The sequence below is a fragment of the Staurois parvus genome, unplaced genomic scaffold (assembly GCF_062004578.1).
Source record: "Staurois parvus isolate SC_StPar_1 unplaced genomic scaffold, SC_StPar_1.0 ptg000953l, whole genome shotgun sequence".
NCBI lineage: Eukaryota > Metazoa > Chordata > Amphibia > Anura > Ranidae > Staurois > Staurois parvus.
Window position 1 is genome coordinate 1,125,800 of NW_028318749.1, and position 72,089 is coordinate 1,197,888.

The 72,089-nt window shown below is 42.4% G+C and overlaps 1 protein-coding gene across 1 annotated transcript; it reads left to right on the plus strand.

The window, feature by feature from the left end:
- Window positions 1-17,328: 17,328 nt before the first annotated feature.
- LOC149441731 (transmembrane protein 238-like) lies at window positions 17,329-32,822 on the plus strand. Its single transcript, XM_089656991.1, has 2 exons — window positions 17,329-17,821; window positions 28,779-32,822. The coding sequence occupies exon 1, from the start codon at window positions 17,387-17,389 to the stop codon at window positions 17,816-17,818; it is 432 nt and encodes a 143-aa protein (XP_089513117.1). The 5' UTR covers window positions 17,329-17,386; the 3' UTR covers window positions 17,819-17,821; window positions 28,779-32,822.
- Window positions 32,823-72,089: the final 39,267 nt, after the last annotated feature.

Consider the following 72,089-nt stretch of genomic DNA (forward strand, 5'->3'; position numbering starts at 1 on the left):
CTTTTAAACAAAAAGTGTGGTGCTAAAAAGAATGTAAACCCAAAACTCAAAAATGTGAATGCAATACAACAATACAAAAGAACATTTTTACCAAAATATATAAAAAATGACAATAAGGTGCATGAATCAATGAATAAATAAAGTCCACCACACACACGATGATGAATCCATATACCATACGCTGGAAAATCATCTGTTCTATCATGGAGAGTAGCAAGCCACACCGTTTACCAGAATTAAATTATTATTATTATTATACAGGATTTATATAGCGCCAACCATTTGCGCAGCACTTTACAATATAAGGGAGACAGTACAATTACAATACATTTCAGTACAGAAGGAATAGGAGGGCCCTGCTCATGGATCTTACAATCTAAAGGAATGACCCTCTGTTATTGAATGGTCAGAAAGTGCTCAGTGGTAGTGAACCAATCATGTTAGACATGGAAAAGAAGGTTCTGCTTTCCCTAAGCACGGAACCATGTAATAAGGAAATGGTACAGATGGATGAGTAATTCACATAGTGTTGTATGTATTATAACATTATGTAATAAAACCAAAAATTGCACACCCAAATGTGAGAGAATAAATGTGAACTAAGCATGTAGACACGGTATAATTAAAAATCAAAGAAATTGTGCTTAAATGAATAACTAAATTGTGCTCAAAGTTAATCAACCAATTAGCAGCAGGTTGTACTATGAGATATTTATCACAGTTATCATTAATTATAATACGTCAAGCAGCGCTCTAAAGTGTTCAAAACTCATTTCAAGTGTTTGAAAAACCTTAATAATAATGTACATAGTTGGTACGTAAAGTTCCAACATATGTATTGTTATTTTTAATACATCAAGCCCCACTATGATGTGTTCAAAACTTATTCCAAATGTTTAGAAAAGCTTAGTAATAAAGTGTATAACCAAAATATATATTAATATATCGACCAAATAAAGATTGCCAAAGATTATATAAAGTCCACACATGTGAAATTCATTCTTTCCAAGTGTTCTTGAATCTGAATAAGAAATCCATCACCATTGAAGTCAAAAGGACAGTGATGTGAAGACCGCCACCACAATAGTGCAATTACACGCTTACCAACTAAGCATGACGTTCTGTTTAGGGAAAGGTCACAAAAGCTTGTGAGTCTCAACTCCAGTGAAGGCCCCCACACTGCTACAGACATTCACCAGGGAGAACCAGTATCTTTAAGACAGTACTTCACATATAGAATCTCCATCCCTTCCACGCTCATATAAAAACATAGGAACAAAGCACTCCCGTAGTGTAAAATCTTCTAACAGCGTTTATTAAAATATAAAAATACACTTACAATTTTCAAACTGAAATTATGCAATATAAATTCCTCATAACTGACAAAACTTACATAACACCTACACTTTCAGGAACGCGATGACGCCAGCTCCACCATACGCATTTCATCATACATGACATTGTCTGGGGCACGGGTGGCAAAGCCCAGTCACAAAGCACAGCATGCTTCATGCATTCGCAGTAGGAAACCAGCGGTGAAGCCGCAAGGTATCACTGCTCTTTTTCCTTAGTCATGATGGCGGCGCCAGCACCCAACAGCCGATTGAAGAATACATGGACATGGACAAGCATGCATCAATATTAAAAGTCAGCAGCTACAGTATTTGTAGCTGCTGACTTTTCAATTTTTTTGGGAGGTGGCGAGGGCTGGAACTCCGCTTTAATAATAAGGTTTTCTAAACACTTGGAGTAAGTTTTGAAAACTTCATAGTGGGGCTTGATGTATTACAGATATTAATACACACAGTATGTTGATGATACATTTTATTAGTAAGGTTTTTTAATCACTTGGAATAAGTTTTGAACACTTTACTTATTATAATTAATGATAAACTGTGATAAATATCTCATAATAGAGCCTGCTGTTAATACGTTTATTAATTTTGAGCACAGTTTAGTTTTTCACTTTCAGTTTTTTTGATTTTTAAGTTTTATTTAGTGGTGATATTTGATTAACTGCAGCTGTATCCTTTTTTACTTTTCACTGGTTTACTGAGATGGATGTTTTTGAGTATAGAGCTACCCGTACGGTTAGCACCGGCGGTTTCTTTGAGGTCAGTAGAACTCAGATGGAGATTTGGGATTTCTCTTTGTGACACTAAAAAACCTTATGGTTTCAGAGATTCATACTCAATGGGATATTGCATTCCTGGAAAGATACATTGCTGATGGGATGGTAACCAGGAGTGTAACATGGGATGTAACAGGGCCGGTGCTAGACTATTTTGCGCCCTAGGCAAGACCAGCTACTTGGACCCCCCAAAAAAATTTTTTTTTTTAAAACAGCAGAAAATATTAAATCAACAAAACATGAAACTGCTACATTTCTTTTAATTTGCAAAAATAAGTGCCATAAGATGCTACCAGCACCAATATTAAAGACAAAATCAGTGTCATGGATGGACTGTATCTGTGGCTGGCAGTGGCAGGGTGACAGTTGCAGTAAGTGGAGAATGATGAATCCACACTCTGACAGATTCCAGGCTGGAATTCCTCAGACAATTGGGGGGAAGTAAAATGGTGTGACAGCAGGCAGCTGAACTGAGCGATCCCGTACAGTGACAGATCTGACACAACACACCAACACTGACACAGATCAGCAGACACTAAAAGAGCAGGCTGTGGGATCGTGATGATGTTATAACTCACTGACACATTGCACATGTGATGGATGTCTGGCCAGCCGGGTCACACTCACACAGACACGAGACATCAGAGTCAGACATTACCTTCCTCCGCAAGTGCAGCTCCGCCTGTGCTGATGAATGGGAAGAGAAGGGCTGGAACTCCACAGTGATCAGCTGCCACCAGCCAGTGTTCCGTAAGTGACTGAGTCTGAGAGGAACACTGAAAGAAATGGCAGCTCAGCTGCTACACTGGCCCCAGACACCCGGCATCTTCCTCTGTCCTTTCTTTCTCCCTCTACCGCCCTTCCTCTCAGCTGAAGGATTGACGTGGCGGCATCCCACACACAGAGAGTTCTGGCCTGTGCCATCGCCCAGGCGCCTCTAGGTGGCAGTGCGCCCTAAGCAGCTGCCTCGTTTGCCTAATGGAAGTACCAGCCCTAGATGTAAGTCCCCACAAAGGAGAATTAGAACTAGAAGAATGGTTCAAATATTTCAGTGAAGCAGGGGTGGGCTCCCTTAAATTCCTTGTCCAGAGGTAGAACAACAAATTGGTGCATCTTGACGAGGATGTTAAGGAGAACAAGGAAAAATTAATCCCTTTAAAGAAAGCGAGTAATACAAAGATCGAAAGAAAACTCTTAAGAAAGAAGAAGCAGAACAAAAGAAAAAAAAATAATAGAGACATCGAAGAACATAAAACCGATATTATTTTTGATTGGCAAAATAAAATGGCCTTCGAGGAAGAAAATGCAGTAATGGTACAGGAAGAACTAAACAAACAGCCTGGAGAGGGCAAGAGTAAAGTCGATAATAGTAGAGCTTTAATATGCAGCCCCACACACCATGGACCCGCCCCTTTGGGAAGAGGAGAGTCTAATATAGATCTTTTGATAGGGGCCTTAAAAATAACAGGCCTTGACATCTTTGACAAAGAGAACCATCTATGGGTTCCCCTTATAGATCTCCCTATAGAGATCAGGGTAGCAGACCTAGAGAGTATAGTCGAGGCTTTCAATATGAGAATAATGGAAATCAATATCCTGATTTTAAATATAGTAACAATGGATGCCAGTATCGCAACCAAAGACCCATGGGTAATGAGAATAGACAACAATATGGATATAATGTCTCTACTTATAATAGGTTCTATCCCTTACAGGATAGGACAAACTTTCAGGGTGAACATTTCTGTAGGCAGTGAGGAATCCCCTTCAGACATGTAGCAATGACCAAAGACGACCCCAGAATTGGGGTTTTCCCTGGTCCAATCAAGGGATAAAAAGGTCAGTAGAACAAAGAGAGGAACTATAGGGAGGAGGAAAGTTCAGGCAAAAAAGAATGTGAAAGGAGAAGGCATTTTTAATCTGAGTAAAAAACAGAAGTGGAGAAAGCGATTTTAGAGAAAGGATTACAATTTGCCTTGCCATGTAAACTCAATAAATTTCAAACTTATATTGATGTACATAAATATGTCCGTAAGTTAAATGTCAAAAGATATATTATGTCTAACCCTGTGAAGGAAAAGAGGATAGTTTCAACAGATATTCAATTTTTTGGAAAATCAGAAATATAAAAATGGTGTTTGTTAGTCACTGCAGATGTGAAATCAATATACTGTATACGTATATTCCACATGAGTTGGGTTTTTAATCTCTGTCATATTATACTGACCAAACTCCAGATTTACCTATACAATAAAAGGAGTTTATTATGAAAGATTTGCGGCCACACATAACTATTTCTGGTTTGATAATAAGTTTTTCCTCCAAAATAAGGGGGAAACTATGGGGGTGAAATATGACCCTAGTTTAGCTAACCTTTTTATGACTAAATGGGAGGAGGATGTCATCTATGCCCACATTAGGCCTGAGTGAGCCAGATACATTGATGACATCCTCCTCCTATGAAATGGTAGCCTTGAATCCTTACAAATGTTTATGGAATCAGTGAATAACAATGAGAGGGGCATTGAGTTAAATTATGAGACTAGTTTAAAAGAAATTAATTTTTTAGTTTTGAGAATATCAGTGAAGGAAGGACGGTTTATTACTTCCACATATTTTAAATCCACTGACATCTTTTTCTGTGTTCCCTCCCATCTGTGATATACTTTCTTTTTCTCCTTGCAGTGCATTAGGGGATAAAGATGGCTGCTAGTCTTTCAGCCATATGTTAATCTGCTGTCATGGGGGAACTCAATACAATTGACCTGCAGATGCTGTCTTTTCATCTGCCACATCTTGTTGTCTGCTGTAACCTGTTACATTCAATAAAGACCTTCATGGATGAGAAAAGGGCATTTGGTGAGTTCAGCTGTCTGATAAAGACTGTCTGCAGTGATTGTATCTGCTTATACAGGCTGCCCGGCATATTGGTCTCAGCAAGGGATAAGTCACTAATACATCAGTTGGAGTCAGAATAATCAAAACATGGTAGAATTCCTACAGCCTGTTATGTATGTGTGTGTGTCCAATCTGTAATCAATCTCAGTGCCGTCCGCCATCTTGTAAAAGCACATGGTCGCACAAGCTTACTGCACTTCACCTGTGAATACTGAAAACTGTTCCACTGCATTGGACTGTGTTATCCCACCTATCTAAGCTGCTGTTTGTCTTCTTAAAGAGACAGTAACCATTTTTTGTAAAACTTTAAAAAATGTCTAGACAAGGCTCTGAGCACTCTTTTATCGCTGAATTGATGCAGATACATCATGCCTCTGACCACACAGATGTGCAGGGAACAGATTCTGCAGATATCACAGAGCAAAGTGTAAGACCCAAACGCACAATAAAACCAACACAGAAACTTAAGAGAAAACTATGAAACAACTAGAGATGAGTTCTCTAGCAACCTGTCAGATCTATAGGACAGAACTGAATACTGCATGTCAGTTTTTCCATGCTTTAATGATCAGCCAACTGAATTAAGAGACTCTATAGATCGCCTATCTACCAGCGGCTGCCTGCAAAATACACCGCTTTCTTAAAGGACTCTAATATAGAGGGCTTTTTAGCAGAACTAAGACAGGTGCACTAAACCAACAAAGAAATCTCTTAGTGAAAGATGCTAAAGAAAAGGCAGAACTCGCCATTGCGCAACTTCAGGAGACCAAATCTCATAAATCCACATTTACTAAGCTCACAGGATGTTCTTCTAGATCTGAACAAGCAATAGGAGAAAGTACTAATTCCGACTGTTCTATTCCAGCAGAACTGGAAGATCCAGTTGATCGCATCAGTGAATATGTGCTAAGTCATAATGTTTGCAATGATACAGGATCATCCTGTACCTCTTACAGTTCTACTGTTTGGACTCTCAACACTGAGACCTCCAACCTGCAAAGCCTGAGCCTCTTAAAATTCACAACGCAAGTGAATCTACACAGCAAACCACATAACCTCCTGCCAATGACAAGGTGACTCCCAGCAACAAGCCACAGTTCAAGCAACAGCCAGCAGAAGCCTGAGAAACTAAATCACAGCTAAATGCTCTTGCAACGTCATTTTATCCTGGTAGACCCCACTCTTGTTCACCAGAGAACTTTCACGCCCAAGGGGTCCCAAAAGTTACTTTGTCACCAAAGAGTGAGAGATCATACCTGTCTGACTTAGCTAGAAATATGATTTGCCGCAAGCTCATTAACCCCTTGACGCCAGCGCCTCTCGGTCCTTTAAGGGGTTTCTGATGCCAGGAGGTGGGGTTTAGGGTTATTTGACTGTCGTCATTGGATGTCATAGCTGTCATTGTAATTGGAAAGCTCCTCATCGCAAGTAGCGATCAGGAGCTTTCCATGCAGGGAGCAGGCAGGGCGCACGCTTTTGGCACATGTTTGTTTACATTGGGTACGCAAATACTGTATGTGGTCTATTTGCATACCGTTGGTGCGAAGGAGTTAACATTAGCCTCTCAAGGTTTGACAACTGTCCAGAGGCTCAAAATATAAAAAAGACTATAATGTATCGTTTCCGCCATTCAAATATTTTTTGCAAGTTCATCAGTGAACAAGCCTGGACGAGAAATGATCCCAGTTTCAATTTCAGCGAATCTAGCTTGCCTGCTTCACCAACATCAAGGTATGATACACAGAGACTTACACAGAGACTTAAATAAAGCAGTATCTGCTAAAAAGACAGACATCTCACCACTCCTGCTGCTCAGTGTGATTTGGGTTATAGAGATAAAAACCCTTATCGTCAGTGCCCTATTCACACAAAAACCTCACCTTCTTAAGAATTGTGGACTTAGGGCAAAGACTGTATAAAAAAGCAGAGAGATTCTCCAGAAACATGGAATATACTATAGGTGCTGTGCTTCCTATGATATGTTTGCTAAAAATTGTAAAGTTGTTATCAAGTGCATAGAATGCAGTAGTGACAATTACGTTACAGCTATGTATCCTGCTACACTTCCAGACAATCCACAGCAGCCATCCACATTGAGCCCTGCTTCAAATCATGGTGGGGGAGCAACAAAGCCATGCTTTGTTTCTTCTTCATGTACTGAAGTCTGTAGAGAAGGATTAAGTCACAAATGCTGTGCCAATGTATGTCTGATCAAAATATATCTGAAGAATCAACTAGAGAAAGCTACCAGGATGTATGCCATAATAGATGATAAGATGATAAACCTAAATTCTTTGAAATCTTTGGCATAAAGGGACACACAACACCATATGCTCTCAACACCTGTTCTGGTCGTGTAGAAACCTCCAGCAGAAGAGCAGATAGGTTCATGGTCTCCCATATCAAGGAAAAGGTAAAGAAGGGCATACCCTTGCCAAAATGAGTTGAGTGTGACCAAATACCAGACAACAGGGAAGAAATTCCTACTCCAGAAGCTGCATATCACCATCCCTACTTAAGGCACGTGGTTACTGAGTTTCCTCCAATGGACATGGATGCTGAAATCCTAGTCTTGCTGGAAAGAGACATTCTCAGAGTACATAAAGTACACCAGCAGGGCAATGGACCTGACGACGCCCCATATGTACAAAGACTTGATCAAGGCTGGGTAATAGTGGACAATGTATGCTTGAATAGAATGCGCATTCCATCTGAGATCAACTCCTTAAAAACTTACACGTTAAGAAATGGGTGTGCATTTCACTTCAGATAATGCCCTCATCATTATGAAGCAAAGGAGAAGCCTTTTGACATTATCCAGGTATCTGATGTTACTCCCATTCCCTGTGATGAGAACTTAGGTAGCACAGTGTTTCGTACTTCACATGATGACAACAGAATTGCCTTGTCAGTTGAAGATAGAGAGTTCATCACAATAATAGACAATGGATTCTTCAAAGATAAATCTAACAGCTGGGTTGCACCAGTATCACTTCGTACAACAAGAGTCAGACTTCCAAACAATCGTGAACAAGCTTTATCCAGATTCAACTCACTTCAGTGAACTCTAAAGAAAACACAATGAAGGACCATTTCATTGCCTTTATGAAAAGGATCTTTGACAATGATCACGCTGAATCAGCTTCACCTCTTCTAGAACATGATGAGTGCCAGTATCTTAGGAGTGTATCATCCACATAAACTAAAAAAATTAGGTTAGTACTTGACTCCAGTGTCAAGCATCAAGGCATATCCCTAAATGATGTTCTTTTCACTGGTCCTAACTTATCCAACAACCTTGCAGGAGTACATATGAGGTTCAGAAGAGAACCAGTAGCCATAACTGCTGACACTGAACAAATATCCCATTGCTTTATAGTAAAGAGAAGACCATAGAAACTCCCTAAGGTTTCTGTGGCACTGTGACAAAAACATAAACAATAAAGTGATTGAAAGTACATATCTTTGGAAACAGTCCCTCGCCTGCTGCTGCAACATACGGCTTACGAAGGACTGCTCTTTATGGCAAAAAGTAGCATAGTGCAGATGCTCAACAATTTGTTGAGAGAGACTTCTACATGGACGACAGACTCAAATATTTACCCACAGATAAAAAAACCAAAGGACTCAAGGTATGCTTTCTGAGGCAACCCTTAGACTCCATAAGATTGCCTTAAACAGTGCTGCTGTGATTAAAGCCTTTCAGCTTGGTGATCATGCCACAGGATTTAAAGATTTAAATCTGGGAATGGACATGCCTCCTGTTCAGAGAAATCTGGGCTTACGGTGGAACCTATTAAAAGACACCTTTGGCTTTCAAGTCAGCTCTGCAGATGAGCCATTTACCAAACATGGTGCTCTGTCAGTGGTGAACAGTCTATACCAGTGATGGCGAACCTATGGCACGCGTGCCAGAGCTGGCACGCAGAGCCATCTCAGTGGGCACGCCAGGAGGAAGAGAGGAAGAGAACGCGCTCTCCTGCGCACCTCCGGGGGCGCGCACCGGGCGATCTCCGTGATCGCTGTGTCCTGCGGACACAGCTGATCACGTGGCATGGTAAAAGGCCAATCACAGCGGCCTTTTACCACGTGATCAGCCGTGTCCAATGACACGCTGATCACCGGGAAATGCAAATGCCGGTTCTCGGCTGCACTTTCCTCACGCTGTCAGATCGTGAGGAAAGTACTGCCGAAAACCGGCAGTTGTCAGAACAGGGATCGGCACCGATCATCAGGGTCACTGATCATCAGTGCCCTGATGATCGGTGCCCACCTGTGCCACACACAAGTTCCGCCCACTTGTGCCCAGCAATGCGCCCACCTGTGCCCAGCAATGCACCCACCTATGCCCAGCAGTGCGCCCACCTGTGCCCAGCAATGCACCCACGTGTGCCCAGCAGTGCGCCCACCTGTGCCCAGCAATGCGCCCACCTATGCCCAGCAGTGCGCCCACCTGTGCCCAGCAATGCACCCACGTGTGCCCAGCAGTGCGCCCACCTGTGCCCAGCAATGCACCCACCTGTGCCCAACAGTGCACCCACCTGTGCCCAGCAATGCACCCACCAGTGCCGCCCACCTGTGCCACCCACCAGTGCCCATCAGTGCAGCCCAGCAGTGCTGCCAGTCAGTGCCACCAGTCAGTGCCCAGCGGTTGTGCCAGTCAGTGCCCAGCAGTGATGTCAGTCAGTGCCACCTTTCAGTGCTGTCTATCAGTACCCATTATCAGTGTCGCCTATCAGTGCCACCTATCTGTGACACCTCATTAGTGCTGCCCATCAGTGCCACCCATCAATGATGCCCAGCAGTGCCGCCGGTCAGTGCCGTCTGTCAGTGCCTCCAGTTGGTGCTGTCAGTGCCGCTTATCAGTGCCCATTATTTCCTGCATATCAGTGCATCATCAGAGCCTCCTCATCAATGCTCACCAGTGCCGCCCCATCAGTGCTACCTATCTGTGCCGCCTCATCAATGCCCATCAGTGCTGCCTATCAGTGCAGCCTCACCAACGCACATCAAAGAAGAAATATTACCTGTTTGCAAAATTTTAGAATAGAAGCAAAGGAAACCTTTTATGTTTTTAATTTTTTGCTCTTTTTTCATTTATAGTGCAAAAAATAAAACACCCAGTGGTGATTAAATACCACCAAAAAAAGCTCTATTTGTGTGAAAAAATTATAAAAATTGCATATGGTTACAGTGTTGCATGACCGCACAATTGTCTTTGTTAAGTGCAACAGCACTGAAAGCTGAAAATTGTCCTGGGCAGGAAGGGGGTAGAAGTGCCCGGTAGGCAAGTGATTAATTCCAGTGTTGGCACTTTGAAATAAAAAAGTTGGTTTTGTGTTGCAGTTTGGGCACTCGGGCTGAAAAAGGTTCGCCATCACTGGTCTATACTATCCACAGGGATTTGTGGCTTCCATCATCATACAAGGTAAATCCTTTTAAGACAGCTATCAGAAAATAGTAAAGATTGGGATGCTCCACTACCAACAGACAGACATTAGAAGTGGGAGTCCTGAAAACAATCTCTATGACTTAGATGGAATTAACATACCACACTGCTACACTTCAGCTTCCCTTGCTTCAAGTCAGAGAAAAGAGATTCACATTTTCTCAGATGCATCCACTGAAGCCATTACAGCCATGGAAGGTGTTTTATAGCAACAGGACTTTTTACTATGAACTGAAACGTCAATTTGATTATATATTGATTTGTTTTTTACAAGGATCACTTAGCTTGTCTTGCATTACAGCCATTGCCTACCTCAATGTAAGAGACTCTCTCAATCAAACCCATTTAGGGTTTCTGTTTGGCAAAGCTAAGTTAGCACCTAAGCCTGAACACAATTCTCAGGCTTGAACTTAGTGAAACTGTGCCAGCCATAGAAATTGCAGATATTATACTGCGTGAGCTAGACAATCAGATAGATTATATAAAATTCTACACAGACAACAAAGTTGTTTTGGGCTACATATACAATCAGACAAAAAGCTTCTATGTCTATGTCAGCAACCATATAGAAAGAATAAGAAAAACCTCGAGGCCTGAACAATGGCATCATGTTCCGGTGTCTACAGTTCCAGAGTCCCCAACCATCCTTACTCCAGCTACTCTTCTTATCCAGAGGCTTGGGCCTGTTCCTGTTTCACCTGGAGACCTTAAAGCAGGGAATCTATACCATGATCAATGGATGCGAGTACAACACCTTGCCAACTACTTCTGCAATTGTTGGAAGATGGAGTATAGTGCTCTTCTGCAAGGATGCAGAAAATGGCAGTCTGATCCCTTACTTCCAAGTTGGAGACCTTGTTCTGCTCAATGAAGAATGAATGGAAGAATTGAATGGCCCATGGGGCTCATTGTGAAGACCATTTCATTTCCTTGCTCTGTGCACTGTGGGAGACCAGATATATGGAATGCATACTAAGACATTTTGGACAGTCTTAGTCCGTAGAGTTCAGTATTGAGTTGGCCTACCCTTTGCAGCTATAACAGCTTCAACTCTTCTGGGAAAGCTGTCCACAAGGTTTAGGAGTGTGTCCATGGGAATGTTTGATCATTCTTCCAGAAGCGCATTTGTGAGGTCAGGCAATGATGTCGGACAAGAAGGCCTGGCTCGCAGTCTCCGCATAATTCATTCCAAAGGTGTTCTATCGGGTTGAGGTCAGGACTCTATGCAGGCCAGTCAAGTTCCTCTACCCCAAACCTGCTTATCCATGTCTTTATGGACCTTGCTTTGTGCACTGGTGCGCAGTCATGTTGGAACAGGAAGGGGCCATTCCCAAACTGTTCCCACAAAGTTTGGAGCATGAAATTGTCCAAAATGTCTTGATACGCTTGACGCCATAAGAGTTTCCTTCACTGGAACTAGGTGGCCAAGCCCAACCCCTGAAAAACAACCCCACACCATAATCCCCCCTCCACCAAACTTTTCATTTGACACAATGCAGTCAGGCAAGTACCAGTCTCCTGGCAACCACCAAACCCAGACATGTCCATCAGATTTCCAGACAGAGAAGCATGATTCTTCACTCCAGATTACACGTCTCCACTGCTGTAGAGTCCAGTGGCGGCATGCTTTACACCACTGCATCCAATGCTTTGCATTGCACTTGGTGATGTACGGCTTGGATGCAGCTGCTCGGCCATTGAAACCCATTCCATGAAGCTCTATGCACTGTTGTTGTGCTAATCTAAAGGCCACATGAAGTTTGGAGGTCTTTAGCTATTGACTACTGCACACTATGTGCTTTAACGTGCCCTGACCCCGCTCTGTCATTTTATGTGGCCTGCTATTTTTTGGCTGAGTTGCTGTTGTTCCCAGTTGCTTCCACTTTGTTATAATACCACTAACAGTTGACCGTGGAATATTTAGTAGCAAGGAAATACCCTTTCACTGGCCTTTGTCTCTAACCAAACTTTTTTCAGTTATATTACTGCTCTACAGACTCTTGCCTAGATATCTCCCAACATCTCTAATATATTGATATTCACCAGTTATGCACATTCCAACCTCTCAGTTGGATGCCTCTCTTTCCTGGGGGCAAGCAGATCACTTCCCCATACTCTGCAATCTCTTATGTGATGCAGTTCTCACCTGGTGCAATGATAGGGAACCCCATCTGAGAACTTGTTCCAGTTCCTCATCCTGCAGCTTCTTTCCTTGCTACCCCGCAGGTCTTGATTTGGGTTTATATATCCTCTTCCTAATGCCTTGGCTCTTACTCTTCATGTGCACTCTCTCTTGCTAGAAGTTGCTCTCCTTTGTGACCCACTGCAACATTCTTTGTCCCTCTGTGATTTACATCGAGTGATCTTGCCCACATAGAGCCCCCTCTTGTGTTCAAGGGGGTTACTCCTTTTAAAGGTACTCTGTAGGAATGGAGCCTTCTTCTCTCCATTGCCCCTGGCGGACTTACTTCTGCCTTGGCTCACCCTTCTTGGCTTTTCTTCTTAGGAACCCCTGCTCTTTCTTACGCTACATAGGGACAAAGTATCCTGGAAGCCAGCCCTTTATGCTTCAATGGACTTCTTCTCACCTTGTGTGGGAAGATCATTTTGAAGGCTGGTGCACACTGACGGGTTCAACAGAATCCAGCCAACATTCAGCCAGTTTGTACAGCAGCCTGTCTAACGTCCGGCTTCTGTCAAATGGGCATGCTGGAAAACCAGCATCTGATCAGCGCTGGCAGCCAATGGCTGTGAGTGCTTATCAGTTTGTTCTGGCAGGGGGCAGTCCCCCTGTCAGAACACAATAGCTCAGTGGGGAAGATTGCTGCACTAACATCGCTTAGTTAGTAGGACAAACTCTCCTAATATTTCTCCCCATGTTCCGCCTTGATGGCATGTCAAACAATTTACAATTTTCGCTATGGGCGGGGTCAGTGCTGTCTTCTATGGCTTCCTGTCACATCTTACTTGGTTATTTTTGCCTTTTTTTCATTAGGACTTTGGCCCTCAGGGAATGAGTTCCTCCTTCTCTACCAAACACCTTTCTCCCAAAGATGATGCAGGGCCTCCTCCTATTTCCCTTTGCATGTTTTCGAAAAGCTTCTTGACAGGTGGCTGTTTGAGCCTTTACTGACCTGGGCTTCAAATATAAGGTGCTTCTGTTGTCAACTGTCTTTTAGATCCACTGACCCTTCTTGGTTTTACTTATGGGCCTGTTTGTTACCCAGACTTCAAATTATTGCTTGGGAATGTCCCATGGTCTAAGAATCAATTCCTGTGTCCTGTACTGTACGATTAAGATATTAGGAATTTTGATGTAGCTGTAAATTCCATATCTTGGATTACAGTAAAAGACATGGGTACTGTAACTTACCTATTTTTTCTGTGATCTCCTTACTGCTTGCTAAAAAAAACTGGAGCTTCATTGAATGAACAGGGCTATATGGGTACACTGGGGGATGGTGTGTTAAAATGCACTATATTAAAACAAGTAGCAATGAGGTATGCCAACCATCTAACCTAGTTTCATTCTCCTTTTGGGGAAGACACAAGCTGAGCTGAAAATGGTCTTAGAAAACACTCACCTGCCACAAGTGTAAAAATGAAGGAGTGCTGTCTTAAAATGCATTTTATTAAAACAAGTAGGAATGGGGTATGCCAACCATCTAACCCAGTACAGAAACAAGTCAAGAACTAAACACATTTCTCTTTCCCTACAAGTCTGTACAGAAGTGCTTGTGATGTATTCATGTATGACTTTTTTTGCTATGCATGTTTTGCCATATACTAATTAATTGGTTGCATACACTGAAATACTGTCTTCATGAGTTCAAATTATTATTTCTATTTTAGTATTAGGTCCTTGAAGTTATCTTATTGCCTAGCTGTGAACATTGCTTTCAGCTCATACAAATAACAACTACTAGATGGGGACTAAAATTACCTGCAGCATATCTAGACACAATTCTACATTAATATACAGTATATCAAATTTTATATATATATTTAGAAAAACACAATAGCATAAAGTAGAAGGAAAAGCAATACAATCGATCAGATTTTAAATTTTGCCTCCCCAATTCTCTTTTTTGCTTCCTACAGTTGACAATAAGGGGTAGACTTACTAAAACTGGAGCACTCAGAATCTGCTGCAGCTGTGCATGGTAGCCAATCAGCTTCTAAATTCATGTTGTTCAATTAAGCTTTATCAATAAAACCTGAAAGCTGATTGGTTTCTATGCAGAAGTGAGTCTGATTTTTTATTCTCCATCTGTAGTAAATAAACCCCTAAATCTCAACGAAAATACTTTTTTTGCAAAGAGATTCCTTATAAATGGTATGCAGGAAAGATAGGAACAGTGGGGAGGCATTACTGGGTGGTTGTATTGCCTTTCCTTTTACTTTAAGACACAAAGTTATCATACTAGGATAAATTCCCCTTTTTCAAGCAATGAACGTTAGCTCTTATGAGCCAGGTCTTCCTTACTCTCTTTTCTTGAATTGTATTGTAACTGTACTCTCTGCTTTTCTTTTGTAAAGTGCTGCACAAACAGTAGAAGCTATGTCAACCCTCTATAATAATATACATTTTCAGCCCAATGTTTGATTAATTGAAGTTTATGAATTGAGCCTAATGCCTGATATCTATACTCTAAACAGCCTTATCATAGATTTTGATGCAGTTTACCAATACTAATACTTTACCACTGGTAACTGTATTAGGTCAGGGACAAGGGCATTGCAAGGGTCCTGTAAGACCCTTTGCAGTCCCTGTATTTCATGGTAAGTGAGGCTGGTTCTTGTTCCCTCTGTCTCCTTTTCTGCTTCACTTCTAACTGAACTTTTAAGACAGCCATACAAACATCAAAATGTGTCCGGTTTAGCAGGGAGCTGCCTAATTTCGATCCATGTGTGGGGACAGTGGTTGTACCAAAGTCTTTCCACTGACTTTTGTACAACCAGCCTGCCAGATAAATGCGATTCGATCATCACCACTGACTATAGCCGGCAACACTACAGTGGCATCACCCCTACTGTAGACGTGTATTGACGTGTATTGACACGAAACGCGTCTAGGAGGAGCCTTCGCACGCCTTGACATCACGCCGCCGGATCAGGAGGTTCTGCGGCCAACCCTTGATTTTCACTGGCCAGTGTTTTAGATGTTTTGTACAGCCTCTTTTACTGGCTACAGGCTGCAGGCATGTGCTTTGTAATCCTTATTTGATTTTTTCACATTGGATTTAATAATTTTTTATTTAAAATACTACACTATGAGTACCTTTACTTCTTATATCTGGCACTGAGTCCTCATACCTCAGCCCCAGCTTTTTTAGGCTTCTGCGTGGATCTAAGGAGCAGTGTGATCCGACCAGACCAATATCTACTTATCATTGAGGGACCACCCGGGTACCACCAAGCAGCGCCTGCATGAGACCTCAGCTACATGTGACCTGTACATGCGCATTGAGATTGCGCTTCTGGTAAGTGGGCAATCTATCTATCCCTCGATATTGGATTGGATTACACCAACGTTTTTGGAAGTTTTTTCATAATTGAACGGCTTACCACATCTGATATTATTACATTGGACAATTATCTTTTCTCATGAGTTATTTCACATAATTGTTATAAAGATATTGTTTGTAGTGCTGCACTTTTATTTTGTCAATAGCCGGCAACACTGATCAGTGTATTCTGATCCCTGCTGTCAGAACAAAATAGCTCAGCGGAAGTGATTCCACCATCCACATCAAATGTGTGGATGGGGGAATTGGGTCAGTTTTCTTTGTTCAACCCACTGGTTAAATATAAAAAATGAAACATCTATGGGCTGCTTAACTGCTCTGACCTTTGCTGGCTCTAGTTCCAGTCCAGAGAAGTAAGGCCAGCCATACATAAATCGAAATTTGGCTGGTTCAGCAGGAACCAGCTGAAGTTTGGTTCATGTAGGGCAGGCTGGTTGTACAGAAGTCAATCTATCAGCCAACTTCTGTACATCCAGCCTGTAGGATTTTCCCCGCTTGATCAGTGCTGCAGGCTATAGCCCGCAGTGCTGATCAGTGTATTCTGACGATGGGGAAGTCTCCGTGTTGTCAGAATGCAATACCTAAGGATTCCGTCATCCACATCATAAGTGTGGATGGTGATATTGAGTCTTTGTTTTGTTCAAACCGTTGGCTGAACGAAAAAAAAAAAAAAGACTCATCTCTGGGTTGCTTAAGACACTTAAAGGGACGCCTAAAACTACCTGCAGATTCAATGAATCCTTTACACCTTATATTTTGTTTTCCTAATTGCACCAAATATTGAACAAGTTTACCTTCGGGAAACACTGGTATTAAAGAAAATCTCTTTGGAGTAGTTACGGTTGTCACATCCGTTGTCAAATTCTAATCATAGATCATAACTGTAATTCAATAAAAATTATAACATGACATACGTCAGTTTCTCATTTCATGATCAACCTAACAGCGTGTGTGTTGTGTGAGAATGGAATTACAAAATACAATAAATCTCAGAACCAAAGTTTACTAAAGACTGAGATATGTTGTATCATAACAGCAACAACTGCAAAACCAACAAGATCAATCAGTAACAAAAACTGGGGCATGTGTCCTGGGGGCTTTGATATTATTGCACCATTACACATTTGTTTGCAGTACACATGTACAGCTGTGCTGTCTTTGGTAGATAGGAGCCCAAACAGGATTAACATAGGTGTGTCCATTATGCTAGGAAAAGGTTAAACAAAGACAGAATGAAAACTGATCCTTTTCACCTCCTCCCCTGCTTTTCTAAACCAGTCCAACCAGTTCCTACTTCCTTTTCTCAATCCATTAGCCTTGTCTTGCATTAACACACCTACCTAATGCAGCACCTAGTTTGAGTATTCTGTGACAGCACTGATGGCTGCAAATGCTTTAGACCGATGTCGGCTTGCGCTCCTTTTTGCTATTTTAATGGACTTGATTGGGTTGGCCTCTCTGCTTGTTGGGATCTTTGCAGAGCTACAGCTGAATGGCCAAGATTTCGGTGATTTGTTGATTTACACAGGAGCAATCATTGTTTTTTTGAGTTTAATAGGCTGGATCTTCTGGTACACAGGTAATATTGAAATATCAATGGAGGAACTACAGCAAGACTACATGATCAAAGATGGGACACTTGCTCGTCTGGCACGTAAAATCTCCCGTCACCTTTCTAACCGTGATGTTAGCCGTGGAACAAAAAGATGGAGGAATGATGGACAATGTGGTTCAGAAAAGCCAGACACGCTACAGTTATCTAGAACGAAGGTCCCAAAACAGGATTTGTTAACAGAAGGAACTGAGCCATGACAAGTAAGTTGGAAATTTACATAACAGAAAAAGGATAAAAGAATCATTGGTATCTAAGGTCTGTATACATGTCCTGCTTATCGGGCAACATATAGAGCAGTGTCAGATTCAAGTCTGCCTGATATACATATTTAGGCCCCGTTCACGCTTGAGCATATCAGCATCGCGGGCAGAATCACACAACTCTGCCCGTGATTCCAGAATCATAGCAAAACGTGTGACATGATTGTGGTGCCATTTTTTCTTAATGGAACCTCAAACACGATGCGATTTTGCCGCCATTGTTGTGAGACAGGGCCTCATAGTGCATGCTTAGTGGGGTTCATGCAGATGTAGGAAGACTACATGAGTATACATATGTGGCCCTTGTATGGAAGCTTCCAATTCTTTGGGTTGACACATGCCTAATGTCTGAACTAGTGATACCTAGAGAGAACCATTGATAGCCAAAGTTATTACTGAGAGGGCCAGGTGTTTGGATTAGGTTAGATGGACAACTCTGCACATAAATGAATACCCACACACATTAGAACACTAAGATCATATTGCTTGAGCGTACATACAGTATTTATGTGCTGTTCAAACCAGGGGTGGACTGACCATTCAAATACTCAGGCACTGCCCGAGGGCCCGGGGTCAGTAGGGGGCCCCATGAGATGCCCTTGATACCTTTCACAGGCTTTTTTGGGTGTGGTTTGAGTGTTGGTTAGGACACAGGGGCCCCATGATTTCCTATTGCCCGGGGGCCCCATGAGTTGTCAGTCCGCCCCTGGTTCAAACACATCCAGTGATTAGTAGGGGAAAATCCATCCTTACTGAATGATAGTTCTCATGAGATCAGTAACACATACACTATGTGTTTTGGGCAGAGCCCATAGATTTATGATCAATTTTCAAATTAACAATTTCAGCCAGTTCAGGTGAGGACTATTTTATGTGTGTTGGTGCTTTGAAAAATACATATATTGACAGTTGTTGTTGGTAGTCATAAAATGTTACTTAAGCTGACTCCTGTATGTCCTAAAATGAATATTAGTTTCTAAAAGCTGCTTGTTGCTTACTCAATCTTGAATTTTTTTATGTAACACAGGTGATACCAACTAGAAGTGTGGGGATGGGTATTTATTCACATAATTTCATATTATAGAGAACAATAATAACAATAAGCAGCAAAAACAATAATATGCAAAGCCCCAAATGAACAATCATGAACTGAAAGTGATATTAAAGGCATTTTTTTTTTTAAATACAAAAATTACAAACATGTCATACTTACCTGCTGTGTGCAGTGGTTTTGAACAGAGCAGCCCATATCCTCCGCTTCTCAGGTCCCCAGTTGACACTCCTGGCCCTTCCCTCCTGCCGAGTGCCCACAGAGCAAGCTGCTTGCTATGGGGGCACTCAAGCAGGCTCGCTCCCGAGTTGCTGCTCTGCATGTCCATTCACACACAGAGCCGTGGCTCGGCCCTGCACCCTCTCTTTTCTCATTGGCTCACTGGCTGTGATCGACAGCAATGGGAGTAATGGCTCTTGCTGCTGTCACAGACAATGAGAAGGGAGAGTCCCTGGAAAGCCGAGGTTCCCAAGAACATTGCTGAACCACAGCAATGAGGGGGGAACTGCACACAGAAGGTTTTTACCTTCATGCATAGAATGCACAAAGGTAACAAACCGTGAGCCTTTACAACCACTTGAAATTGTATCACTAAATTAAAATGGTTTTAAGGAAAAGCGTATCTATTTCAAAAACATAAAAATGTCATTCATTGCAACTTAACAGTTGTTTCACGTGGTGGCTGCATTTGTTTTATTTTTTAGGCTTTTTTCCCCCATTATATTCACCTGGTTATCCTGCTCGTAACACACTTCTTGTCCTAGGGTGACTGCGCCCACACACCATACTGTTTATATGGAGCAGCAGTGGTATCACCCTAGATTAGGACTACAGAACACATACCCTTCTCTTCTCCATTACATAGGGACATTGTTTTGTATACAACAGAGAGATCTGGGAACAATGTAACTGATAAGATTGCAGCAAGGGTACAATTTACAGGAAGTTATCAGCTCACCAGATCAATGTGCATTTTTGCTTCTTTTTGTCACTCATGCTTTACAGATCCATATGTAGACCTTTTTCATATTCAGCAGGAAGTTTTGACTCCTGTGCAATTATTTTAAATTGTTAAACTGTGGGTCTGTAATTTGTATCTTAAAATTGTGGGATCATTTTAATCATGTGACAAAGGACTAAGAAATAAAGTGTTACTTCCCTATAGATATATACTGATCAGCCATAACATTATGAACACTGACAGGTAAGGTGAATAACAGTGATAATCTCATTACAATGATATCTGAAAGTGGGTGGGATAGGTTAGGCAGCAACAGAACATGTCCCTGAAGTTGATGACGTGTTTATAGCAGAAAAAATGGGAAGGTGTAAGGTTTCGAACGGCCATATTGTAATGGCTGGACAACAGGGTCAAGGATATGAAAAAACTGCAGCTCTTGTGGGATATTCCTGCAGTGGTCAGGACCAACCAAGTGGTCCAAGGAAGGAAAACTGGCGACAAGGTCATGGGTTAACCAAAATAAAAGCTTCTGAAGACGCATTCTGGCAGGGGCGAAAGGCGTTAGTGGGGGACTTCCGGTGACGTCACGTCCGGCCAGTGGAGCGTACTCTGCTGTGGTGTTCCCGGTTTAGTATACAGGCTTTACTATTACTTTAAAATGTATATTATATAGGGCGCGCTTGTTGGAGCCCAACCTCTGTAGCTGTAGGATAAAGGTGCCAGATGGATATCAGGGATGTATGGGAGCAGTAACACGGAGGCAGCTCTTCTTAGAATGGAAGCAAGGCTCTAATGCAGTAACAAGAAAAAGAGAGGAAGGCGCCTCTTAAGTGCAGTATTGACAATTTATTTAGTAAACAATGGAAAATTTGCACTTACAAGATAAATGGCTAAAAAGACTCATCGTGTGGTAATTAGATCCAGGTGGGACATCCAGCCGTCCAGCAGCAAACTATGTCTATAGGATCAGGAAGTAGAGTCCAGGATGTGCCTGTGCATCAAAATGAAGCTTGGAGAGCAGAGTCAGATGTAGCAGGTGAAGGGGGCGGTAATGCATTTCCGAGCATGCTCAATAAGCTCCTTCTTCTGAAGAAGATCCCACCTGGATCTAATTACCACACAAAGAGTCTTTAATCGTTTATCTTGTAAGTGCAAATTTTCCATTGTTTACTAAATAAATTGTCAATACTGCACTTAGAGGCGCCTTCCTCTCTTTTTCTTTTTACTATTACTTTACTTTGTGAGTGGAATTTGATTTTAATTATTTAGTTAAATAATATGGAATTACGCTGTGTATACTTTATGATCCTTTACATACCAACACCTGGGAATTCGGTGGAGTACTGGAGAAATGGAAGTAATGAGAATCCACATTTAGAAAATTTCTTTATCCAAGCAGTATTAACTCTTGGCAATAAAAGTCCACACCAGTCGGTGAGTGGGGATACAAAAGAGGGCACAACCCCTGCCAACCAAAAGTCGTTTCCACGGTTGCACTTTTGTTATTGGACTGCACTTTATCTATTTATGGACTACAATTATTTCACTTTAAAAAACTTTTAAGCACGGGGATAGGAGTTGTGTTTTTTTTAATATAAGAACAATGCTGTTAAATTGTTTATGTTAAGGTCATGGGTTGCCAAGGCTAATTGGTGAACATTGGGATTGAAGTTTGGCCCATGTAGTCTGATCCAAAAGAAGAGCTACTGTAGCTCAGATTGCTGAGAAAGTTAATTCAGGTTCTGATAGAAAGGTGTCAGAACATTGCAGTCTGTTAGTGCAGTATAGTATAGTGCTGTGTATTCGCAAACCAGTCAGGGTGGCCATGCTGACCCGGCATGGCACGTGAGCATTAGAACTGGACCGCTTAGCAGTAGAAGAAGGTGTCCCGGTTTGATGAATCCAAGAATGGTTTGAAGAACACATCAAGTTTGAGTTGAGTTTGAGGTGTCGACTTGGCCTCCAAATTATGCAGCTCTAATTCTAATCGAGCATCTGTGGGATGTGCTGGAAAAATAAGTCTGATCCATGGAGGCCCCACCTCACAACTTAAAGGACTTATAGAATCTGTTACTGACGGCTTGGTGACAGATAACACAGCATACCTTCAGAGGGCATGGGGAGTCCATGCCTTGACAGGTTATGGTGGATGGTCATAATGTTATGTCTGATCAGTGTATATACAATGGCAACATTGGCTTTTGTTCATTGAAATGTTGTCTATTTGTATGTTTCTTCAAGGAGGATTGCTAATGAATGGATGTATATAAACACTCTCCTGTAGCCCATTCCCATCTCTTGGACTAAGCCCATCTGTGTGAAACATATTAGAGGGGTGGGTCTTAATGGTGGTGATCCTAAAGGAGAAAAACAGCCACAGCTCTTTTGGCTGTGCTTCTCCTGTGGATCACAGGGGTGCAGTTCGTTCTGCACTTCTGTGACCAGGGCCAGTGCTAGACTATTTTGCGCCCTAGGCAAGACCAGCTACTTGTGTCCCCACCCCCCCCAAAAAAAAATTAAAAAACATTAGAAAATGTTAAATCAATAAAACACGAACTGCTAAATTTCTTTTAATTTGCAAAAATAAGTATCATAAGATGCCGCCAGCACCAATATTAAAGACAAAAATCAGTGTCATGGATGATCTGTGTCTGTGGTTGGCAGTTGCAGGGTGACAGTTGCAGTGAGTGGAGGATGATGGATCCACACTCTGACAGATCCCAGGCTGGAATTCCCCAGGCAATGGGGGGAGATAAAATGTTGTAACAGCAAGCAACTGAATTGAGCGATCCCACACAGTGAAAGATCCGACACAACACATCACCACCAATACTGACACAGATCAGCAGGCACTAGAAGAGCAGGCTGTGGGATCATGATGATGTCATCACTCACTGACACATTGCACATGTGATGGATGTCCGACAGGGTCACACTGCACAGACATCAGAGTCAGACATTACCTTCCTCCGCAGGTGCAGCTTTGCCTCCGCTGATGAAAGGGAAGAGGAGGGCTGGAACTCCACAGTGATCAACAGTTGCAGTAAGGGACTGAGTTTGAGAGGAACACTAGAAGGAGCGACAGCTCAGCTACTACACTGGCCCCAGACACCAGGCATCTTACTCTGTCCTTTCTTCCTCCCCTCCGTCGCCCATCCCCTCAGCTGGAGGATCATTCATGACGTGGCGGCGGCCCACACAAAGAGAGTGCTGGCCTGTGTTGCGCCCAGGCGCCCCTAGGTGGCAGTGCACCCCAGGCGAACGCCAAGTTTAGTGGAAGATAGATCCTATTTGTGACCCATTTTCAGCTGACAGCGGGCTGAAGCCCGCAGTCAGCAGGTGTCTCCCAGTCAGTCCACACTGGAGAAAGATCCCGACTTTAAAGATTTACCCCAGAGTCTGGAGCCATACCTGGCTCGGCCTCTCAGCAATCTGCTGAGAATCTGCTGAAAATTATAGGTGGCCACCGGGCCTCCACATGGCACCGGCGGCATAGTGTCAACAACGTCCACAGGCTCCTGCTGACGCGTTTCGTGCGCACGCACTTCTTCTGAGGTAGAGCAAGGCCTCAAGGTTGTTCACACTATGCCGCCGGTGCCATGTGGAGGCCCGGTGGCCGCCTATAATTTTAAGAGGGTCAGTGGGTCACTTTCACTTGCCACCTGATTATATGTTTTACTTGTTTTTTTTAAATAAATTGAAGTAATATATTACACTGAGTATCTCTCTGTGTTCTCTGTGAGGGGTCTTTCTCCCAATTTCACAGCCACAGAGTGATTTCAATCCCAGCCCTGGTTCCATTGAAGAGGAATATCCTATCCTGGGAGCTTCCTGACCTGCAGGATTTCGTTTTCCCACTAGAGGGTGTTATCGTCATCCATTTCAGCACATATCCATTTTCTAACCAGAGGGAGAGAGGGGAATCTCCAGGATTTCTTACACACATGCGTATTTTAAATGCGCTTCTGGTTAGTTTGCATTCTTTCCATTGGCACTGGGAATTAATGAGCACCTTTTCAGGACTATTATTGTGTTGATTTGCATGATTTGATCATTTTACAGCGCTGCATTTTTATATGTATATGTTTTACTGAGGATTTTTACATGCGTTTATCCTGGATGTTCAGCTGCTGTTTCTTTGAGAGCGCTCACTGTGTTTCCTTTACCTATACATTTTTCATTTATTAATTTTTTTTTTTGAGCCTGTAAAGCATTGCAACAGTGATAGAATGCAGTAAGGTAAAAACCTTAAGGATTTAGAACCACTGTAACCTTTTCAATTTTGTTATGTTGCAACCTGATACTACAGTTGTTTCTGCAGAGTGGGCAGAGACATGCGTTGCGCGGTTCACGTAGTCCTTGCTTCATAAGCCAGTTATAGACTGGGGCGGGTTCCATGTTTTACTTTTTTTTACTTTACTGTTAAATTTAAGGTGAGTGAGTGCACTGGGCGCCCTGGCTGCCATTGTCCTATATGCTGGGTGATCTTTGCACTCCTGTACCTTTAAGAGGGATGGGCTCCCTGATGTGCACCTGCCCTTGGTTTATCCTTTAAATACATGTGCCGCTACTATGGGGGCTCTCAAATTTGTAGCATTAGGACCACAGAATCAGGGTGCCGTGATGTGGCTCTGTGGCTTATGTATGTATTTGCAAAGGTGTGCTAACTAAACCCGTTTTTAACGCATACTGTTAGACAGGTTAATTCGGTTTTTGGCAAGCTGGCTGGCGAGTGGATTTTTGAACCCTTTTTTTTATTTTCCTTTTTTACTGACATGGACAGAGACAGAGCCTGCTCTGCTCTATGGGCAGCTGGGAATAGATGGACTCCGCTGTCCCTTTACGCCTGATTACTCTCTGACCCGATCCAAATGGTAGAAGATGGATCTCCTTCCCTTTTTTTTTCTTTTCGGACCGGATTGGACTGTCCGTTTACAGTGGCCTGTGCATAAGAATGCATGGACCTTCCAATCAAATCCGCCTGAAAAACTGACAGGTGGACCTGGTTGAATGGCCTGTGTAAAAGAGGCCTTAGGCTGGCCATACATTATACAATTGTTTTGAGAATTTTGCTTTAGATTTACCAAAGAATAAATAATATGAGGTCAAACCTAAACAAAACTTTCAATTGTATCCAATTAGGTAGGCCCTTGCACTACATAGTTGAAGGTAAATATAAAAGAAATTGGACAGAAATTTGTAAGAAAATTGTATAGTGTATGGCCAGTCTAAATTTTGTCTTTTTGTTGGAGTATGCAGCTCACCCCTTGTGACACTGCCAGGAACATCAGAGGATGTAGATACGGTGCCTGCCCCACAAAACTCATATCTGGAAGACGTATTTCTGTTTTAAATGATTACACATTTATACTTCTTTTTGGCAGCATAGATATACAGCCAAATACATGTTTCCCTTAACTATTCTTTATGTAAGCTATATTAAATTATATCTTTTATGTGAAAAACCTGCAACAAGTCCTATTTAACCTCCTCGCCGGTATGATTATTTCCGATTTTTTGTGCTGAAAGCGGTACCATTTTTTTGCATGGAAATATGTAGTTTTTTATTGTAGGCTGTAAGTTTTAGGAATAACTCACTGAAATCTGTACGAACAAGAGTCTAGTAAACATGCCGGGTATGATAAAATTTGAAACACGAAATCATAAAATATAATTTAATAAATAATCATAAAAAATAATAATAATAAATTTAATTCAATAATATAATCAAACCAAAAACACTGACATTTGAAATACAGAGGCAAACTCGCACATCACTGAGCAAAGTCACAAAATCGTTTTCAGTGTCTGATGACGAATTTCCCCACGAATCATCATTCAATTCTGCAAGTGGTTCTGATTTACTATCGCTGTTCTCTAGCTGGTCTAAAACCGCTTTTGACGTAAAGGGACGCTTTTTGGACGCCATGGACTTTTCTAAGTTTCCAGGCAGAAAGAACAGTCAAACTGCAGGCAGGGCACAGTACAAAGCAGTAGGGACAACATGTATGTGAAATGGTTTGATACAGTAATGTTTTACTATGTAATAATCATTTGTAAAAAAAATGAAATTTTTTTTTAAATGTCAAATTTGCCGCCGGTTCCGGCGCTCGTACGTCCCGACGTCACAGGGGCCGGAACACGGAAGCCGGATGCCGGCATGGGCCGGAGGAGATGGCCGGGGACGCTGCAGGGGACACATCGCGGGAGCGAAGGACAAGGTAAGTGCTGCAGGGACTCCCTGAGCAACGCCGCATGGTAAGCCCGAGTGTAGCTCGGGGTTACCGCTCTTGCTACTCAAATTTTACCCCGAGCTACACTCGGGAATACCGCTAAGGAAGTTAAACCTTCTGTTTTTGGAGGCTTTGTGGTCCAATTGGGCCCTTTACTCCACATGGTATGTTTATTTGGAAAGCAGTCCTGCCAACAACAACAACTATGCAGCAAAGCAGTTCATTTAAGTTGGTAATTTTTGTTGTCAGAAATCCCAGCTCTGACAGCCAGCTTGTATGGGACCCACATGGTATTTATTGGCCAGTTGACAAAAATGTCTAGCATTACACTCAACTCTCTTGTCTTCCTCTGGATGTCCCTATTAACATGGTGTGCTTGAGGAGCCAAGTACTGTGCCAGTCCTATACAAGTCTGGTACCTATTATTTAAAACGGTATAACATTTGCCTATAACTGAACTGCATTTTCTTTTTTTTCACATTCTTTATCTTAGAATATACAGTCAAGGGTTAGACTTAGATTGTACAGCAATACATAAAAAACATTTTTGTTGGATATCATGAAACAGAGGCTTACAAAAGCAGATAACAAACGTGAATGTACATCAAAATAACTTGTATGTAGGTATGGGTACCTTCTTAGGCCTGTTTGTCTGCATTTAATCCTTTGCATTAAGATTCTAAGACTACCTAACTTTAGAGCTCTGTATTTTCTGGAAAAAAAAACAAGGGTTGGGTGGGGAGGGGATTAGAGAAGGGGGTAGTCATGGTAGTCATGATGGCTTCCATTGGGTTGTGATCCAGGTTTTATCCATGGATGGTGTTGAGTAAGGTAGAAATAAAGATGGGGGTTAACTGATAGACAGTGAGCAAGGGATTGATTGAGCCATTGGGTGTTGGGGAGGGGGGTAAGAGAGCCACTGAGGGACATGACGTGTTGACCAAGGAGAAGTGGGTAATCAGAGGGTGAGGGGGGTGGTGTTGGCACTGGAAGGGGGGAAAGGATACAACTGAACTTTAATAAAAATACACATATCCTTTAATATCACACTAGGGAGCTTTCACATATATGCATAATTTTTTCAGCATTCTCCACATACAAGTGTATTTTTGTTCTTTTTCATATTAAATGTTCTAATGCATTGTTTATCTTTGTCTTTCTAACCAGCTCTCTGTCTCTCTTTTCCTTTCAATGCCTTCCTCTCTCTTTGCCTCTCTGCTTTATTCTCTGTCTCTTTTTCCTATTCTCTCTCCACTTGCTTTCCTCTGCCTTTGTTCCTGTCAAGCTCTCTGATTCTTTAATTCTCCCACTCTTTCTTTTGGTGATTGAAAAATGTCAAAGTGGTTGTGGAACTTCATTAATGTCATGTATGTATTTTACCATCTAATAAAATTTGAATGATGGCATTATTCTGTGTTTTGTTTGCAAGCGGTCTAGAATTACCATGCTCAACAACCACAGCGGTCATTTTCATTTAGCTGATGGCAAAAGGCTGAAGATAAATCACTCTTTAGAAGCGTATTCAGTAGGGCAGTGCAAAGTGCCAACAAAAGCACAGTAACCCACAGTGATCAATTAGATTTTATTTATTAGAATTAGATCAGTGTAAGGGAAATGCTGATTGGTTGCTTCTTGCCTTATTAACCAAGGCTATATAACACACCTTGTTGACCAGTGCCAATTTGTGGGATACAAGTGACTGCATTGGAGAACCTTTGCTCTACTCAATGGGAAAGGTGTGTTAGCTAGGTTGGACCTTTCTCTCCAGTTCCTTATTGCTTTCCAATGTTGCTGCAAGGTACATTAGTACTTGTTTAAATCAATATTGTTAGACAAAATTTAACTACAGCACATGAAAACTGGGTGAAAAAAACAAAGACAAACCTCCAAAAAATAGGTCATGTGCATGAGTGCCACTTTAGTCTTCAGTATATAATCCCAGCCATACCTCTGCCATTCTGGCTGTGACCCAAGGAGGTTAATTTACTAAAACTGGAGAGTGCAAAATCTGGCACAGCTGTACATGGTGGCCAATCAGCTTCTATCTTCAGTTTGTGTGATTAAGCTTTGGTAATAAAACCTGGAAGCTGATTGGTTTCTATGCAGAGCCGTACCAGATTCTTCTTTCTCCAGTTTTAGTAAATAAACCCCAATACGTCAGTCTGGCCCCAATGGCCTAGTGTGATGCTCAAAAGGGGATTAGGACATTTTTGAAATTATTAGGTGTTAATGAATGCTTCATTCATGGAAATGTACCTGCTTTCAAAAAGTCTCAGTGTAATTGTCCAATCCTACACTTTTTTTTTTAATGATTAGAAGGAAAGAAGGTATCGAATAGGCCTATTGCTCCAGAGGCATTGAAGGTCCCAGCACTATAGACAATGTCCATTGTTCCCGGAGCAATATCTGACCTTCTGTTGACAGATACGGAACACACTGTGCTTCCTAAAATTTAAAGGGCTGATTTAATATAAAAAATTACCTGGATGCCTTATGTTTATTTTGGGTACCCATTGAGGCTTAGGTGTAAAGTAAATAGAAGTGAACATAGGTCAGTGTATGAATTGCTGTACCTTTTTATTTTTGTACTGTATATTTTTTATTATTTTTACTTCCCTTATATTCACTTTTTATTTTTATTTTTTTTTTTAGATTGCACAGAGATTCCAACTTGTTGAAACTATGAAGCGGACAGCTATGGCTATTGGAGAAAATTTTGTACAGAAAGACAACTGGACCTAAAACAGATGTTCTGTTCGATTTTTAAATAATCTATGTAAAATGGAAGACTGTTATTTTCTGGTATATGCTTCAAGTCTATTAAAAGACTGCATTATCTTTTTTTAACATGTCAAAAATATAGATAATATATAGATATAGTAAGACAGACAAAACCAGTTAAAGCTGAGGTTTGATCTGCTTATATTTTACCTCTTCAAATCCTTTCTTCTCCCCCCATCAACTAGCTAACCATTCCATTTTCTTAAGCCCTGGTTCACACCACTGCGATTTCAGGTGCGATTTGGGAATTGAAATCGTACCTGAAATCTAATCTAATGAATGTGAATGTGAGTGTCTTAACATACGCAATTTGCTGCAGCGCAATTTCAAAAGTAGCTCTTGTATTACTTTTTCTGCAGTTTGTTGTGATTTCACATATAGAGTACAATAGAAATTGCACTGCAAAATGCAATGGAAAACGCAAGAGATCACTGGGAAATCTTCAGAAAACGTGGTGAAATCACAAAGAAAATGCGCGATTTTAAATCGCATCAAGTGTAATTCTCATCCAGTGTGAACCAAGCCTTACAGTGAAGTAGCACGATTTCAAAATCGGGTGACATGCCCATTTCAGGTGCGATTTACAAGACATCTGACACAGATATCTATGCAAATTGCACCAAAAGTAGTGCATGTACTACTTTAGAAATCAGAACCGCACCAATATGACCACTCTAAGTGCGGACAATTAGGGTGCAACTTGGCATGCGATTTGCAAGTCGCTATGCATGCAAATCGCATGCCAATTTGCATCCAGTGTGACTGGGGACTTATTGCTACTCGTACAGATTTTCAACGATTTCTTGCAATTTGCAGTGCAATTTCCATTACATTCTATTGCAGGGGCGGACTGACCATTTGGAAACTCAGGCACTGCCCGAGGGCCCAGGGTCAGTAGGGGGCCCCCATGAGATGCCCCTGGTACCTTTTTCATAGGCTTTTTTAAGTTTGGGCAAGGACACAGAGGCCCCATGATCCCCTATTGCCCAGGGGCCCCATGACTTGTCAGTCCGCCCCGGATTCTATGTATGTGAAATCGCAAAAAAACTGCAGAAAAAGTAATGCAAGAGCTACTTTAGAAATCGCGCTGCAGCAAATCGCACAAGACACTGACATCCACATTCATTAGACAAATCACACCTGAAGTTGCATCTAATGTATTTCTACGGCACTGTCCTATTCAGTGCGATTTGAAGTAGTGTGATTTCAAGAACACTAATTTTTTCCGATTTCTTTGCGAGTTAAAGCCACAGTGAAATCGGGAGGTATAAATTGCACTGATCTGCAACTTTGAAATCGCGCTACTTCAAGTGAAGTAGCGCGATTTCAAAGTTGCGTTCAGTGTGAACCAGGTCTTGGGTCTCTGTGCTTCCCTGTGCAGTGCAGTGCAGACAGTACATGGATTCCTGAAATCATCACAGGTTCCTGCTTCAGTACTGGTCTCAAGTAGCCTCAGCCTGATGCTTGGGAAGAGTTATGCAGATGTCAGTCTGGAGCAATGGGCGTTCCTAGGCAGGCTGCATATGCATGGGCCAGGGACAGTGCTTGTCAAGAAAGTACTAGATGATGCTGGACATATTTTAACCAGGAAATGAGGCAGGCTCTATCTGATTTGCTGCAGCACCTAATGCACACTGTGAGAAGCTCAAAGTATGCAGTGAGATCAGATTAAGCAGTTTTAGTACAGGATTTAAATTCAACTACAATCACCATTTCAAGATGAAAGTTTCATAAACCACAGACAGAAAAAAATCATTAACACTCATTTTCAGTCACCGATTGTGTCGCATTTGTAATTTTTATTTTTGTAGAAATAAGCCCAAAGTGGGAAAGTTTAAAATAATATGACAATTGCAGATTGGTTGAATATTAGTCCAATACTGCTACTGTCTCTTTAAAATTGCTGGGAAAATGCAGTGAGATGTTAGCTGTTTGCATTTCTCTAGCTTTAGTCCTCATGCACGCTTGACATTTTTACAGCTGCTGTTTTTGGCTTTTGATGGTTTTTCTACAGCCAGCAATGTTATCCTATGTGTCCATGCACACATAGACTGTAATCAATGTTTTTTTGGCTGGGACGTTTTTGGCTGGAAAAAAACCCAGGATTAGTGGGTTTCTAGAGGAGTTTTTTAGCTCTAAAAATGCTCTAAAGCTGAAAAAAAATGAAAAATGCGGCAAAACACATTAAAACACTGCAATCCATCGTTTTTGGATAAAAAAAACCCCACAAATGCAGAAAAACTCAGCTAAACGCTAATGCAAATACGTTTTAATGTGACTTTACAAAGCTAATGTTACCAGCGTTATCAAAACGTCCAATGTGCATGAGGACTTATGTAATGTTCTGTAGCACAAAGATATCTTTTGGGGAGCAGATTATCTCCCAGTCTGCTTGTGGGACAAATTTTCAGGAAGTTTTTGGGCACCCGGAAGGCACAAGTGCAGCGACCAGCTCCATTGCCAGAAGCCTTCCAAAATCTGGTCCAGTTCCAACAACATCCACCATTGCTGTGCTCATGTATTGCCCCATATGATAACAGATGTTGTGCAAAAGGCTACATAATTCCCTCCCCATAAACCAGACACAAAAAATACACTATGTGTCTTGTTTCTTGTGCTGAATTGCAATACTAGCACATTGTGGATAGCTAGGATAGTTTGTAATTTATTCAGCTATCTTTTGTCAGCTAAATAATCTTTAGGTGTTTGAGGAGTGGCTATTCAAAAATTAGGGAACAGGGAAAATCCTCTTAGTACTGATCTGCAGTAAGTCGATTTTAAACCAGTAATCTAACAGAACCTTCTTTAAACAATATGTTCACCTTTCGTAACATGTTACATCTATACAGGGACGGACTGACCATTTGGAAACTCGGGCACTGCCCGAGGGCCCGGGGTCAGTAGGGGGCCCCATGAGATGCCCCTGGTACCTTTGTTTTCATAGGCTTTTTTGTGTTTGGGCAAGGACACAGGGGCCCCATGATCCCCTATTGCCCGGGGGCCCCATGAGTTGTCAGTCCGCCTCTGCATCCATATTCAGGGTGTAACATGTTACGATCAGACCTGCCCCCGTACCTCCCCGATTACCGCTTTGACAGCTAGTGGGGGATCTTCTATATTGTAAAGCGCTGAGCAAACTGTTGGCTCTATATAAATCCTGTATAATAATCTTCTCCCCCCTCGCTAGCTGTCAAATTTTAAAAACGTGGCCATTCGGGGCTCTGCCGGCCTGGCTGCATCATTCATTCACTGTGTTCTGTGAATGAGAAACTACAAGTCCCGTAAGCCTTAGCAGCTGTCGTCTTGTAGTCCTCAATTAACTGCCACAGCTTGGTGTAATGCTGTGGTAGTTAATTCATTCTTCCTGTACATATATCTGCTTGCTCGTACATCCTGTATGGGCAAGCAGATATACTGACAGGTCTGCAGGAGGCCTGTATGGCACCAGCGATCTGCTGATCGCTGGTGCAATGCTTTAGAGGCTCCTGCAGACAAAAATAAGAAAGGCGCATTTTTTTGCCTGCAAAAAAATGTGCATTTATTATTTTTGACTAAAAGGTTAACTTATCCTTTAAACTCATATTAGTGCAGAGCTGAATCAATGAACGATGCTTACATGAGGGTAATTATGATTGTGAAAGCAACAGCTTTGTAGTATTATCTGTTTTATGTGTATGATCATTGATCAGTGTAATTACTGTGTTTTGTAATAAGGATCTGTTTTACTTTTTGTTGTACAGTTTACTTCATGAGATACACAGAAGTTTTCCAGTTTCTGTTTGTGTCATTTTCATAGTGTGAGATGCTAAAATAAGCATCACATATCTGTAAATAATATATATAGGGCATATGCATTTTTTATGTTTGCAATTTTTATAGACCTAAACTAAAGATTTTGTTTGAAAAGGTTCAAAATGTCTGTTAATTGTATTTTCTCTATGCAGTAATTTCTTTTAACTGTCCGAACGCACACACACATAGACAAACACATACAGCTTTCAGTGTTATTTATTTATTTGCTCACTGAGTATAGCTGTAGTATCTCTGACCCTCAGCTTCCATAGTCATCTATTTACTGTGGTCATTACAAATGATTTACTGTTTTGGATTGTTAATGGAATTAATGTCCATAATGTTGTATACATCAGCGGGAGGCTCTTCTTCCTTCAGCAGAAGTGATTTTCTATAGAATAGCTTGGAACTCTTGCAGGTAAATCTTACTGAAGAATCTGGGACATGGAATGAACCTGTAACTGATTTGTAGGCAGGTGCTACTGTAGGTGACACTCGACCGGAAAAGTACTGCATCTGGAAGGGAAGTCAGGAGAAACCTAGTTTCTCTATGGTTTTCTGGGCTTCTGGGGAAGCATTTCACTTGGCCATGCTGCATCCAGGTGACCCCTCGCAGCCAGCTTGGGTCAACAGAGCCTTTTTAGGTCCCTGCCCCCAGGTTTTGGTGCACATTTTCAAAGTCCCCTCTATGACAAATTTCATGCACACGCATGTCCTCAAAGGGATCCGCCTGCTGCTGATGTCCCACTCAGGTCCCATAAATAGCCTGTGCGTGCAACGTGACTTAACGTGTGCCATTTTACTGTAGGCTGGATGGACCCACTTCATTTTATCATGATCCACAGGCTAAACCCGCTATAGACAAAGCGAACACCATTTTTTTATAGGCTGCACCAATATTATCATTATACCATCCACTAATATGGGTATTTAAGGATCATAGAACGACATAAACATATCCACCCTATGGTCTCACAGCCTACAACTGACAATAAAATTACATAAAATACGAAAAATAAAAAATACAATAAAAAGCAGCCTACTTGGGGCATGAAAAAATTCCACAAAATACTCATACAAAAAACAACTGATACAGCCATGAAAACAAACAAGAATAATACTGAACAAAAACAAAAATGAAAGAAGAATTTAAATTAAGATACAAAGAAATAAAATGAATATAAAAATTATACCAAACATTTTTTACTCAAAATACAATATAAAAACAAAAATAAAGAAGGAAAAAAAAGGAAAACATAAACTCACGAACACGCAACTGACAGCATGAGGAAACAATAGGTCCCACTGCTGTCTCTCTGTCCAGTGAGAAGAGAGAGCCAAAAGAGCTATTACTCTCATGCACAGCGCTGGATTGAGATCGGGCTCGTTTAAATTTTTTTTTTCACCTCAATGTATAAAATGTATTAAAGTGATATTAAAGGCTTATTTTTTTTTTTTAAATAGCAAACACATCATACTTACCTGCTCTCTACAGTGGTTTCGAACAGAGCACCCCGGATCCTCCTCTTCTCAGGTTCCCTGCCGGTGCTCCTGGCCCCTCCCTCTTGTCGGGTGCCCCCACAGCAAGCAACTTGCTATGGGGGCACCCGCTGCTCCGTGTGTCCATTCACACATGGAGCTGCGGTTTGGCTCCGCCCCCCCTCATTGGCTCACTGGCTCACTGTGATTGACAGCAGTGGGAGTCAATTGCTCCTGCTGCTATCTCAACCAATGAGGAGAGGGAGTCCTAGGATTACCGAGACTCCAGTGCACATCGCTGGATCGAGAGGGGTCTTAGGCGAGTATTAGGGGGGGACTGCTGCACAGAGAAGGTTTTTTACCTCCATTCATAGAATGCATGAAGGTAAAAAACCTTGTACCTTTAGAACCACAATAAACAACCAGTGGTTTTATGGGGTTTATGGCTTTTAATGGGAGAAACACTAGGGAAATGCTTCTAGCTTGTCTATGCTCTTCTCCCCTTTTGGACTCGAAAGTGCATCTGAAGATAAGAAGGGGAAAGCATTTGTTAACATGGCATCACTCATTCACATGCATTTTTAAACATGTATTTGCAGAGTTGCAATGATGACATGGGGCATGCAAGATGGTGAGAGAGAATTATTTTTTTCAGATAGCACCAGTAGAGAACAAAAATGTCTTAGCACCTGCAGTAAATTATTATTATTATTATTACTACGAGTTTATATAGCGCCAAAGGGTTTGCTCAGCGCTGTACAATAGGGGGGGACAATACATGGCACAGTACAACAAAGACAGACAGCGTACGAGGGGTAAGAGGGCCCTACTCTTACGAGCTTACAATCTAGGAGGGAGGGGGTAAAGGTACAGTAGGAAGTGGCTGGGGGGGATGAAGTGGTAGGAGGAATGAGGGAGGATGGCCGTTAGGTGAGGGTGGGGTAGGCTTCCCTGAAGAGATGGGTTTTGAGGGAGCGCCTGAATGTGAATAGAGAAGGCGACAGTCTGATGGATTGGGGCAGTGAGTTCCAGAGGATGGGGGAGGACCTGGAGAAGTCCTGCAGTCGTGCATGGGAGGAGGAGACCAGGGAGCAGGATAGAAGGAGGTCCTGTGAGGAGCGAAGGGTACGGGTAGGGTGGTACCTGGTGATCAGATTGGTGAGGTAGTCAGGGGCAGTGTTGTGAACGGCTTTGTAGGTCAGGGTAAGGAGTTTAAATTTGATGCGTTGGGCAATCGGGAGCCAGTGGAGGGAGAGGCAGAGGGGGGTGGCAGAGGTGGAGCGGGTGGTAAGGTGGATGAGTCTGGCAGCTGAGTTCAGGATGGTCTGGAGCGGGGAGAGCCTGCACTTGGGTAGGCCAGTGAGGAGGGAGTTGCAGTAGTCAAGGCGTGAGATGATGAGGGAGTGTACTAGAAGTTTGGTGGTGTCTGGGGTGAGGAAGGAGCGGATCTTGGCAATGTTGCGAAGATGGAGCCTGCATGTGTTTGTGAGTGATTTGACATGCGGTTGGAGGGAGAGGTTCGCGTCAAGAATGACGCCAAGGACTTTGGCTTGCGGGGCGGAAGTGATAGTGGAGTTGTTGGTGATGATGGATAGGATGGGGGGGGGGGGTGTGGGCAGGGGGAAAGACGAGAAGCTCGGTTTTGGAGAGGTTAATCTTGAGGAAATGTAGCGACATCCAGTCTGAGATGTCATTTAGGAGGTGAGTGATGCGGGCGGAGATAGTGGGGGTGAGGTGAGGGGTGGAGAGGTAGATTTGGGTGTCGTCAGCATAGAGGTGATAGTTGAAGCCAATAACGTAAAAGTAAATAACGAGCATATCAGCTGTGCAGCAATAGAATAAATGCTGATAGACTCCCCTCTTTCACCTCTCCCTTTAGCAATACATTGCACCTATAAGTAAAGTTAAAGAGTATATAAACCCAACAGTTCATATTCCTGATATGTGCCTGCTGTACCATGTACTTGTATGAAAAAATATACTGTTCTCTCTGTTTTGCTTCCTTTGTGTGAAATCCCTGGTGTTCCTGCCAGTCCCTCCGCTTCCCTATTAAAAACTGACCACACTAGGCAGGTGAGCACAGCATGATTAGTTCTCCAGCTGTGTTGGGAATTCAGCCTGCTCTCCAATGATCAGACTTGCAAAATAGCAAAATTAAAAAAAAAAAATTAAAATTAAATTAAGACTGCAAGGTAGCCAAGGTCACTTTTTGTATTGTCTTATATTGAGGCGATGGCTACCTTGCAGTCTTAATTTAATTGTCTCATATTGCTATTTTGCTAATAAAGCGAATTATGATTACATTTTCTGAGTATTGCATTGTCCTTCATGTAACTGGTTTTCTCTTGTGAATTCTGTGTTCACATTGTTTTTTTTGTAGGCGTTTTTGGATATTGGGCAATATTTTATATTTTTAGCGATACCCATTACTTTTGATGCCTCCATTTATATGGTTATTATACAGGGCCAGATCTAGCCTGTCCATTGTGGGGGTGCAGTAAAAAATTTCAGGGGGGCAGAGGGTAGGGGGCCAGCGGGGCGGAAGATAGGGGTCACTGCTGGCAGGGCAGATGACAGGGGTCACTTCTGGCAGGACTGAGGACACGGGCACAGCTCTTTCTCCTATCCCTGCACTGCACACAGCCGGTGCACAAGCAGCAGAGCTCCTCTTCCTCACAAAATGCATAACTGAGATCAGTATAGTGTCAGTCAAGGACAGTATAGCGTCAGTCAAGGACAGTATAGCGTCAGTCAAGGACAGTATAGTGTCAGGCTAGGTCAGTATAGTGGCAGGTTAGGGTTGACTTTGGAGGGGCTCAATTAAAATCTGGGGGGGGGGGGCATAGCCCACCCCAGCACCCCCCTCTAGATCCGGCCATGTTATTATAGTACAACATCATATGCCACTGGGCTCATCCTAAGTGCCTTTCCCCTGGTGGATGTCTTTAGGGGATATTTGAATGCAGCATGCTCTAGGCAGCGCCCACATGTGATGCAGAGCCTCCATGATTGAAACATCTGAAATTCAATGAATGAGAGGCTAGGGATAGTAACGCTGTGGAGGAAAGCACTATATGATGCGGGACATCATCCAGTCAGGAAATGAGGCAGGCTGTATCTGCTGCAGCTTCTAATGCATACTGTGAAAAACTCACAGTGTGCAGTGACATCAGAGTAAGCATTATCAATACAGGACAGGAGTCTGCACAACTGTGCAAGGCTGAAGGTATGGCTGGAATTCAGCTTTAATGATGAGAGCAATGCTGTAGGTGGTGACAATGTAGTAGTGGCTCTGGAAGATGGCTCTTTAACAGCCTACAATCCTACTGCAGTGGCCCTTGTCTTCATCAGTATAGCTACACTGCCATCTAGTGGCTCTCCAGGCATCGGCATTGATTTAGTGGAAGATCTACAATGCCAGTGTTCTCATACAATGCAATAAACCAGCTTTTTTCAAACAGGGTGCACATTCACCCTAGGATGCCTACAGGTTTCTTCAGGCGTGCCTTGGCAAAATGCCTAGAAATTGCCCAAATACAAGCCAGCGGGTATATCAAGCCTGCCTTTTAGATACACAAAACCACAAGTTTTCATTGTGCACCATTACGACCTTCTTGCCTCCAGCCTCCCAATGACTGTGTCTGTTGATAAGGAGGACATCAGGTGCCTGCACAGCATCCTTGTTTGTCTGCCCCCTGCCCCTATCCTTTAGCACTAGGGTTACGATAACTGAGTGAGGGAGAAGAGAAACATTGGAATACTAGTCAATACCAGTGTGCAAAGGTGTATTTGCTTTGGAAGGTTTTGTTGCATTATGTAAAACTATTAGTTTAGTTTTTTACATTTTAGAATGGGGTGCCTCAAGATTGTGCTGAAGTTTAAAGAGAGCCTTGATTGGATAAAGGTTGAGAAACACTGCAATAAACCACTTGCTTTTTCAAGCGATCAGAAAACTGACGACATGTAACTAACTTTTGTTTTGAGGAGGTAACATTGTGTTTCACATCATTTTAGTGTAAAGCTTTGTGGTTTTTTTTATCCTTCCTAACTGTAAGTGACAGTTTTTTTAACATTTCCACATTGTTAGGCCTTTGCAAGGCTGTAGGTCACTCTACTGATGGGGCTACAGGGACCTACCCTATAGCAGTAATAGCAGCTGTGTGTAGAGCACTGGAAAGATCTCCAGATCACAGAGAATGGAATATTACATGTTAATATTATTTCAAACACTGAGACTCAGAGGAAACATGTTACTTTATTTATTTATGATTTACATATAATTGAGCCCCAAATATATAGAGAAACTAGAAATAACTATATTTAAAAAAGGTTTTTAACCTCGTGGCATTGGCACATTCCTGCCCTTTGGGGTTTCTGACACTGGGATGCAGGGTGGGTTTTAGTCTCATGTGACTGCCATGATTGGCTAGGGAGAATGTCAACAGCACGCCGAGGATCACCAATATGGGTCCAAAAGTTTTAACCTCCCTAGCGGTCTGATTATGTCCATATTTCTGTGCTCAAAGCGGTACATTGTTTTGCATGGAAATATGTATTTTTTTTATTGTAGGCCTGTAATTTTTAGGAATAACTCACTGAAATCTGTCCAAACAAGAGTCTAGTAAACATCCCGGGTATGTTACAATTTGAAACACGAAATCATAAATTATAATTTAATAAATAATCATAAAAAATAATAATATAATAATAATAAATTTAATTCAATAATATAATCAAACCAAAAACACTGAAATGTGAAGTATAGCGCCAAGTTCGCACATCGCTGAGCAAAGTCGCAAAATCGTTTTCAGTGTCTGATGACGAATTTCCCCACGAATCATTATCACTCAATTCTGCAAGTGGTTCTGATTTACTATCGCTGTTCTCTAGCTGGTCTAAAACCACTTTCGACCTAAAGGGACGCTTTTTGGACGCCATGGACATTTCTCAGTTTCCAGGCAGAAAGAATAGTAAAAATGTAGGCAGGGCACAGGACAAAGCACTCGGGACAACATGTATGTGAAATGGTTTGATACAGTAATGTTTTACTATGTGATTTTAGTGAATGTCATTTTTACAACTTTCAAATTTCCCACCAGTTCCATCCCCGTACGTCCCGACACTCGCAGGGGACAGAACCCAGACGACAGTTGCCGGCATCCGCCGGAGGACATTACAGGGGACACTGCAGGAGGGACATCGCGGGAGCGCAGGACTAAGTAAGTGAAGAACAGATCCCGGAGCAGCCCCGCATGGTAAGCCCGAGTGTAGCTCGGGGTTATTGGTTGTGGTACTGAAACTTTACCCCGAGCTACACTTGGGAATACCACTAGGGAGGTTAATGAACTATCACATAGTTACAGCAAGGCAACGTTTTGGAGTCTCGCAGGACCCCTTTACCAGGCATGTGACTCACTTATACAAACAGCCATTTTTAACGCAGGATGCATTTGGATTGTACACTTGCCATGATTGGCTGTCACAGCAGTCACATGATTTTTTCATCAAGCGCTGGTAACTGTGTCAGAAGTGCACACGGCGTGTGCTCTTGGCACATGTTTGTTTACATGGAGTACACAAGTATGTGGCCTCTTGGCATCAAGATCCAGCTGCCGAGAGGCTGCATATTTGTGTACCACTGACGCCAAGGAGTTAAGTTTATATATCTTTAAACTGAAATTTTATAGATTCTTTACCGTAGGTATTAAATCCTTTTTTTAAACACTATAAATAAAAACCCCTGACTGAGCCTGCTACCCCACTAATAGATTATAGATAAACAAAACACGTCAAATTAGGCAACCTAAAATTGCATATTTTACTGAAAAACAATTCAATTATACATCACACAATAAAATCCTTAGCTAAGGAATAATGACAACCTGGTACCACAATACCTCATGTATAGTATCAAATGATAGGCTTAATCAATTTTTTTTTAAGTCCGCAAATGTGCAAATAACGAAAAAACCCGTAAGTGAATCACAAAAAAAGTGCAAGTGTAAAACACCACACGAAAAAGTGCACTTAGGGGTGTGCTTTGTCCTTCCCCCGAAGGGGATGGACCTCTACCCTGATCCCCTGGGACACGAAGCTCCTGACAGGGACAAGGTTCCCATTTGGTCCACCTAGCCAAAAGGCCTGGTGGACCACCGTTCCTTGTGGCCAGCCGAAGCCAGCCACTCAGTACTTGGCCAGGGGGCTCTCCCGGAGAGAAAACCCCCTAGGGACAGGGGAGGAAGGAACCAAAAGGCCACACATCCTCCCCCTAGACTTCAGGGCAGGCCCGAGGACCCATACCCTCCATCCTGTGAGGAAATAAAACACATAAGGGTGAAAGTGACAAAACGTGGGAGAGTATAAATTAAATAAATAGGCTTAATCAATAGATCTGCTAAATAGTATAGTGTCCATATATATGTAGAAATAAATCCAAATGTAGAATATGAAGGATAATCTTTAGGCAGATTTGTAAACCTAATAGAGTCCTGTCACAGTGCATATGGTCCCAACTGATTTTCCACAAAGGCTTGGTGCATCCAGTATATACTCTCATAGAATTGGCTGTTGTGTGACTATAGACATATTTCCGAGGAGCCTAATGAGATATAATTCCACCAGAACCAGATGTGGTATCTCATATGAAGTGGAATGGCATCATGGGTGAACATATAGTTCTGAATAAACCCCAACCCTGAGTGAAAGTTGATCAAAAACAATACTCCACAGCTTGGGATACATTCCAGGGTGAGTTAAGTCAGGCTCAATGCATGACTTTTACAACTTCATTCATAGTTACATAGTTAGTCTGACTGAAAAAAGACAAAAGTCAATCCAGTTCAACCATTACAAAAAAAAAAGTTATAATCCTATACCCACAGTTGATCCAGAACAAAGTATACCAGGTAATCCAAACAAAAGTAGCCATGGTAGAAATGAACAATGCTTGCTCCACTTGAATTGTATCATACAGTTCAGCCCAACTATGCTGATCAAGGATAAGCCATTGTGAGGCAAAGAGTCTATAGTGCACCTGCAGGAAGTAAAGACCTCTATACTTATCAGTCCATGAGGCTAGAGATGGCCCAGGTAAAGAATGGCCTGGCCGGTTTCGCCATTACGAGCCAGCTGCATCAGAGACTATGCATCTGTATCAGAGGCTATGACGACTCCCACTCTATTACATTATAGTATACATCATTTTATGCTTTTCTTCTTGATATACTCTATAGACCTTTTAATTTACACGGGACCTAATTTAGGAAACTTCATTTTATTTTAATAATATTTAAAAAAAACAAAACAAATATACATTTAATACAGGGTGTACTAATGTCTCTGGAATTAGAATGAATTAAGTATATTCTAATTAGCGAGGAGTCAGGGCAGCAAATGCTATCTGATTTAATAACCCCCAGACTTAACTGAGCAAGCTTTTAACTACAGCTTAGCAGGAATAAAATCCCAGGATTTAATCACCTGTCCAAAGCCCTCTTGCACAATACATTTAAGTTTTTAAGAATGTGAATCTGTGCCCAACCCTCAATCTTCATTGTTTGTAAAATGATAGACACCTTTGCTGTGGCAAATAAAAATTATATTAAACCAAGCAAAAAGTAACCGCAGGGATCGCTATATTGGAATGGATACCCTATTCATCTTACTGTACAATAAAACAAGTATAGAATGTCAGCCAAGTTATCAGTTGGTAAAAAGTAACATCAATATTGTGTTAAACACATCACAGCATTATTAAAATTAAATCTGGACCAATCCCCATGGCTTGGCTTTCATCCTTTCACTCCATTCAAGCAGGCTCTTTCTTTCTGGCTGAAGTTCTATAGGGCCTCTCTGAACAGAACAGGCAGAAAGGAGAAGGGTAAGGGATGAGTCGCTGATCATTCAGTTTTGCATATTAGTTTCAGTATGAGCTATTGAGGTCTGTAAAAACAGGCTTTACAGCAATGCAGCTAAAGAGTGCCTGGAAAAACGGAACACATGTAAGATGAAGCCAGAACCTGCACCTTCTGCCATGTAATATAAATGATTATATGCAGTGTTTCACATTTGCCTGACTAAAATAAGTACAAATATTTTTTAAATGTAATTTTTAAACATAATAAATATACATAATAACACCAAGACTGGAAGATCCATTTGGCATTATGTGAAAGTTGGACAGTGCCTGCAGAAGAATCATTATCATATGTAAGACAGAGCTGTGTGGTCAGTAGTCAAGTATATACACAGCACTAAGCAAATATATGTACTTTCAGATTTCACAGTTTCACCAGACGGGAAGTGAGGAAAATTCTCCAACAGCAACACAGAAATAAAAAAATACACTTATTGTGGTGTACGGGAAGGCTAGAATTCCCTGTCAGCTTTTTATTACTCAGAAGATCTAAAGAGCAACAGAGGCAGAAGGATTTTCTTGGTACCGACAAAGACACAAACATTTAAAACCTCATATTTTTATTACAGAAAGATATAATATTCAAACAACATGTTTAAAAATCCCTCTGAATAGGCTCTACTACAATCACACCAATGGCACCCATTAAGAGAGATTTTCAAACATGTTGTTTAAATATTATATCTTTCTGTAATACAAATATGAGGTTTTAACCTTTAAATGTCTGAGTCTTTGTCAGTACCAAGAAGATCCTAAAACGTTTGAATAGATAATTAGGATGTAGGCAGTGGTGTATTTAGGTTTTGTGCTGCCCTAGGCAACACAATAATTGGCGCCCTCCCGCAGAGAGAGCCTGACATTGAAAAACAACACCCTTGATGCCCACCCGAGAGAGCCTTCCACTACCACTGCCCCCCATACACCAGCCACCATCCCCCATGGCAAGAGAGAGAAAGACAATCACCTTCACAGCTCTGGACATCCCCGGGAATGAGAGTCGGGCTGTGCATACACTGTCTTGAAACCTGCAACCTCTCGTAGAATCCACCAGGTTCCCATGCTGCATGTGTCCCTTCTTCCATCCCTTCTTCTGAGGGGCAGTGCTGCCCCCCACCTGAAAAATGCCGCCCTAGGCACATGCCTTGTTTGCCTGGATGTAGGTACCTTAATCTTGGGTTAACACCCATCAATACTGAGCACTTGATATCTGAATCCCTTGTTATTACTGTCTGAATTTCTGTGTCAGATTTCCCCTCATTTTCTATCTGGTGAAAGTGTTGCTACTATGACAGTAAGTGAGTGTAAGTGCCTGTTCACATATATGTGGATTGGATGCAGTTTGGACCACATCCAATCCGCATGAAATGTGAACATTGCATATGGTGCATATGTCCGGTGCACTGGTAGTGTGGATTCAGTGTGGTTAAAAAAAAAAAAGAGTGCGGATTACAGGCTATTGACTTCTATGGGAGCTGTTTCTAAACCGTATATATGTGTGAACAGGATAAATTCCTAAGCTGATCCTGTCTTGAACCAGATCTAATCCTGTCCTGAACCTGATCTAATCCTGTCCTGAACCTGATGTAAACCTGACCTGAACAACTACTGTATCAAATAGCTGTGAAGCCTGAGCTTCAATCCGCACCGCACATGTGTGAATCAGCACTAAATCTCCCTAACAGAACCCTCGATTGCAGGAAAAACCCAACAGGGATTCCAACTGATCCCTGTGCAATCAAACGCTAAAAAAAAGTTTTGGCTGGACTTTCACTTTAAATTTGCTCCTTTGTCCTGAAGTTTGTGTAATCCTGATTTTGGGACCGTGGCACCAGGTTGTGGCATAGTTATTAAAGCATGCTGAGTAGATGCAAGGGGTAGGTCAGGGATAAAGATTTAATGAAGCCATCTGGGAGGCAAAGGAGGAATCCAGTAATACAGGGCCTAGGAGGGGAGGAAAGAGCTTTCTAAAGCTTTAAGTGGAATCTTAAAAAAAATAAATAAAAAGCTAGTAAGCAAGTTTTTTTTTTTTATTGCAGCCTTCTAGTCAACTGCTTCAGACTGTACACTGCGCTGTGCATGTGTAGCTCAGTGTACAGTCTTGGCATGGATTAGTGTTGCACAGAAGTTACAGTATGTCATCCTGAACTAGAGTTGCCATCTCATCCCTTTAAAACGGAACACATATTAATTCTGCAGGTTCTGAGGTTGCTTAATGAAGATAAGGCAGTGAGTTTAATTATCATCTTAATCAGCCACAGAACCTGTATAATTAATATGTGTTCGGTTTTAAAGGGATGAAGTGGCAACCCTATCCTGAACCAGCTAGTCAGGGTGAATGAAGATGATAAAGATAGAAGTTCCGACAAGGGAGTTTGCATTGCTGGAGGACAGGTAAGTGCTGTGAACTTCAGGTTCATGTTAACATCCAGAACGCTTTCTTAGAGCAGCAAGTCTAGGGTTGCCACCTCATTGCCTTTACCCCGAACACATATATTAACCTTTTCCCCGCCGCCGTATAGCAGATACGGCAGCATGGGTGCGCAAAATCACGTATATATATGTGATTTTTCATTTCTGGGTAGGGGCCCTACCTGCGCCGCCGTTCACAGCCTCAGATGTCCCGCTGGCACCTGGTGATTACCGACAATCACCGACGGGGAGGAAGAATGTTTTGTTTCCCTGTCAGCTCGGGCACACTGCTCGGGATGGCTGTGCACAGTACAGCCAACTCAATCAGTATGCTTACAGTGAAGCACACATTCCCCGCCCCCCTATAAAACACTCCCTGCACATAGTTAACCCTTTGATCGCCCCTCACATTAACCCCTTCCTGCCCAGTGCCATTAGAACAGTGTCAGTGCTGTTTTTTAGCACTGATCACTGTATTGCTGTCGCTGAGGATGTCAGTGACACCAAGTTAGTTCCCCCCAGTGTCAGAATGTCCTCCGCAGTCCCGCTAAAAGTTGCTGATCGCTGCCATTACTAGTAGAAAAAAAATTAAAAATCCCAGTGTCTATACCGCCATTTGTAAATGCTGTAACTTTTATGTAAACCAATTAATTTACACATATTGGGACTTTTTTAGCAAAGACATAGAGCAGAATACATTTTGACCTAAATTTATGAATAAATTTGATTTGTTACATTTTTTTACTGGACATGTTTAATAACAAAAAGTCCAAAATATTGTTTATTTCTCAAAATTGTTGGTCTTTTTTTTGCTTATAGAGCAGAAAATAAAAAAAACGCAGAGGCGATCAAATACCACCAAAAGAAAGCTCAGTTCGTGGGAAAAAAAGAATGTAAATTTCATTTGGGTTCAGTGTTGCACGACTGCATAATTGTCAGTTAAAGTAACGCAGCGCCGTAACGCAAAAAATGGCCTGGTCAGGAAGGGGGGTAAATCCTCAGGAGGGAAAATGGTTAACTACACAGGTTCAGTGGTTGATTAAGGTGGTTTTTGCAAATGCAATTTTTTTTGAGAAATAAACTTTTTTTGAATTTTAATGTAATGTAATGTAACACAATTTTATGTAAAATATAGAGGATGATGTTACGCCGAGTAAATTGATACCAAATATGTCACGCTTTAAGATTGCACATGACTGCGCAACGACAACAAATGATGCAAATGTTACTATCCATAGGTAACGCTTCAAAAGTCTTTACATGTTACCACTTTAGAGTTACAGGGGAGGTCTGGTGCTAGAATTACTGCCCATGATCGCAGTGATACCTCACATGTGTGGGACGATCGCTGTTTGCATGTGTGCGGGACTGATGCGTGCATTCGCCTTGGCACACAGGCACGGGGGGGGACTTTACCTTTTTTTTAAAATTATTAGTTTATTTTTTTATTTTTTGTACACCGTTGCTTTACATTTTTATTATCACTTTTATTTCTGTTACAAGGAATATAAACATCCCTTGTGACTCTTTATAGAGGGATCCCCCAATCCCTTTGCACTTAAAAGCATTAAAAACACCAAGATTGGTCTTTTTGAATGCTTTCATGTTAAAAAAAATGGTATCCATTGTTTCCAGGTAAACCGGAAGTGATGTCAGGTCATCATTCCTGTTTACTATAAGGGAGAGCCGATCCCAGATACCAGATGTGCTGGTTGGTCGCTCGGGTCTCCCGTTGGGACGGGAGATCCAAAGAGGGTGACGGAAGGTGGTGGGAAGTGGGTCGTCCCCTCCTGCTGCTTGTAAAAGCAGTCAAGTGGCTAATTAGCTGCTCCAATTGCTTTTTCAAGACAGCTGATCACTGGCTGTAAAAAAACAGACTGTAGTAGAGAACAAAAAGTAGTAGAGAACAAAAACAGAATGCACCAACCTTGCGCATTACCTCCGTAAACAATTAGTTGATTTATTGATTTAGGAGATATACTCACAAAAGTAGTAATAAAACAGGCATATATAATCCAAAAGCGAATCCTACGATAAGGAGACACATGCGAATCCCATCGGAAGGGGAGACTCTCAGAGTGACTCTGACGCATTTCGAAGGGGGGTCCCTTCTTCATCAAAGCTAACCAGACTGAGAACACCCTCCTCTATATATAGTCAGCATCTATGTGTGAGCCTTCCCATGTTTTTATTGGCAGTCATATATCTACAATTGTATCTATATATTGTTATTTTAATTTTATGTCTACATATATTTCTATGTTTTATACATATATATTTATATCCTTGTTGTGACACGTTGGCCCCACCTCTTCGGATGTGTTTTGTCCCGCCTATTTGGGAAGGCTCACACATATACAGTTGCAAGAAAAAGTATGTGAACCCCTTGGGATTATGTGGAATTTTGCATGAATTGGGCATAAAATGTGCTCTGAACGTCATCTAAGTCACAACAATAGAAGAACACAGTCTGCTGAACATAATACTACACAAACATTAGACATTGCCATGGTTTAATTGCACATAACATGTAAACATTCACAGTGCAGGGAGGAAAAAGTATGTGAACCTTTGGACTTAATAACTGGTTGACCCTCCTTTGGCAGCAATAAACTCAACCAAATGTTTCCTGCAGTTGCAGATCAGACCTGCACAACGATCTGGAGTAATTTTGGACCACTCCTCTTCACAAAACTGTTTCAGTGTAGCAATATTCTTGGGATGTCTGGTGTGAATCGCTCTCTTAAGGTCATGCCACAGCATTTCAATCGGGTTGAGGTCAGGACTCTGACTGGGCCACTCCAGAAGGCGTATTCTGTGCTGTTGCAGCCATTGTTTTGTTGAATTACTTGTATGCTTTGGGTCATTGTCCTGTTGCATCACCCATCCTCTGTGGAGCTTCAGTTGGCGGACAGATGGTCGTATGTTTTCCTGCAAAATGTTTTGATAAACTCTGGAATTCATTTTCCCATCAATGACAACACTTCGTCCAGGCCCTGAGGCAGCAAAGCAGCCCCAAACCATGGTGCTCCCTCCGCCATGTTTTACAGTGGGGATGAGGTTTTGATGTTGGTGTGCTGTGCCTTTTTTTCTCCACACATAGTGTTGTGTGTTCTTCCCAAACAACTCAATCTTGGTTTCATCTGTCCACAGTATATTTTGCCAGTAGTGCTGTGGAACATCCAGGTGCTCTTTTGCAAACTTCAAAAGTGCTGCAATATTCTTTTTGGACAGCAATGACTTCCTCTGTGGTGTCCTTCCATGTACTCCATTCTTTTTTAATGTTCTCCTTATTGTAGATGTGTCAACAAAAATGTTAGCATGTGCCAGAGACTTCTGTAGGTCTTTAGCTGACACTCTGGGATTCTTCTTTACCTCATGCAGCATTCTGCGCTGTGCTCCTGTAGTCATTTTTACAGGATGACCACGCCTAGGGAGAGTAGCAACAGTGCTAAACTTTCTCCATTTGTAGACAGTCTGTCTTACCGTGGACACATGAACATCAAGGCTTTTGGAGATACTTTTGTAACCCTTTCCAGCTTTATGCAAGTCAACAATTCTTCATCGTAGGTCTTCTGAGAGCTCTTTTCTGCGAGGCATGGTTCACATCAGACAGTGCTTCTTGAAACCAGTAAACCCAAAACAGGTGTGTGTTTTTTAAGGGCAGGACAGCTGTCAGCAACACATCCAATATCATCACACTGATTGGAGTCAAGGTTGGCTCACTCCTGGCTCCAATTAGCTCTGGGAGAAGTCATTAAGCTAGGGCCTCACATACTTTTTCCTCCCTGCAATGTGAATGTTTACATGTTATGTGCAATTAAACCATGGCAACATCCAATGTTTGTGTAGTATTATGTTCAGCAGACTGTGTTCTTCTATTGTGATTTAGATGACGTTCAGAGCACATTTTATGCCCAATTCATGCAAAACTCCACGTATTCCCAAGGGGTTCACATACTTTTTCTTGCAACTGTATACTGCCTATAAATAGAGGAGGGTGTTCTCAGTCTGGTTAGCTCTGACCCCCTTTCGAAATGTGTCAGCGTCACTCTGAGAGTCTCCACTTCCGATGGGATTCGCACGTGTCTCCTTATCGTAGGATTCGCTTTTGGATTATATATGCCTGTTTTATTACTACTTTTGTGAGTATATCTCCTAAATCAGTAAATCAACTAATTGTTTACTGAGGTAATGCGCAAGGTTGGTGCGCTTTGTTTTTTGTTCTCTACTATAGTTTGTATCGAGCTTCCCCAGCTTCGTGTTGGAGCTACACAGCCTTTGATCGGTCTTGGACGAACTTCTATACGCTCTAGTATTATTGGTCCGTCGGCCCTCTACTGATCTGGGTCCCTGAGTACAGGAGCTGTTGCATCTGCATCTGTAAAAAAACAGAACCAAGGTGATGAATGCAGCTGCAGGCATCACCCCAGTATAACCAATTGAAGTCCAGTGACATACGGGGGGACATCGCTAATCCGCATGTGGTTAAAGCGCTGTGGCATGGGACCACATTTACTGATGCTGCCAATGCTGATGCCAATGAAAATGTAGCTGTATGAATCTGGTATTGAATAATAAGATATGGTGTAGAACAGAGGTAAAATGTAGGAGACACAACATGCAGCAGATGATCTGTGACTTTCTGATGAAAACCATACAGGTAACAGGTCAAGAGGATGACTTGTGTCTAATAGGTGGTGTGTGCTCTTCATTGTATTACAAACTTCAACATCCAAACAGAAGATGTCATTTGTAGCCTGAACCTAACACATTTCACTACCACATGGTTAACCATCGCACATCTAGGTGATTATTATTACTGCATATGAGATTTCTCCTGCGCTCTAGGACCCAGGCTGGTGGCGAGTAGATGGAACCAAAACCAGAAAAGGGAGACCACCAGTGTATTAAAGGTTGTGCAGCTACAAACAAGGCTGAGGAAGCCCGACCAATACTGCAAAGTGAAACAAAAACGAGAAGCGCACCGACCTTGCGCATTACCCCAGTAACCAAATTTATTAATTAAAGAATGTTTCTCACAAACAGCGAATAAAATCAGGCATGTAATCCTCAAAGGGACTTCAGAGATAAGTAGCCAGCATAAATCCCATCATGGGGGTAGACACTCAGTACAGCTGACGCGTTTCGAAGGCCATGCCTTCTTCATCAGAGCTCTAAATTTGGTTACTGAGGTAATGCACAAGGTTGGTGCGCTTCTCGTTTTTGTTTCACTTTGCATTATTATTACTGCACCTTTATTTGCAAAAAGTATAAAGCTTTGTTTCCCCTTCCAGGTGGGAAAGGGGGGGGGGGTGGGGAGTTGTAAGGCCTTGTTTACACTCACTTTGGTGCATTTTGTTAGGGGAAAAACGTGGTGAGGAGGTGTCATTTTACCTCCTCAAATGCCCTTTGAAAAGTGATCCACGGTGGATCGCTCTTCAGTGGGCACCACTGGTGTAGGATATGAAAGCAAAACCTCGCTCTGATGCATGGTGTATTAAATATATTAATAGGGATTGATGTAATAAAGGCAAATATTATTATTACAGGTACTTATATAGCGCCATCAATTTATACAGGGCTTTATATATATATATTGTACATTCACATCAGTCCCTAACCATCAAGGTTCCTATCTCACATTCATACATACACATACTAGGGACAATTTAGACAGGATCCAATTAACCTACCAGCATGTCTTTGGAGTGTGGGAGGAAACCCACACAGGCACAGGGAGAACATGCAAACTCCAGGCAGGTGGTGTCATGGCTGGGATTTGGACCAACGACCTTAGTACTGCCAGGTGGAAGTGCTAACCATTTAGCCACTGTGCTGCCCTGTTACTTTAGCCTGGTGAATACGGCATATCCCAACAGTCTCAGATTAGGCGGGACTTTCCCGCATTTTCACCTTTGTCCCGCAGTCCCGGTGTACATGGGTCTTGTCCTGCATTACTCTATCTATTCTTTATATGCTAACTTCCAGTCCAGCAGGACTTGCTGCAGTGTGAACATCTTGCACAGCCAGGGATCGGTGGGCAAGCCAGCGGGGCTTGCAGCCACAGTGAGATAGAGCGTGCAGCTGTCAACTCCAACCTGTGATGTCAGGGATGGGCGGGACCGATATGCATTTCAGGAGCTCCTCTCCCTTTGTCAAGCAAGCACTGCATAGACAAACAGCCGACATTTATACATTGCTGGCCATGGAAGACGATGGCAAGGGGAAGGACCAATTGGAACGGCTGCATGTGCACCTGCAGTGGAGTATAATCAACCTTAACGTGCTCTCAGCACATATGTTATGCTTAGTTGCACGCAAATGTGCGGTCGCTCGGCATCAAGGCCCAGATGCCGAGAGGCCGCACATTTGCGTGCGACCGGCTCCAAGAGGTTCATTATATACCTATGCAGGTGCACATGCAGTAGTTCCAATTGGTCCTGCCCCTTGCCACCTTTTTCCCGGTTGGCACTGTATAAATTCCGGCTTTTTCCCTATGAACGGGTTGTTTTTAAAAGGGGCAGAGCCCCTGAAACGCATATCGGCCCCATCCATTCCTGACATCACAGGTTGGACTTGAAAGCTGCACTCTCTCACATTGCAGCCACCGGCTTATTCACCAATCTCTGGCTGTGCTGGATGTTCACACTGCTGGAGGTCCTGCTTGGCAGCACTCATTTATTATCCATCTGATGCCGGCATTCTTGCCTCGGCTCATGTATGCTTTTAATCAAGATTTTAGCATGTAAATGTATGTTTAATTGGTGTCTTTGCGGCTTTACTAACTTCTGAACCTTGCACTCATCCCTGAATCCTGTACTCTGTACGTAACGCATCCCTGAATCCTGCACTCTGTACGTAACGCATCCCTGAATCCTGCACTCTGTACGTAACGCATCCCTGAATCCTGCACTCTGTACGTAACGCATCCCTGAATCCTGCACTCTGTACGTAACGCATCCCTGAATCCTGCACTCTGTACGTAACGCATCCCTGAATCCTGCACTCTGTACGTAACGCATCCCTGAATCCTGCACTCTGTACGTAACGCATCCCTGAATCCTGTACTCTGTACGTAACGCATCCCTGAATCCTGCACTCTGTACGTAACGCATCCCTGAATCCTGCACTCTGTACGTAACGCATCCCTGAATCCTGCACTCTGTACGTAACGCATCCCTGAATCCTGCACTCTGTATGTAACGCATCCCTGAATCCTGCACTATGTACATAACGCATCCCTGAATCCTGCACTCTGTACGTAACGCATCCCTGAATCCTGCACTCTGTACGTAACGCATCCCTGAATCCTGTACTCTGTACGTAACGCATCCCTGAATCCTGCACTCTGTACGTAACGCATCCCTGAATCCTGCACTCTGTACGTAACGCATCCCTGAATCCTGCACTCTGTATGAAACACATCCCTGAATCCTGCACTCTGTACGTAATGCATCCCTGAATCCTGCACTCTGTATGAAACACATCCCTGAATCCTGCACTCTGTAAATAATGCATCCCTGAATCCTGCACTCTGTAAATAATGCATCCCTGAATCCTGCACTCTGTAAATAATGCATCCCTGAATCCTGCACTCTGTATGAAACACATTCCTGAATCTTGCACTCTGTAAATAATGCATCCCTGAATCCTGCACTCTGTATGAAACACATCCCTGAATCGTGCACTCTGTAAATAATGCATCCCTGAATCCTGCACTCTGTATGAAACACATCCCTGAATCTTGCACTCTGTAAATAACGCATCCCTGAATCCTGCACTCTGTGTGAAACACACACCTGAACCTTGCACTCTTTACATAACGCATTCCTGAACCTTGCACTCTGTACATAACGCATCCCTGAATCCTGCACTCTGTACATAACGCATCCCTGAATCCTGCACTCTGTACATAACGCATCCCTGAATCCTGCACTCTGTACGAAACGCATCCCTGAATCCTGCACTCTGTACGAAACGCATCCCTGAATCCTGCACTCTGTACACAATGCATTCCTGATTCCTTCCACACTTTGTGTAACGCATTCTTCCACAGTTTGTGCAAAACTCTTTGTAATGGAAGCTTTTTATTCTTTTTTAAAAGTGATTGTGCTGGGGCTTGTGAGAATCTTGCTTGTGGTACAGCAATCAAACCATATTTTATAAGTACAGGGAACCCCGGGATTTGTTTAACCACACCCCTTAGGTGTGGTTAAACTCCCACTGTTAAGCATTTGGCCACACCCATTTTTGTCATGGCACGCTACAAACGCTGCAGGTCACTTCCTACCTCAAGTGTCCCTCATTCTGAAGTTCAAAAGCTGGGAGGTATGGAATATGGTGAAACTTGTGTACAGACAAAAATACTGCACAGTACTTACTGTTAAATGGCTGCAAAGTATGCTGTTTTGTATTCAGTAAAGTACAATTGACAAACACTTATTTTTTTATTAGAGGTTACCACCTTGATTGATGGTTTAAGGGATAAATTAACTTAAAAACAAATAAATAAATGCACTTTTCTTTGCAGGTTAAACAAAATATGAATGTATTTATTTATTTCTTCTTAGGAGCATTGCATCCATGATTACCGGATCACAGGTACAATGTCAGGCTCCTGCAGACACTCAGTACCACTGTCTGCCTGTACCTCCTGTTCGGAGCAGACAGTTACTGGAGAGCAGGAAGATCAATGAACTACGAGAGCACTCTCCAGCATCCTCGCAAATCATTTAGAATTACAAACTGTCCGCCACGGTGTTGATGCTGCCAACTGACAATTTTTTTCTAGAATACATTTTTTCTTATTTTTTTAAAACACAAGGGCCATGGTAGTCATTGTAGTCATGAAAGTTGAACTTTGGGACAATCCCCTCTGTTGTTGCTGACATTTGGAATTGTTTTTTTGACCTAAAAACTGTCATTTACTTTAATGCACTTAGCAAAGCATAGCTTTTTATTATATTTTTATCTGCAGATTTTCTGGATGTGTGATGTGCAGTGTTGTTTTTGCGCCAAACATATCTTTTGAAATTATGGCCAAAAAGTTCAACCTTGGTTTCATCAGACTATAACACATTTTCTCACATGCTTTTGGGAGACTTCAGATGTGTTTTTGCAAAATTTAGCCGGGCTTGGATGTTTTTCTTTGTAAGAAAAGGCTTCTGTCTTGCCACTCTACCCCATAGCCCAGACATATGAAGAATATGGGAGATTGTTGTCACATGTACCACACAGCCAGTATTTGCCAGATATTGCAGCTCCTTTAATGTTGCTCTAGGCCTCTTGGCAGCTTTCCAGACCAGTTTTCTTCTCTTATTTTCATAAATTTTGGAGGGACGTCCAGTTCTTGGTAATGTCACTGTTGTGCCATATTTTCTCCACTTGATGATGACTGTCTTCACTGTGTTCCATGGTATATCTAATGCCTTGGAAATTCTTTTGTACCTTTCTCCTGACTGATAAATTTTAACAATAAAATCCCTATGATGCTTTGGAAGCTCTCTGCGGACCATGGCTTTTGCTGTAGGATGCAACTAAGAAAATGTCAGGAAAGACCTACTAGAACAGCTGAACTATATATAGGGTTATTCAGAGGCTCTTTAAATGATGGCAGGTGTGTACTGACTATTTAACATGATTTTGAATGTGATTGCTTAATTCTGAACACAGCTACACCCCCAGTTATAATAGGGCGTGCACACTTATGCAACCACATTATTTTAGTTTTTTATGTTTACTCCCCCCCCCCCAAAAAAAGATTTCAGTTTTTTTTTCAATTGAGTTGTACAGTTTATGGGTCACATTAAAGGTGGAAAAAGTTCTGAAATGATTTATCACTGTCTCATTTTTTTACATCACAGAAACCTGACATTTTAACAGGGGTGTGTAGACTTTTTATATCCACTGTAGCTGTTACAATGTCTTCCTAATAATACTCCATACCAATCAGCTTAACATGCAAAATCAAATGTGAACTCTAGAGGGCATGCTTGTACCACAATGATAACATTTTTTAAAAAGCTCACATGAAAAGAAGAAGTAAAAGATTCCTAGGAAAAGGTATCTCCATTCCAGGTAGAAAATCAAACTTGCCTTCTGGGATGAATGTGAACTACATATCAAACCACAGGAGCCCATTCAGCATGTTACTGCATATATCACAGTGCAGTGCATTCTGGCACCATTCATTTTAAATGACATCTCAATACAGTAAACCAAATATACTATCAATGTCCCTGCACCTTCAGCTTTATCCAATCAGCTCCGCACAATGCACAGTAATGCACTACCATATGTTTATACTGTATTGGAAAAAGCCAATTTTACGGTCAGTAGTTAAGAGTGATGGCAACTCATTTAAATGAATAGGTTGCCGTTACACGATAAATGTTATTGTACAACCTTTCAGTGTCAGTGTGTTAATGCATTACAACATATCATATACAGTAGGTCTAAACAGACCCTGGGAGGGCTATGTATAAAAAAATGAAAATGAAAATAAAACCAGAGTTTCTGTACATAGTGACTATAAAAACCCAAAACTTTAATTTTAAGCATGCGTACATTATGAAATAAAAACCTGCCTGTTCTAAAGCTTCTCTTACTTCAGTACTCTGAATCACAGGTCAGCAAAAGGTTTGTTCTGTATATTGGAGGATTAGGGGAAGGTCAGAAGTCCTTATCTGCATTCTTATTTCAGGTCAGTGCCCTAAAGTGTTAAAGCCTATTCTGCATCATAACCATGCAACTAGCATTTTCAGGACAGCAGTGGCAATCTCTGTCTTTCCCATGATAGTTTTCCTTTAAAGTGAACCAAGAACAAAATGTGTATATGGTGTAGCCGGGACTCAGAACACATATGTGGTCTTTCTTCAGCATCACTGGATGTGGCTTGGGAGTTCCATGTTTGTGCTCACCACACTCACCACGGGTGAACATGCCACACAGTTGCGGCATGGACCACACAAGTATTAAACTCTCGGAGTGTTATTTTCAAATACTACGGGAAAGTAGAAAGAACACTCAGTCATGGTAGCTGCCACTGGTATAATCTATCCCTTGGACCCCCAGTGTTGTCACTATCCAGTATCTTTAGTACTTTTTGCTTAACTGCAAGCTGAAAAGGTCCAAATATTGAATCTTCAAAGTCAGCTAAACTGAGCTTAAAATTACCAGTAATTGTACATATTGCCATGCCATGGATTATTTGCTCCAGAACCGGCAACTAATAAGGGTAAAACTAAATGTCGACATGGAGGATATGCTGCTGAAAGGAACTGAATGGTGAGTAATGGCTAGTTCGTTCTTCAGAACCTTCAGAAACAGAACTTTGCCCTTTCTGATAGCAGTCCAAACACAGTAGAGCCTTCTTAAGCCAAACTTTAAAGTAGAATTAACCTAATAAAACACAAGACGGGCAGGATTTTAATGACTGAAGAACCCAAATTAGTCTCTTCTGTTATAAACCCTTTTCCAAGGCTGTCAGCTCTTGTGTACACTGTGCCACGCATGTGCAGCCCCTGTGTGATGTAATCACAGCCCAGATAACCATGCAGTCAAGGCATCTGAACCTGGAAGGATGACCAGGAGCAGATGGCAGCTCCTGTAACCAAAGGAAGAGCTGATATTGCAGCGCTGGAGGAGATCGCTTTCCAGATATGTCTGCCATGATGTGCATGTGCTAATAGTATCATAGATACATAGTTAGTTTGGCTGAAAAAAAGTCTATCCAACTTTTCAATCATTAAAAAAAGTTATAATCCTATACCCACAGTTGTTCCAGAGGAAGGCAAAAATCCCAGCAAAGCATGATCTAATTTGCTCCCGCAGGGGAAAAAACTCCTTCTCAATCCCCCGGATCAACTTTACCTATAAATGTTAGTAACCAGTTATATTCTGTGTAGCTAGGAAAGAATCCAGGCCTTTTTTAAAGCAATCCACTGAGCTGGTCAGAACCAACTCTTGAGGGAGTCTATTCCACATTTTCACATCTCTCACTGTGAAGAAACCTTTCTGTGTTTGGAGATTACATTTCTTTTCCTCCAGACGTAAAGAGTGCCCCCTTGTCCTCTGTGATGATCTCAGGGTGAATATCTCTACACCGAGTTCACTATATTAACCACTGATGTATTTATACATGTTGATCATATCCCCCCTTAATCTCCTCTTCTCAAGAGAATAAATTCATATTTATGCAGGGTAACATATTTTGAAATTCTGGCTAAAAGGGCTTCTGGGGTCCAGAATATTGGGGCAAATGGCAGGTTTTTTTTTTAGCGTATAGCCACTTGAATAAAGGTGTGTCACAATTAACTAGTGGCAAGACAGTATGGCATCAATGGGAAGAGGCCCAAAACAATCAGCTATTGTCTTTCTTAAAAAAAAAGACTTGGAGCATTGGCTCTTATATACTGGTACGTACAAAATTGTACAGCAGCAGCAGTTTGTCAGCAGCTAGAACAGGCCGAATATTATAACAAAAGGCAGGTGTTTTTCTTCTAAAAACTGGAGCATCAGTTCTCATATATTTGTATGCAAAAAATCATACAGCTGCAGGACAGTCTACTATTATCTGGAATGGGCCCAAATATGGGACACAAGAGAGATGTTTTGCTACTAAAATTCACATGTTGATTCTCAGATACAGGTATGTAAAAATTGTACAGAGAGCATAGGACAGTTTGTTGCAGCTAGAACAAGCCCAAAGCATGGGTTACATGGCTGGAGCTTTTCTACAGTTCATCTGCAGTTACAACAGGCCTATATTGTGAGGTACACGACAAGTGCTGCTTTTCTACAAAAGAATAGAGTGTAGTCTGTCAGATACAGGTGTGCAAAATGCTGTACAGTGGCAGGACAGCTCATCAGCAGCCAGAATGTTGGGACAAGGGGCAGATGCTTTCCTAAACAAAAATAATAGCACTGCCTCACCTATGGGTGTTTAAAAATTATAAAGCAGCAGGACAGCTTGGCAGCAGAGAAACAGGGCCAAATGTGGAGAAAGAGGGCACAACAAAGTGTTTAAAAAAAGGAAAATAGAATGTCAGCCATTTTTGAATGTTAGGGGTTTCATTGTTTTATTGGCAAAGGAAAAGAGAAAGGGAGGTGCCAGGAAACTGCAATGGTGGCAGCAGAAGCAAGAACAATAGGAAAAAGGATTTGGTCTTTTCCTTATTAAAAATTATAAAGATACATTTAATTAAATCTGTGCTTTTCACAGTGGGTGTTTGGTAGTCTTCTGTAATAATGCCTGATTAAGTTTGATAAAATGAGCTAGGAAATGCTGTCTGTTGACAGGCAGATGTGCTACTGAGTTAAAAATCTGCCCCCTGACCTGAAGGCCCTCTCTGATATAACACTTGAAACAGACAGGCCAGATCCTCAAGCACATATTTGACCATCTCCAGCCAGTAGTGCATTCTAGACAAACAGGTTGTCCAGGGGGTTCTTTTTTCTAAGTGTGTCAGAACTGGAACCCACATCATCATTTACCATCAGATAAAGGCACTGCCTGTGACTAGTGCATGTGGCTCAGCCAGGCCACTGTGCCTTAAGGACACCCTCACTGCTCTTTCCTCTGTCTCAGATGGTGAAAATACCCAGTTAATTCAGGTGACGGGGAACATGTGGACTCCTCCAATGTGACAATGCTTTGATCTAGCAGCCAATCACTGCATCCAAACACTGTTACATGACTTCGAGGTTAACATTACTGCTCCTTTTTGTGCTTGACGCCAGCTAATTCTAATAGTTTTCTAACCCTTTTTGCCCCCTCTCCAACTTATCTAATACCACACTTCCCTCGTCCCTCAAATGCAGACTAGTTACTCAAATGGGAGACAGTGTCTCTAGATTTTGAATGCTTCTCTATGCTGTCCTCTGTGAAGTGCCTCTGCCCCTCAACAACATTCTCCCTTTTCTATCATGTTATAGCTCTTCTGTTTTTCCCTCCGAGTTATCCTATTCACCCTTCTGCTGAATCCATGTATGGTTTGCCACCTTACCCTTCATCCTCTTATCAACCTAAGGCACAGGGCAGTGTTGTCTCCAATGCATAGTGTGGTTATGCAACTACAAAAAGCTCCATCACAGAGCTAAGTGGGAGCTACACCTGACCAAGGCAACTCAGTGGCAACAGTTACATCCTTTGGCTGACATAGGCCAAATCATGTGACTGCCATAAGCCACCCATGCAACTGCCATGAGCCAAAAAAATCAATCTGATGATACTGGCACAGATGCACAAGCCAGTTTTCCAACAATTCCTGAGTGTCTCAGTGGTTTTCAGATGGCCTGAGCAGACATGGTGGATGGGGCTGCAGGTTGAAGATCTAGGCATGTATTGGATGGGGAGCACAGGCTGGGATAAAATCCTGGGAAAGAGTGTGGTGGAAAGCTGTCCTCAATTTTCTTTTAGATGAGTGAGGAACAAAATGGATGCCTTCTAATTTGCTTGGTGGACACACAACAGAAAACAGAGAGAAATGCCTGGTTTGGCAACAGCATCCCTCTCCAGGATGAGGGATGCAAGAAAGGTAGTGTAGAGGGTATGCGAGGTAGAGGTGAGTTCAGAAAAAGAGTAGTGGATTGATTGGAAGCAAAAAAGAAGAAAAGATACAGGAAACAGAAGTCAGAACGTAGTGGTTCCGGGTTCCACTAGCAGCGATGTAAGTGGAATGTCCAGCTCTAGATGTCCAGTGTAGACCTATATTGTGTGAAAATTTAAGGTTCAGATTGCCCAGTGTTTGTAGTCATAGCGATAGAGCAGATCAAAGATAAAGACAAAGAGAGTATTGAAGAAAGAGAAGCAGATAGAGATGGGAAGTTACAGATCAACCTCATATCAACATGTCAGGTTTACCAATAAAAAAAAAAAAACAGGGAAAAGGAGCTTTCAGAATACTGTATGACAGGGTCCAATGCTACATATCATGAGTGGGGTTTTACGAAACAAGTCCTGAAGAAAAAATCTTTGCTCTTGTGTAGAGAAAGATCCTGAAATGTAGGACTTCCATTTTCATAGATATTGCACTTCTTTGGATTTGGATGGAGAGGTGATTAGGTTGAGCCTGTCAAGGCGTAGTAGGGCGTTTAGATCCTGTTTTATATCCATTAGAATTGGGGGGCAGTTGGAGACCCATTTCTTGAGGATGTCCCTTCTCACTATCAAAAGACAAGTAGACATCCAAGGTTTATGGTTTCTGAAGGTTGATGTTTGAGAAGGGGATGAATTTGTAACTGCATCGTCCATGTAGCCGAACAGAAGTAATAGTGGATCAAGAGTCAACTGGGAGGTGGTGATAAAGTTTATAAAGTTGATAACTTGCTTCCAGAAGGTAGATATAGCAGAACAGAGCCAAAGTCTATGGCGCAGTGAAGGTTTGTGACTAGGGCATGTGGACAGAGCTGGGTCAGTTCTTGAATAAAGACAGGGCACATAGGCTCGGTGTAGGATTTTCAGCTGTTGTTCACGCCAGAATTCATTGAGATTAAAGGCACATGTGGTGTTAAATCCTGATATTATTTGGTCAGCTGAGAATGTATTGTTAAAGTCTTTGATCCAAGACTTCACAGAATTGGATGAATCCAGTGGTTTTGTGTATAGAAGATTTAGAGATCTATTAATTTTTGAAATTTTGTAGTTGCGGGAGTTTGCCAGGACATCAATTATAGTCGAACGGAATCTAGTGGATTTGAATGGTGCAACGGAGTCTACGAAGTTCCTTACTTGTAGGACATAAAAAAAGTGATGAGAGGGTAAGTTGTAGGTTTGTAGGATATGATGGAGAGGCTTTGGGGAACCCGTAATGGTATCATAGAGATGCTGTATCATAATTAAATTTTGTGCCAACCATAGTTCATAGGCTGCATGAGAATGCGGGGGAAAAAAAAAAGTGGGATTGTGATCTATAGGTAGAAAGTGAGAGAGCCACGGAGAAACCCCCAACTTACGTCTGACTTCTCACCAGGTAAAAAGGGTATCGCGAATGAGTGAGTTGTGTTTTAGATGGGATGGAAGAGAGTTAATATTTGAATGTAGAAGGGCCGTGAGATCATACGGAGATGCTATAGCAGACTCAATGAGGTAGTTGGAGTACTTGGAGGATCGGGTTAGCCAGTCCATACAGATGCGAAGTAGACAAGAGAGATTGTATACACGTGCGTTTGGAAGGCCAGAGCCTCCCTCGCTACGTGGTAGAAATAATTTAGCAAGTGCTATGTGTGGGCATTTGCCCTTCCAGAGAAATTTGGAAATTGCCCAGTTTAACTTCTTTATGTCGTTGTGCTTCAGGAGGAGGGGTATAGTCTGAAGCGGATAGAGAAGTTTTGGGAAGCTCACCATCTTGAACAGATGTGATCTGCCCAAGAGTGAGAGCGGTAAATTGTTCCACATCTCCAATTCTCCTATAATTTTGTTAATCATGGGTGTGAAATTATGCGTGTATAGAGATGCTAGTTTCCCTATCTTTATGCCTAGGTATGTGATATGGTTGGATGCTATTTTAAATGTCGAGTTTTGAGACCACACAGAGGGGCGGGCTTGGAACAATGGCAGAACTTCACTCTAAAAAGAGTTTATGTGAAGGCCTGAGCAGAGGCGGAAAGCTGAGAAGACCTCTTGAATGTATGGTAGGTCAAGGGATGGATTTGAAGTGAAAATTAAGATGTCATCCGCAAACAAAGAGATTTGCAATTCTTGTTGACCTATTGTAATTCCATGAAGGTCAAAGTGGAACAGTAAAAAGCGTGTTAGGGGTTCCAGGGCCAGGTTGAGGGAGTAAGGGAGACAGCGGGCATCCCTGTGTGTGCCCTTGTGGAGTTGGATGGGGTTGGATATGTGACCTGCCGCTAAGACATGGGCTGTTGGTGATGAGTACATGGTTTGAATCAGGTGCATGAAAGGGCCCTCGAATCCAAATTTCTGTAACGTTAAAAAGAGCCAGTCGAAATTGACATTGTCGAAGGCCTTTTCAGCGTCTAGTAAGATAATTGCAGCATCATGGGCTGTCCCAGTTGCTGCCTGATTCAGAATCGAAATTTCCTTACAGATGTTAGATGCGGCCGTGCAGCCCTGTACAAAGCCCACTTGTGAAGGGTGTATGAGAGTGGGTAATATAGCTGCTAATCGAGAGGCTATTATTTTTGATAAAAGTTTGTGTCCAGGTACAGGAGGGATATTGGCCTATATGATCGAGGGTCTGTCGGATCTTTATCTTTTTTGGCTATCAATTTGATGTGTGCTTGCAGTCCAGTGGGGAGGTATTCCCCTCCCTCCTGTATTGCCTGGAATACTGTCTGTAGGGTAGGGGAAAGAGTGTCGGCCATGAGTTTATAAAATTCGACTGTGTAGCCGTCAGGCCCAGGAGCTTTGCCGTTCGTAAGAGATTTGATGGCTAGTACGATGTCTGATTGGGATATTGGGGCTTTCAGGGAGTGTAGCGCGGTTGGGTCTATGTGCGGTAGAGAGATCAGACCTAAGAAGGAGGTGGCCCTGGTAATGTCTATAGGATCGGAATCATATAGCTTCCAGAAGAAATTTTCTAAAATGGCTATAATTTCACTAGATTTGCTTCTCACTATTCCCTGGGGGTCTTTCAAGGACGTAAAGAGGGTGGGTATAAAAGGTTTTTTACATATTCTTGCTAACAGCTTGCCCGGCTTGTTGCCAAATTTGTGAAAGTTTAGGTCGGTGTGTGATTGGTATAGTGTCTCTTTAGCTGCTGCCCAGGTGTCAAATTGTCATTTAGCGTCAGTCAAAGCTTTCATATTTTCGTGCGAGTTATGATTCGCTAAGTCTGTCTGCATCTGCCTTAGAAGATTGCTTGCCTCTGTAAATTTTCGGAGAATGTTTTTCTTGTAGGTGGAGGGGAAAGCGATGATCCTACCGCGAAGCACCGCCTTGCCCGTTTCCCAAAAGAAGTTTGGGTTTGATTGATGGGCTGCGTTTGTTTCGCAAAATTTAGACCAGATAATATGGAGGGCCTGGAATAAATCCTGATTGTTGGCCAAAAAAGAAGGGAAGCGCTATGTCGGTGGGTGTTGGTTAGGTTGAGAATAGTGTAGAGTTACAGAAATTGGGGAGTGATCAGAAATTTCGATGTCATGGACAGTGGATTCCGTGATTTTTTTGTAGTAGAGCAGGATTAGGAAAAAATTCTGGATAGAGTTTGGTGGACAGAGGAGAAAAAGGTGAAATCCCTCTCTTCTGGATGGGCTAGACACCAAACTTCCGTGAGTTGTAGGGCTTCAGCAAAATTGCTCAGTTTTGTGTGTGATGAGGGTTGAGTGGTAGGGGGTGTACGGGTTAAGTTAGTTGATTTTGATTTGTCCTCCTGTATATTCATACATGAGTTGAAATCTCCTCCCAGAACAAGAGGGAGATGCATGTAATTCGAAATTTTAGGGGACAGCTTCTGAAAAAATTGCTTGGATGGGGAATTTGGGGCAGAAGTAATAATCAAAGCCAGGGATGAGGAGCCTAATTTAACCGCCTCCCGCCCACCATATAAGGAAATGATGGGCGCAAGATGGTTCTCTTGTTCTGGGAGGACGTCATATGACGTCCTCGCACTCTAACCGCGCGTGCGTGGCTCCGGGGACGCACAACATGGCGATCAGTGGTGCGCTGTATCCCTCAGACACAGCGGATCACCAATCAACGGAAAGAGCCGAAGACGTCGGCTCTGTCATGTGATCTGCTATGTCCAATCACAGCTGATTGCATGTAAATAAGGAAATGCCGGTTATCGGCATTTCTCTCCTCACGAGCTGTCAGCATGAGGAGAGCCGACATTCCTCAGAGGGGACATGTACACTGATGATCAGTGTAGCCCCAGGAGTGTCACCTGTCAGTGTCCATCAATGCCACCTGTCAGTGCCCATCAATGCCACCTGCCAGTGCCCATCAGTGCACATCAATGCCACATATCAGTGCCCATATGAACTGCCTTTCAGTGCCACCTGCCAGTGCCAGTCAGTGCTACCTATCAATGCCAGTCAGTGCCGCCTATCAGTTCTGCCAACCAGTGCCGCCTATCAGTGCCAGTCAGTGCCGCCTATCAGTGCCTGTCAGTGCTGCCTATCAATGCAGCCTAACAGTGTCAGTCAGTGCCACCTAACAGTGTCAGTCAGTGCTGCCTATCAGTGCCACCTATCATTGCCACCTATCAGTGCCATATATGAGTGCTGCCTTTCAGTGCCCATCAGTGATGCCTGTCAATGCCCATCAGTGCCACCTACCACTGCCTCCTCATCAGTGCCAATCAGTGCCACCTATCAGTGCCCATCAGTGCAGCCTATCATTGCCCATCACTGCAGCCTCATTAGTGTACATCAGTGAAGGAGAAAAATCACTTATTTACAAAATTGTATAACAGAAACAAAGCAAAAACCTTTTTTTTCAAAATTTTCAGTTGTTTTTGGTTTGTTTAGCAAAAAATAAAAATCCCAGAGGTGATTAAATACCACCAAAATAAAGCTCTATCTGTCTCAAAAAAAATGATAAAAATTTCATATGGGTACAGTGTTGCATGACCGCACAGTTGTCATTCAAAGTGTGACAGCGCTGAAAGCTGAAAATTGGCCTGGGCAGGAAGGGGATGAAAGTGTTCGGATTGGAAGTGGTTAATGTGCACAGCGACATAACATCCCTCATTGTCTGTCTTTATCTAAACAATGTCAGGAGAGAGTCGTTTATGAATGAGAATAAGTACTCCCGCTTTGTGACTGACCGAGGGTGAGCCCAAAACTTGGCCCACCCATAGTTTTTTCATGCGCGCAAAATCGGTTTGAGTTAGGTGTGTTTCCTGAAGAAACGCGATGTCTGCTTTCAGGCGCTTAAGGTGGCAAAGAATGGCCATACATTTATGCGGCGATCTCAGGCCCTTGACATTCCATGATACTATGCGTGTCATGATAGCATAGTTATGGGGTTGATTGTATATGGTTTTAATCTATTCCAATGCAATGTAGGCTTATCGAGTTCCTCACCATTATCCAGACATTCCTGGTGTAGTGCATGGGGCTGAGGTGTTGGGGGTCTCCATGCAGCTTGGGGGGAGAGAGTAGAGAAGGGGGGGGGGGACATAGATGCAAAGGTGACCCAACAGGGGTCCATGTAGTAAGCAAAAATAACAATAAACTTCAAAGGCATTTCGAACTTCACATTATTCCGCATGGTACCTCCAAACTTTGACCAGCGTGACCGGGGACAATAGGGTTTAAAACCTGCAACAAGGGATTGTTTATCCATGAGCAAGGAATGAAAGGGACCCCAAAATCGCTATGGTCTAGCAGTGAGGAAGGGGTCAGCAATCCTTAGTACGGCATCGGCACATTGGTCCAAGCCAGGTACTGGATATAATGAGTACACTAAAAACATCATTAACTGAGAGCCAGAGGCCCTAATTGAACTGGTAAATTTTGTAATCATAGCAGCAGGTAGAAATTGTTAAAGTACCGAAAGAACAATAACGCGGAGCAATATATGTAAGTAAACAGGCAAAACGAGTGAGGTGAGAGTCACTTTTATTGTGGAACTAATCACCATTGAGTGGTGAGGGGGCAGTAAATAATAGGGAGAAGCCAAATGAGGGTCGAGGATTACGTCAGGGTGGTCTTTGGCGGAATTATAGTTGACGCGTTGCTTCTTAGGTGGGTCTTTTCGTGGACTGCGCTGGTCTCTTGGGCCTGGGTCTCGGGGGGCATGGTGTGAGTTTAGAGGGCCCGCACTATCCGATAGATTGGTTTGCAGATACGGAAGGGCTTCCTCTGGGTGAATGAACGATTTAGCATCCCCTGTAGGCGTCATGAAGCGGAGTGTAGCAGGGTATGCAAGGGTGAAATTGATCCCTTTTTGATGAACTGTAGCGCATATTTGCTGAAACACTTTACGTTTGCGGGAGACTTCCTGAGAGTAGTCAGCAAACAATAGCAACTTGTGGCCCTCTAGTTGCAAAGAGCGTGAGTTGCGAAATGAATTCAGGATAGCGACGCGGTCAGCGTAGTTAAGATATTTGACGATTACAGAGCGTGGCGTACATCTATCGTTTGAAGGCGCCCCAAGGCGGTGTGCTCTTTCAACCTGACAGGGTGACGCTATGCCCAGCGCAGCAGGAATGCACGTAGAACAAATGTCAGACAGCGAACCTGCGTTGTAGGATTCTGGGAGGCCTACGACGCGCAGATTGTTCCTGCGCAAGCGGTTTTCTAGGTCGTCAAGTTTGTCCAGGATGTTTTGCTGCGTACATTTAGAATGTGAAATGCCGGCCTGCATGGCTTGAAATTCGTCCTCTAGGTCAGAGAGGCATTGTTCACCTTTGGTTATACGTTTGGCGTTGTCCCCCATGTCCTTTCTAAGTTGCTCTATACCCTGTGCTACCACTCTGTCCACTGCCTAAGTAATGGTAGGTAGTAGTATAGAAGCAACAGCCTGTGCAATCCTATTATATTGGTCCGTTGGACTAAAGGTGTAAGCTGTTGGGAATGCAACAGCATGTACTATAATGTACTATATATAGTACTGTGTGTTAATATCACTTGACCAGTAGATGGCACTGTACACTAAAGGTTACTAGTTGTACATATGTGAAAACTTGTTTGTTCCTCCTCTCTCTATCATCTTCAGGAAGTAATATATGTCTGCTGAGAAATGTGCTCTGTATGTTTGTAACTTAAGCCACACAAGTAAAGCCTGAATTCTGCTATCACTACCAGTGTCTTCTCTAACACATAACCAACAGGTTATGGGCCCAGCTCCAGACACTGGAAAAAGGAAAACTACAAGCAAGTAAGTGCTGCATTTACAATCCTACCAATTCACTGAAAAATGGCAAGTGCTTCAGATATGAAGTTTACAATAGCAAAGCTCAACAATACCAACTACCAGCTATGGAAGTTTAAGCTTGAAATGCTGTTATCCAAAGATGACTTGTGGCAGGTACTAGATACACACAGACCCAATGACAACCCGGAAGAATGGGACAGAAAAAACAGGCAAGCAAAAGCAGTCATAAGCCTGTTAGTGGAGGACGATCAACTCATTCATATAAGGAAAGAAAGCACAGCTAAAGGTATGTGGACTGCATTACAAAAGCTGCATGAACGTGCAAACCTAAACAGTAAACTATATCTGCTACGCAAACTGTATAAAATGAGGCTGGAAAAAGGGCAGGAAATGGGTGAACATGTAAATGCTATGCTAGAAATTGTGGACCAGCTGGGTGCAATAGGTGAAGAATTAAAAAGCAACCATGTTCTGTCAATACTTCTGTGCAGCCTTCCAGAATCATACAGTGCCCTTATAAATGCTCTAGAAACTAGACCGGAAACTGAACTGACACTAGAATATGTTAAGGGAAAATTAATTGATGAATACAGCAGAAGAAAGGAAAATTTGCATAGTGAAGAGAACGAGAGACCAGAGGCAGCTCTGAAGGTGCATGAAGGCATAAGACAAAGCAAAGAAACCAGGGTATGTTTTCGCTGCAAAAAGGCCGGTCACCTGAAAAAGAACTGTTAAATCTGGAAAGCTGAGCAGCGAAAGCGGGAGCTACCCACAAGACAAAGAGCTAAAGCGGTCATGAAAGAAAATGAAAGTGCATCATGGAGTGGTACTTTTAAAGTGACTCAGAATAGTACCTCACATGGATGGTACATTGATTCAGGGGCAACAAGTCACATGACAAGCGACGAGACATTCTTCACAGAAATCGATTTTAGTGTAAAAGATAAAGTCTTCCTAGCAAATGGGAAAAGTATTACAGCGGAAGGTAAAGGTCAGGGATTTCTGAACTGCAAAACGCCATCAGGGGGCAAGCAGAGCATCCTTGTAAAGAATGTTCTATATGTTCCAAGCCTAGAAGGAAGCCTCCTATCAGTTAAAACCCTTGCAAGCAATGGACTCACTGTCCAGTTCAGAGGTAATGAATGCACAATTCAAAATGGAAAGCAAATTCTAGCAAGAGGAAGATTAAATGAACATCTGTACAAAATCGTCACTGAAAGTGAGAAGGCTAATGCGGCAACTCATAACCCACATGACAAGTGCATCCACCTGTGGCATAGAAGATTGGGGCATCAAAACCCAGAAGCTTTAAAGGACTTTGCAAAGAGAGGTCTATCAGAAGACATGAAAATATTGCCTTGCCACACACTCAGCAAGTGCACGTGTTGCATCAAAGCAAAGGCCACCCGAACCTCTCTTCCACAGACCAGTCAGAGTAAAACCATTAAACCCATGGAACTGATACACAGCGATGTGTGCGGACCAATGAAAACCATCACACCTGGCGGGAACAGATATTTACTGACTTTCATCGACGATTATTCCCGGTACACAATAGCGTATCTAATGAAGCACAAAAGTGAGACATTAGAAAAAACTTCAAGAGTTTGTAGCTATGACAAGCAACAAGTTTCAAAGGAAACCTGGAATAATACGCACTGACAATGGAGGGGAATATATGAATAAAGAGATGGAATCATACCTAAAGAAACAAGGTATTATACACCAAACAACTGTACCATACACTCCTGAGCAAAACGGTGTAGCTGAAAGAAAGAATCGCACTCTTGTAGAAATGACCAGATGTATGATTACGGACGCTGCCTTACCTAACAAATACTGGGGAGAAGCAATAATGACTGCAACATACCTACAAAACAGGCTCCCATCAAAAGCTATTGAGAGTACACCATATGAAATGTGGAATGGATCAAAACCCAACATAGGACACATCAGAGTATTTGGCTGTAAAGCATATGCCCACATTCCAAGTCATAAACGCTCCAAGTTGGAGAACAAAGCCATAGAAGGCATTCTGGTTGGCTACAGTGAGCAGAGTAAGGGATATAGAATCCTTTGTCCAAAGACCAACAAGGTCACAGTAAGCCGGAGTGTTTATTTTGATGAAAGTGAAGCATCAGATAATACAATTCTTGAAAAATGTGGAGAGGATTTACGCGCTGAATCGGCAAGAGACACTGACCCATGCGAAGCAGGACAAGAGCCAGAACAAGAAGAAGTGGAACTTACAATCAACGAGCCAATAGAACCCACTGAACAACAAGAAATCAGAAGATCCTCTCGAATGACAAAAGGGATACCACCCCGCAGGTTATCATACGCTGCTAAAACACATCAAACACAGGAGCCTACATCCTGGGAAGACATAGAAACTTTGCCGAGAAGGGAAGCCGATCAGTGGAGAAAAGCAGCTGAAGAAGAAATAAAATCACTTCAAGAAAATAAAACTTGGTCACTAACAGAACTCCCTCCTGGTCGCAAAACCATCGGAAGCAAATGGACTTTTAAAGTGAAATATGATACAGAAGGAAACATCTATAGATACAAAGCAAGATTAGTTGCCAAGGGATACTCCCAGAAATTTGGAGAAGATTACGATGAGACATTTGCTCCAGTTGTGAAACATTCTATCATAAGAACACTCCTTAGTATTGCTGCCGGAAAGGGAATGCAAGTAAAGCATCTAGATGTCAAAAACTGCCTTTTTGTATGGAGACATCAAGGAGGATCTGTACATGGAACAGCCACCAGGATTTGAGAAAGAAAAGAACCTTGTTTGCAAACTGCAAAAGAGCATCTACGGGCTCAAGCAAGCAGCGAGAGCATGGAATGAAAAAGTGAACGAAATACTCAGAAAAGAAGGGTTCTCAAAAAGTAAAGCAGATCCATGTCTGTATTCAAAGAATCAAGAGAACAAATGGACATACATTCTAATATACGTCGATGACATCTTGACGTGTTTTGAACAAGAAGGGGACTATGACCAAATAGTTCACAAACTGAAACAAAATTTTGAAATTAAAGAGTTGGGGAACATTACTCACTACCTAGGAATTCAAATAGAGCGGGAAGAGGATGGAAGCTATCTTCTTAACCAAAGTCAGAATATTACAGAAATGTTAGAACAGTTTCACATGCAAGATGCAAATGAAAGCGAAAACACCAATGGAACCAGATTATTCAAAAACAAGGGAACGTTATTGTTTTCTACAAAAGAGACTAAATGTCATATAATTATGCACATGCCATTGAGAAGGGGTGTTGGGAATGCAACAGCATGTACTATAATGTACTATATATAGTATTGTGTGTTAATATCACTTGACCAGTAGATGGCACTGTACACTAAAGGTTACTAGTTGTACATATGTGAAAACTTGTTTGTTCCTCCTCTCTCTATCATCTTCAGGAAGTAATATATGTCTGCTGAGAAATGTGCTCTGTATGTTTGTAACTTAAGCCACACAAGTAAAGTCTGAATTCTGCTATCACTACCAGTGTCTTCTCTAACACATAATCAACATAAGCATGCCCCAGTGAGTTTGCGGTATGTGCAAACACAAATGCTCCTGCGCTTGGGGATGGACTCGATGCAGGCTACAACCACATTAAGAATGTCCTGGAACATGCACACCTTGCTGCCCTCAAATGGACCGGGGAAATCCAAATATACTGAATGAGGAAAGAACAAACAGGCCTAGTGCATTACCATAAAAAATGTTTAATAAAAAATAAAGTATGTGCTGTACTCACAAACGACAATATAGTCAAGGCACATCATAAAGAACAGCTGGGTCAACACCGCGCTGAGTAACAGTCCGTAATAGGGAGTATAGACATCCAAAAGGCTGACGCGTTTCAAGGACTTGCCTCTTCCTCAGAGCCCTTTTTTTTTTTTCTCATTCAGTTTGTGGTATGTGGCTGTGGCTCTGTCATACCTGGTCCTGCGTCCATGTCCATGCTGTTGGTGCTGCTGCTGTTCTGGCTATGAACGGCAGCCATCTTGGCTGCAGATGGGGGAGAGCTGTTCCTCTGGTATCTCGCCGCGGTACTGTAGCCGGGTGGGGCCGGCAATAGGTACCATTCCATGCAGGGGGAGCAGAGGAGGCTTGGGGGGCACTTTTTGTGCCTTTATGTTAAAGTTCCTTGTTGCAGGGAGCTGGCTTGATACGCTGGTTCCTGGATCCGCGTATCTTGACTGTATCTGAGCACTAGAAACAGAAAACGCTATTTTTTAAAAAAAATTTTAAGCATCTCCCTAGCATTGATAGCTGTAGTCATCTTTAGTAAGGACAGATGATTCATGTAGTATTTACTTCCTGAAAGCCATCTGCCCTTAGCTCAGGCATGCATACAGGACGGCATGCTGTGCTTAAATGAAAAAGCACCTCCTCCCCTCCTCCAGATGAGCAAAAAAAATGCCCATGAAGACACCTGGGATGCATGACATCATTAGTCTTGGCCAGAAACCAGGAAGCAACTGAAGAAATGTAAAAAAAAAGGGTGAAAACAAGAAAATACAACATACCATTCTATTTACTAATGTTAGCAGCATAAGGATTAACAATAGTTAATGTTGATGGAGAGAGTTTAGTTCTGCTGTAAGCACATATTTTTCTGCGCATTGAATGGATAAACTACTGTTAGTCATGCCACACAAACACACTACCAATACATATATGTAAAATGTATGTAAGAGGTCTTTTCAGCACTAAAGCAATGCATTTCTATGTGAAGACTCACTGGGCTCAGCTGCTTAGAGCAGCAAGTGAGCTTTACACCTGACACCTCGATGGGAGAGGCAGCAGGGATTCTGTGCACTGAGCCTGGATGTTTAGGAGATCTTTGAAGTGAAGCTCTGCCGATGCCAACAAACTAACATTGGTCTTAGAAGAGGCACTAGACGTTTGGCTTTTGTTTTTTGTTTCGAACACTCTCAACCTTTCTTCATAACCTGGTCACATCCAACCAAGAGTCGCCTAGCAGAAATATTATCCAGACACCCCTGCCAGACAACATAGCCCGGTCTTTTACCTTTACCAACAGACCAAGAAAAGACCCCAGGCTGATGGTTGGATGATGGAGAAGCAGTATTCTGATGAAGGTATGTCTTGGCTCTGTCCCCTGTTTAGAACTTTCCCATGTGTACTTTTGTGAGCTTGACTGGCTTATAGTGCTGGTCCTCCCTCTCCCAGTCTGAGTGTAGCTGTGCTCCAGGTGCTTGAATGGCAGCAGGGAGGAGCAGCTTGGAGAGTGGAATCTGTTAATGGTATCCTACTGTGCAGGGGGTTACATGAGAGTGATATCAATATAAATGCTGGCATTTTCATTGGTTGCATTTAAAAGGACAAACCTGGAGTTTTGAATTGACCAATGGAGTTATTATTATTACAGCTATTTACATAATGCTGTCAGTTTATGCCACACTTTCAGGACTGGTGGTTCCAATAGGCAAACTAGGCAGCCGCCTAGGACGTACTGCCTCCTAGGGGCGCCTGGGCACATCACAGGCCAGTACTCTCTCTGTGTGGCCTATGGACCTCTTGTATGAATTCTTCATTTCTCTGCAGAGTCCCCCTCTTCTCATACACAGGGAATGATGGTATATTTACTCATTACTTCACGCACAGTTGTCTAACAGCCTGTCCACACACATGACCATTTAGTATATATATATATAATCTCACAGTATTCCATGTAGCAGTGAAGTGTCTGATCCCCCTAGGATGAGAAGTGATGACATTAGCCCAGGACCCCAGGTGGTCAACAGTCTCTG

Coding starts and splice junctions, on each gene's coding strand:
- LOC149441731 (XM_089656991.1), top strand. CDS start 17,387: ATGGCTGCAAATGCTTTAGACCGATGTCGGCTTGCGCTCCTTTTTGCT.